Genomic DNA, 63,654 nt, shown 5'->3' with positions numbered 1-63,654 from the left:
CCACAAACAGCCGAGGGTCTGCCGGGAGTGTCCCCAGATGACCAGCAGGGGGCAGCAGGTGGTCAACCCCAGGAGCAAGACAGTGCAACTGAACTGTCGAGTCTGATGCGAAGCCTGATGGAACAGACAGAGCAGGAGCGCACTCGACAGGAGGACCGGTGGAGGCAAATTCAGCACCAGTTCGCCCAGCTCCAACACGAGGTGCACCAGGATCGCCAGGGTCGTCCGCAGCTGATGGACGGGGCTGCAGCCATGTCCGGCCCATCCACAGAGCTCACAGCTGAGCCACCTCACAACCCAGCAATCCAAGACAGGCCTGATGAGGCTGATTCATTGCAGTCGACTAATGGAAGACAGCATTCCAGTCTGGTGAGGTTTCCTGGCTGGAAAAGCCCCAAAATGCAGCCCTACAACAAAGGTGAGGACATTGAACATTATTTAATTACATTTGAAAGGATTGCTCATGCCTGTCAATGGCCTCAGGATGAGTGGGCTCTTCACCTAGCGCCACTGCTAACCGGTAAAGCCCGTTCAGCATACGTAGATATGGACTTTGATGACACAATGGACTATTCAAAAGTAAAGTGTTCTGTTTTGGAGAAGTTTGAAATCAGTGCAGAGACTTATCGGGTGAGGTTCCGTTCCAGTGTGCCGGGAGAAGACGAGAGACCTAAAGAGCTGCAGGTCCGCCTAAAGGACTTGTATGACAAGTGGATGGCTCCCAAAGCAAAGACAAAGGAGCAAATTGGAGACACCATCATCATGGAGCAGTTTCTTAGAGTCCTGAATCCTGAGCTTCGCACCTGGATTAAAGAGCGGAACCCACAGCTGAAGCTTTCTTGGCTGCCCGCCGTACATCACAAGATTACCTCCCAGCCAGTAAGTCCCGCCCACCCACACCATCGGGTAAGCCTGTTGGTGGGAATGAGTGGAGAGGTAGGAACACAAGTCATTTACCTGCTATTTCAGTAAGACGTGAGGCTAGACCATGTCATTTATGTGGTCAGACAGGTCATTGGAAGGCAGAGTGTCCTAAAGTACATGGTAGTAAAAGCTACAGGTGTTTGGCTTTCCAGTTATCTGTCAGTGGGCTAGAGAGGGATCACAGCTCAGAATGTCGACGTGAGGAGCTGACAATAGGAGTGTTAATTGAGGACAGACCCTGTGTAGCTCTTCTAGATTCAGGAAGTAATCGCACCCTAGTCAGACAGGACAGTCTCCCTAGGGATGTCATTTTTTGTGGAGGGACAGTGGAAGTGTTGTGCATTCATGGTGACAAGATTGGCTATCCCATAGCTAAGGTAGATATTCAGGTTGAGGGTCAACACTACTGGCTGTCCGTGGGAGTATTTGAACAACTGCCCTATCAGGTGGTGTTAGGCTGTGATCTCCCTATCCTTCCTGATTTGATAGCCAAGCAGTCCCGTGAGGCTAGGGGTAGCTGCATCAGTGGAAGTTTGTTGGCTGTCACAAGGTCCAAAAGTAAGCAGGAACAGGCTAGTTCAGCAGTGGAGTGGGAGGAGTTACCTTATGCAAATGTGGAAGTGCCTAGTGTTGATCATACCAGACAGCCTAAGGAAAGGAAAAGCAGGAGACAGAGAAGACAGGACAGAGTAAGGGGAACAAGAGTAGCTGAGCATGTGGCCGAGCCCTTAGAGCCTGACCTTTTTGCCATTTCTAGCGATGTTGCTAAGCTACAGAGAGAGGACCCCTCCCTTACAACTTTGTTTTCTAAATGTGTGCCTGAGTCAACCCAAGTGACAGGTAGAGGAAAGGAAGCATTTGTGGTCAAGGGAGATAGGCTGTATCGCCGTAGTCACATTGGTGACCAACTAGTCCTTCCTCAGAGTTTGAGGCCCACCATCCTTAATTTGAGCCATTCTATCCCTTGGGCAGGACACCTAGGACAGGCAAAAACATTTTATAGAATGGTTCCCCGGTTCTATTGGCCCCAGCAGTACGCTGACACAGTGAAACATTGTCAGTCCTGTCCGCAGTGTCAGTTAACAGCTCCAGGCAGGAGAGGTGATAGGGCTCCCCTCATTAACATGCCCATCATTGATACGCCCTTCTCCCGCATTGCCATGGACATTGTAGGCCCACTTGAAAGAAGTAGTGCAGGCCACAGGTACATATTGGTAGTCTGCGATTATGCTACAAGATATCCTGAGGCTTTTCCCTTAAAGAAGATCAAGGCCCGCCAGATTGTCAACTGCCTTGTACAGCTGTTCTCCAGAGTTGGAATCCCTAAGGAGATAATCACCGACCAAGGCACCAACTTTACATCAAGCCTGCTGAAAGGGGTATACAGCCTGTTGGGAATTCAAGGTGTGAGGACCAGTCCCTACCATCCACAAACAGATGGCCTGGTGGAGCGCTTTAACAAGACCCTCAAGTCCATGCTGAGGAAGTTTGTGAATGATTCGGGGTCAGACTGGGACCAATGGCTTCCATTCTTGTTGTTTGCCTACAGGGAAGTCCCACAATCATCCACCGGGTTTTCACCTTTTCAGTTGTTGTGTGGACATTCAGTGAGGGGCCCAATGGATGTCTTGAGGGAGGCCTGGGAGGGTCCCATGCCACAACAGCAGTGCAGTGTGCTCTCATATGTCCTGAAAATGAGAGACAAGCTAGACCAGTTTCAAGAGCTTGACAATGGTAACCTGACTCATGCACAGCAGCAACAGAAGCAGAGTTATGACAAGGCTTCTAGGCGGAGAGTTTTCCAGGAGGGCCAGAAAGTTCTCTAACTGCTGCCAACGTCGGACAGTGGTCTCCTTGCCAAGTGGCAGGGGCCATATAAGATCGAAAGAAAGGCAGGCCCAGTCACATATGAACTCCTTTTGCCAGACCGCCGGAAAAAGCTCCAGAGGAGCTTCAGGAGCAGTATTTTCCATCTTCAACTGAGACTCCAGTGTTCCCAGATCTTTGTCATCTCACAGCAGATAAACAGCAGGAGCTACAAGCCCACATGGCAGAGGATCTATTCAGTCTGAAGCCAGGTTGTACTCACCTCATTGAACATCAGATCTGTCTACGGTCTCCAGCTCAGCAGCCAATCAGGGACACCACCTATTGCATTCCAGCCAGACTTGTTCCTGTACTGAAGCAGGAAGTGGAGGAGATGCTGGCTACAGGGATCATAGAGCCTTCTCGCAGTGAGTGGTGTAGCCCTGTGGTATTGGTTCCAAAAAAGGATGACCCTAAACTGAGATTCTGTGTGAACTTTTCAAAGTTGAATGCTGTGTCTGCCTTTGATCCCTATCCTATGCCTAGGGTGGATGAACTGATTGAGCGCTTGGGAAATGCCAACTTCCTAACAACCCTTGACCTCTGCAAAGGGTACTGGCAGGTGCCCTTAACCGAATCATCAAAGGATTTAACCACATTCAGAGTTCCAAGCGGTCTGTTCAGGTTCAGAGTGATGCCCTTTGGTTTGCACGGGGCACCAGCAACGTTCCAGATGTTGGTGGATGAAGTGTTGAGAGGAGCGGAGGACTTTGCAGCAGCCTACATTGATGACATTGTTATCTATAGCCGGACCTGGGAGGAGCATGTGCAACATCTTGCGGATGTCTTTCAACGCATCCAGAGGGCTGGTCTGGTCATCAATGCCAAGAAGTGTCACATTGCCAAGCCTGAGGTCCAGTATCTTGGCTATGTGATTGGAGGTGGAGGCATCCGTCCTCAGGTAGGAAAGGTAGAGGCGATTGCAGCTTCACCACTACCTAACACCAAGAGGAGGCTACGGTCATTCTTGGGGGTGGTAGGCTGGTATCGCCGGCTAATCCCCAACTTTTCATTGAGATCTACTGTACTAACTGATATGACTCGCAAATCCAGTCCAGTAAAGGTGAAGTGGTCTCAAGAAAGTGAGAATGCTTTCATAGACTTGAAAGACTGTCTGTGTCGAGAGCCTGTTTTGCAATGTCCAGATTTTACTCTTCCCTTTACAGTGCAGACAGATGCTTCAGGAGTAGGTCTTGGAGCTGTGTTACTGCAGGGGGAGGAGGGGAACCAGTTGCCTGTGCAGTACATCAGCCGGAAACTCTTCCCAAGGGAAATGAGGTACTCAACAGTTGAGAAGGAAGCTCCAGCTATTAAATGGGCTTTAGACACCTTGAAGTATTACCTCATTGGCAAAGACTTTGTGCTTGAGACTGACCATCGGGCACTGAAGTGGATCCACAGAATGAAAGACACTAATGATAGAATTACTAGGTGGTATCTGTCTCTCCAGCCTTTCTGTTTTCAGGTCGAGTATAGACCAGGACACAAGAATGTCATCGCTGACTTCCTAAGGGGGGGGGGGGGTGCGTGACAAAGTAGGTGAGAACACACCATTTGTCCCCATTGCCATCATCATTGCCATATTGTTTATTCATTTGAATGGTTTGTTAGCCATAATTCCATCACTTATTTGCATTATGTTTCATTACAGTTCACATAACATCAGCATCTCTGGGTAAAGGAAAATACTGACAAGTATTATAAGTTTAGTTAATTGTTTATTGGGTTAGTTCTATGTTTCATAAGTTAATTACAGTCTTCTTTGTTTCCAATCCTAACATACTCACCATGTGGTCCAGAGGCAAAAGGAGGAAGCAGCCAAACACTTCCTGTATTTGTATCCTAGGTGACATCATGAATGATGTCACGGGACCAGACCAAGTAGGGGGGGGGGGGTAGGAAATGTTTAGTAAATTATGTATGTATATTGATTGTGATTTGTTTATGTGATTACAGATATATGTTATATAGTAAGCCATGTGAACGGTTTCGGTTGGGCTAAATGAGGACAAGGAATGGTTAATAATTGTATCACTTACCTGTGTTCAGGAGAGACACCTGCGGGATTGGTATAACCTAGATTGTCTGGGTTTGGGGTTGATTGAAGGCCTATTTAAAGAGTTGCTGTTTAGCTGCTGGGGAGTTGGGACGTCAGTATGTAGCTGGGTACACGTGACGTTGTTAAGTTCTGTTATTATGATTTGAAGTTTGTTCAGTTAAGCCAAGTTACTTGTTAATTTCTTTTTTTTGTTTTATATATATATTTTTGGTTGCACATGTAGCCGTGTCACTTGTTTTTGTAAATAAAACACCTCTTGTGATGCCGGGACAAGTCTCTGTCGTCTGCCTCCTACCAAACTTCTTGCCACTCTGGTCAGGCTTCCTAACACATAAACAGCGTAGCGCAAATTCTATATTTTTGTTGACATGCGATGCACAATATGTTTTTTAAATGTAGTGACATTGTGTCATATAGCTGCATTGTGTCACAATCATTCAGGTGTTACACAAACAGAACACACACACAATCAGTACAGCAGGGAGGGGAGACCATAAAACTTTATTCGAAGATTTTACAAAAATTAGGTGGTTTCTTCCAGATAACTGATTATAACTTCCACCATTATATATGTGAACATGACCTTTCCTTTCCAGGAAATTGCTCAAATTCCCTCACTTTTAGATTATTCCAGTCACTAAAAAGATATTGATATTGAGTCCATTACAAAAACTAGCACTGCAACTGCAAAGTGTGGATCCACTGGCAACTGACAAAAAATCACAGTGAATATCTTGTTTCTATAACATTACGATGTTGTGGAAGAAAAGTTTGTGGAAGGATTTTTCAGAGCCTCATTGCACACTGTATGATGATGTTGCATGAATAAATATTCTCCAAGTGAAATCCAGAGTGGTTCATTTCCACAACAATGTTCGCCATGATTCTTTTTTCATTTTAATAAAAAAAAATTTAAATTTGTTTCCGATTTTCTCCCATTTTTAATTTTTCTCCAAATTCTGCTAATGTTTATTTCAATCACCATGATTCTATTACAACAAAAAATCTTTTTGACACAGGAAAAAATATAGGTCCATTTCATGAAATTCCATTCCAACCAGAGCTCGAAGTAGTTTGAAAAACAAAATGCATGAACTCACATAAAAGGCAACGTTCCTGCCTGAATAAACTAGCATTGTACAACCACATAAACATCTGTCGCGTTTAGCCCCATTTAGAGCAAAATGCTTTCCTGTCCTATACACACGCCCCCGTTTCGTGCACCTGGCTTCACTCAGGGTGAAAAAACAAAAGAAGTGCAGCTGATGACTAACAGCTAGCTGACGATGAAGTATGATAAATCCCTGATGTTTCCTATTCAGAAACAGTAGGCTCTACCTTAATAAAAATAGAGAAAATAAAGCTAAGTGAAATTGGAAATAAATGTAGTTAATCCCAGTCTGAAGGAACTATACTCTGTCATTCCATCACTTCTCGTTTTACTGGAGTATAAAAATGAGGTAACAAGCATGCAACGAAGACAGCCCTCACTGAGCACAATAAACAAAACTAAGCATCTTGAGTTTGCATTGGTGTTATGACTGGAAGAGAGTGCTATGGTCAGGTGAGGCCAAACTTGAATGTTTGAAGCAGTTCATACCTACTTTCAAATATGGCAGTGAGTCATTGATGTTTTAGAGATGTTTTGCAGCCACTGGTCCATTTAAGACCAAAGGCTCAAGGAATTCAACAAAGTACCAAGAAAGCTTGGCAGAAAATCTGGTTCTTCTGCTAGGAAGCTGAGACATAGGTAGATTGTCCAACAGGACAATGACTCCAAACATACATCAAAATCCACACATACATGGTTAAGTAAAAACAACAGCCTTGTTCTGCAATGGTTATCTCAATCACCAGACTTAAATCCCATGAAACCTGTGGTCTGAACTGAAGAGGGGGGTATCCCAAAGATATCAATGAGGGTAGAAAACAGACAAGCAGGCAGAGAAACAAACGCTGGCAAGTATGGCTATAGCACATGACAATCTAGCATCGAGTAAGACAAACAGAGGGGTTTATATACACAGATAACAAAAAGAAAATACATTCTGGTGTGCAAAACAATCAGGAAGTGAAAAACAGGTGAAACATTACATTACATTACATTTTGGCTGACGCTCTTATCCAGAGTGACGTACAACAAAGTGCATACCCATAACCAGGGATAAGTGCGCTGAAAGACCCTAGAGGGAAGTACAATTTCAATTGCTACCCGTACAACAAAGATAAGGACCAGGGCCTAATTATTTTTTTTTTTTAACAAACAAATAAACAAACAACAAAGCAAAAGTGACCAAACCTAACTATCCAAATACTGCTTACCTAGCCAACTAAAAATACCGAAACACAAAGTAAATCACAAAGACAACAATTAAGGTTCCCAGGGAGGTGGGGAGGGATGGGGAGAGGTGCTGCTTGAAGAGGTGCGTCTTCAGTTTGTGCTTGAAGGTGGGGAGAGATTCTACAGTTCTGACCTCAACGGGGAGTTCGTTCCACCACCGTGGATCCAAAACAGACAGTAGTCGTGAGCGTGAGGTGGAGGTTTGGAGAGGGGAAGGTGCCAAGCGGCCTGTGGAGGCTGAACGAAGAGGTCTGGCAGGGGTGTAGGGTCTGATGATTTTTTGTAGGTAAGCTGGGGAAGACCCCTTAACTGCTTGCAAGGCTAGCACCAATGTTCTGAATTTGATGCAAGCCATGACAGGCAGCCAGTGGAGGGAAGTAAGCAGGGGGGTGACGTGTGAGTATTTGGGAAGGTTGAAGACCAGACGAGCTGCTGCATTCTGGATAAGTTGGAGGGGTCAGATGGTGGATGCTGGGAGGCCAGCCAAGAGGGAATTGCAGTAGTCCAGGCGGGACAGAACCATCACTTGGACCAGGAGCTGGGTCGAGTAGGGGGTGAGAAAGGGGCAGATTCTCCGTATCTTGTATAGGAAGAACCTGCATGACCGGGTCACCGTCGCAATGTTCTCGGAAAGGGACAGTCTGCTGTCCATCACCACGCCGAGGTTCCTTGCACTGGGTGATGGCATGAGTGTGGTATCCCCGAGGGAAATGGAGAGATCCAGATGGGCAGAGGTATTAGCAGGGATGAATATCATTTCAGTCTTACCTGGGTTGAGCTTTAGATGGTGGTTGTCCATCCAGCTCTGGATGTCACTCAGGCAAGCAGAGATACGGGCAGAAACCTGTGTATCAGATGGTGGGAATGAGATGAAGAGTTGGGTATCGTCCGGATAGCAGTGGTAGGATAGTCCATGTGCAGTGATCACAGGGCCAAGGGAACGAGTGTAAAGAGAAAAAAGAAGCGGGCCTAGGACTGAGCCCTGGGGAACTCCTGTGGCAAGGGGCCGAGGTGTCGATACCGTACCAGCCCAGCCAACCTGGAAGGAGTGACCAGAGAGGTAGGACTCAATCCAGTCCAGGGCTGTGCCACAGATGCCCGTTGCTGACAGGGCGGACAGGAGGATGGAGTGATCCACGGTGTCGAAGGCAGCAGAGAGATCTAGAAGAATGAGGACAGAGGAGAGGGAGGCTGCTCGTGCGGCATGGAGCGACTCACTGACAGAGAGGAGCGTGGTCTCTGTCGAGTGAAGCCAGACTGATGGGGGTCTAGCAGGTTGTTGTTAGAAAAGAAAGAAGAAAGTTGAGTAGAAGCACCTCGTTCTATGGTTTTAGAAAGAAAAGGAAGAAGAGATACCGGGCGGTAGTTCTGGATGATGGAGGGATCCAGGGTAGGCTTTTTTAGCAACGGAGTGATGTGGGCCCTCTTGGTGGATGCTGGAAAACAGCCGGAAGACGGAAGGAGTTGACAAGGGAGATGACAAATGGGAGAATGTCAGGTGTGGTAGTCTGGAGAAGAGAAGAGGGGATAGGGTCAAGGGTACAGGTTGCAGGGCGGTGGGAGAGCAGGAGTTGAGAAACATCAGAGTCTGTAAGGGGGGAGAAAGTGGAAAAGGAAGGGATGGGCCTAGAGGGGGGGAAGGGCACAGTAAGGGGGGCGGTGGTTGTAAAGGATCTGCGGATGACTGTGACCTTCTCATCAAAAAAATCAGCAAAGTCATCAGCATCGAAGGAGGACTGAGGTGGAGGAGGCGGTGCGTTGAGGAGAGAGGAGAAAATGGAGAACAGTTTCCGGGGGTTAGAAGTAGAGTTCTGAATTTGTGTCTGATTGTATTTTGCTTTGGTGGCAGTGACAGCGGAAGAGAATGCCGCCCGGAGAGACTGGTAAGTTGTGAGGTCTGAAGGGTCTTTGGATTTTCCCCACTTCCTCTCCGCTGCGCGGAGGCTGGCCCTGGAGGTACGGAGGGTGTCTGATATCCAAGGACTGGGAGGGGATGTGCAAGGCGGCTTTGAGACAGTCAGAGAGACAGAGAGAGAGACAGAGAGAGTTGAAGGCGGAGAGAGAGATGAAAGGAGGGTGGCAGATGCAGAGTCAGTGGGGAGTTTGGAGAAGGATTCGAGAGGGGGGAGTGAGGCGGTGACAGTGGTGGCAAAGGAAGAGGGTGAGAGGGAGTGGAGGTTACGGCAGGCTTAGGAAGTGTGGGTGGGAGGATGGGGAGGAAGAGGGAGGGAGAATGAGATGAAGTGGTGATCAGATGTATGCAGAGGGGTAACCGTGAAATCGGAGCATGAGCAGTTCCTCACAAAGCCAAGGTCTAGGACATTGCCTGCCTTGTGGGTTGGAGGAGAGTGTAGTAGGGAGAGGCCAAAGGAGTGGATTAGCGGTAGGAAGGCAGCAGCCTGGGAGGCTTCAAGGTGGATGTTGATGTCTCCAAGGAGAATCAATGGGGCGCCATCCTCAGAGAAGGAGCTGAGAAGGGTGTCTAGCTCATCAAGGAAGCTTCCCAGGGTCCCTGGAGGACGATAGATAACTGCAATGAAAAGGTTAGTAGGGTATGATACTGCAACAGAATGGAATTCAAAAGTGGATATGGACAGGTCAGAGAGGGGGAGAACAGAGAATTTCCATGAGGGGGAAATTAAAAGACCAGTACCACTGCCACGGTCGGAAGGCCGGGGAGTGTGAGAGAAGGAGAAGGAGGATGAGAGGGCAGCGGGAGTGGCGGTGTTGTCAGGTGTGATCCAGGTCTCAGTTAGGGGGGGAGGGAGGCATATGCGGGGATGAAGTCAGCCTTCCAAGTGGCAGACTGGCAGTTCCATAGTCCCCCTGTGACAGCAAAGTCCTCACAGGGGGTCAGCGGGGGGTAGCTGAGGTTCGAGGGGTTCCGACACCGTGGAGGCCCACGTCACAGGAGTGGAGGGAGGGAGAGAGCAGACTGGGATGGGGTGAAACATAACATAACAAACTAGCTAACGTCGCTCTGACACGCCTATTTAAATTGCCTACAATTGCTCACAAGCAATATCAAATCAAAGCTAATCTACTGACAAATTCCACAGCTATTTAAGACAACCGTTCAATCACTCTACAGGTATGCAACCAGTATAAGTGATCAACAGCAATAGAGACAAACAAGCTCAAGCCCGAACCTCGCTGTTCAAATTAGCAATTTAAAAATGAAACGTTACCACGTCTAGAGGAAGGTCCGCAGCGATGCCGGCACACCTGGTTAAAATTATGCACTTAATGTCTAAGGACAACTTTCGCAAGTCTAATATCCGCTAGAGTCACTCTGACACGCCTATTTAAATCGCCTACAATTGCTCACAAGCAATATCAACTGAACTGATAACAGAACCTGACACAGATAACAGAACAGAACCTGACACCCTCCAAATGTAACAGTTTCCCAAGTTATAGGAAAATGCTCATGGCTGTCATCTTTGCCAGGGCTGTTTGCACAAATTATGGTAAATGGTTGGCATTTACCCTCTTGGCTGGCCTCCCAGCGTCCGCCATCAGACCCCTCCAACTCATCCAGAATGCAGCAGCTCGTCTGGTCTTCAACCTTCCCAAATACTCACACGTCACCCCCCTGCTTACTTCCCTCCACTGGCTGCCTGTCATGGCTCGCATCAAATTCAAAACATTGGTGCTAGCCTTCCAAGCAGTTAAAGGGTCTTCCCCAGCTTATCTGCAAAAAATCATCAGACCCTACACCCCTGCCAGACCTCTTCGTTCAGCCTCCACAGGCCGCTTGGCACCTCCCCCTCTCAGAACCTCCACCTCACGCTCACGACTACTGTCTGTTCTGGCTCCACGGTGGTGGAACGAACTCCCCGTTGAGGTCAGAACTATAGAATCTCTCCCCACCTTCAAGCGCAAGCTGAAGACGCACCTCTTCAAGCAGCACCTCTCCCCATCCCTCCCTACCTCCCTGTGAACCTTAATTGTTGTCTCTGTGACTTGCTTTGTGTATCGGTATTTTTAGTTGGCTAGGTAAGCAGTGTTTGGATAGTTAACTTTGGTGACTTTTGCTCTGTTTGTTTTTTGGTTTGTTTGTTCAAAAAAAAAAAAAAAAAAAAAAAAAAAAAAAAATGGCCCTTGTCCTTACCTTTGTTGTACAGGTAGCAGTTGAAATTGTACTTACCTCTAGGGTCTTTCAGCGAACTTATCCCTGGTTATGGGTATGCACTTTGTTGTACGTCGCTCTGGATAAGAGCGTCTGCCAAATGCCAATAATGTAATGTAATGTAAATTTATATAGCGCCTTTATCCAAAGCGCTGTACAACTGATGCTTCTCATTCACCCATTCATACACACACTCACACACTGACGGCGATTGGCTGCCATGCAAGGCGCCGACCAGCTCTTCAGGAGCATTTGGGGGTTAGGTGTCTTGCTCAGGGACACTTCGACACAGCCCGGGCGGGGGATCGAACCAGCAACCCTCCGACTGCCAGACGACTGCTCTTATTGCCTGAGCCATGTCGCCCCAATTATTGAACCAGGGATGCCAATAACCTGTTTGTTTGGGGGTTTTTTGGGGGGTGGGGGTTATTTGAAAAATGTAAGACTTTGGTTGATACCATTGAGTCATTAGTAAAGCACATGTGTTGCTTTATACATGTTGGAAAATAAAGCTTACATATTACTTTTTAGTTTACTGCATTTTGTGTGTATATTTCTCAAGGTGCCAATAATTCTGGAGTCCAGTAGAAACTTATTTCCATATGCTAATAGAGATTTGATTGAGCAATTATATACAGTATATATCCACTATGTCTGAGGACAGCCAAAATAAGAAATGAAACATCATAGTTCCAAGACTCTCTGTGACGGCATGAAGAGGTGGTAAGAACTGGATGGGTAATTATCCTAATCTTGGAGACAGAGGAATTCCATGCATTGGGCAGTACATCGCCAGGTAAACCATTCATTTATTGCTTACACACACTGAAAGCCTAAGGTAGTATATGTTCTTGTTTGCTCCTGGGTGTATTTGTGCATGTACATACAAGCAAGTGCACATTGATTTTTTGAGCTTAGCCTTTAAACATACCCACAGGAACCGTATTGAGTATCTAATGTTCACAACACTCTCTATAATAATTCATTCATAACCCTATAAACCTAGAAAAGATATATTAAGTTTTCAGAGGTCCTGTCTATGTTGTGCTTTACTTAAGAAACTGATAAGGTCAGAAAGATGTATTCAATATCACCCATAATTCAGTGGGCTTTTACCCCAGCAGTATCTTGAGGGATATAGGTGTCTTTTAATCAGTTCAGTTTAATATTATGCTTCACATAAGTTTAACTTGGAGTTTGATGGCTTTGCAGTTTAATGGATATGATTGCAAATATTGCTGTTCCCAGAAGAAAGCTGATTTAAAAATATATGTTCCAGTAGTTGATCTCCATTAAACAGGGTAAGTGCAGCAAGGGTTTACAGTTTTGTCTGGAAAGCTTTGAGGGAAATTCTTCAGTTGCTCTGTGCTCTGTTGTCCAGTTTTACAGGCACTCTTAAAGCCTTAAAAGGCAGCATAAATCACTGGGATACTCTAGTACCCGAGAAAGGTCAGATTATTAACCAAATTTTTCGGACTTAATGCTGGTGATGGGAGAATGAAGCTTCACGGAGCTGTTATGGAGCGAAAAAAAGCTTTTCATGATTACATTTTAGCATGGCCCCTGTTAGTGTACTGCCCACCTTTCACCTCCTTAATGGGGGTGACGTTAGCTCAGGAGGTAGAGGGGTCGTGTGGCAGTTGAGGCTTTGCCGGTTAGATCCCTGGCTCAAAATATCCCTGAGCAAGACACTTAACCCCCAATCCTGAAGATCTGGTGGGAACATTTTCACTGTTGGTGTGTGTGTGTGAATGGGTGAGAGGCATTAATTATTGAGAACAGTTTGTTTAGCCTTAGTTGCATAACAAGCATTCTGCGGCTATGGGAAGTGCTGAAAATGCTGGCAGACCAACAGTCACGATGATGGTTGCCAGCCGCAGAATGTTTGTTCTGGCTATAGTGATATCTGAAATGGACTGAATTTATATACTACTTGTTTCCAGCAACTAAGGTTAAATATTATCCTGGGCTGGGGAATGATAAAATAATATCATTCTTATCTGGGCCCAGAAATGGCAGTTATGTAACTAGCTGTTACATAACTAGCAGCTTTCCATTAGCAAAGAGGAACATGGCTATCAGGATTACATATCAATAGTATGTAACAATATTTTTAGATTATAGAATTATTATATTATTAAAATCAATCTTAGAAATGTAACCTTCAGTATTAACTATTTAGCAATTCATGTACATGTACACATACAGTATATACATTGTGTGTTTGTGTGTGTGCGTGTGTGTGTGTGTGTGAGTGTACTGGATAGATTCAATGGAGATTGTACAATAAACTAGAGATAATAACATACATGCAAAACATATGCTTCAATATAAGATATTTTATTCATACTTTTTCAATACAGAGACAACACATTTTATTCTCTAAACCAATCAAAATCTCTTCCTGATTTTGATTCTCTGTGCAGGGGTGCTGGTCTTCTTATTTCGCTGCAAAGACAAAGTGCACACATTTAGGCCTTCCAATTAACTGCAACTCGTCAATCTACAACACTGATTACACTCTGATTCATTAATAAAATCAATTTGAATTGCACGGTTCAGTCTCCAAGTTGCATTGGTTTAAGATATGAAGCTTCAGAGTTCCATATTCTCAGCATTGTTTTGTATTACACAAATATAGATTTTTACGTGTTAATAAATAATTTCCGAGGAGAAACACTGTGTGATAATACAGCTGGCAGTGCAGGGTATAGTTCCTGTTCATCTGTCTGACAAAGGTGCTCTAGCCTGTGCGATTCCAGAAACAGCATAACCACCAGTCCCAGGTCAAATACTGTACATACTTTAACCAGATGGTAGTAAACCTTGAAAGCACTTGCTGATCCTTGAGAATGTTCAAGGAAAGATGTATCTAACCAGAAAGTACAATCACATGAAGGACAAATTTTGTCCTGTTTGAATGGCAATGGAAAAATGTGTTTCTTTTAAATGGTCAGTAATGGGGAGTACTGGTGTGTTTAGTTCTTTGAATGATTGATCCAGGTCTACTGCACAACACTGCAGCCCTGGTTACCGTGGAAGCAGCCCTGTAGCTCTGGTTACCATGCATGTAGCCCCAGTTACCGAGCATGCAGCTCTGTAGCCCTGGTTACTGTACAAGCAGCCCTGTAGCCCTGGTTACCATGCATGTAGCCCTGGTCACCAAGCACACAGCCTTGTAACCCTGGTTACTGAGCATGCAGCCCTGGTCACCGAGCATGTAGCCCTGTAGCCCTGACTACCATGCATGTAGCCCTGGTTACCGAGCATGCAGCCCTGTAGCCCTGGTTACCATGCATGTAGCCCTGTAGCCCTGGTTACTGTATAAGCAGCCTTGTAGCCCTGGTTACCATCCACGTAGCCCTGGTCACCAAGCATGCAGCCCTGTAATCCTGGTTTCTGAGCATGCAGCCCTGTAGCCCTGGTTACCATGCATGTAGCCCTGATTACCACGCAGCGATGTAACCCTGGTTACTGAGCATGCAGCCCTGTAGCCCGGTTACCGTGCAAGCAGCCCTGTAGCCCTGGCTATCATGCATGCAGCTGTTTACCTTTCTCAGTTTCTGTCAGCATCTCGTGAAGGATTTCTCCCAAAGCTGGGGCCATGCGCTCCAGCTGCTTGGCTGACAGCCGCACCCCAATTTCCACCGACTTCCCCTGAGCAGAGAAACAAACTCTCAAAATGGCTGTAGGCACTAGACCCAGCCTGTAAACTTGTAGCACCCACTAGTGGCCAACTAGCAGCCTGCTATCAGTGCATTGCTGTGGCATAGTGTGTGTCTGTTTTAGTTGTATCATACACTCATGCTTTGTTGAAAATATTCAGTTTTCTAGGAATATGGCATCAGTGTCATAAAACAATTTGTGGTCTGTGTATGTTCAAATGAAGATGTCCTCTCTGGCTTGAAACTATTTTGCGTGGCCTTTTTCATGTCAGTTTTGAATTATTTTGTTGATGTATTTGTTTTGTTGATGAGCGATTATAAGTCTAGGCCCAGACCCAGCTTCTGTGTCATCGATGAAAAAGGGAGGACAGCATGCAAGCACTGAGCTGATGCTTGCTCGCACACACATACACACAGACACATACGGACACATACAGACACAAACACAGATACACACACACACACATACATGGGCACACACAGACAAACACATACACAGATACACCCACACAGACACACATACAGACACATAAGCACTTGCATTCTTGAAATTGTACTCATCAAGTCAGCCTTACTTGTCAAACACAGTATAGTCTTCTATAACCTGAATTTCTATATTTGGAGGGTCAGTGCAGGTTTTTGCAGCCTAAATCTAAATCTGTCTAAATCAGTATTAACACAGATTCACTTGTAGATTAGACCACAATAAAATACTACAACATCCATCAGTTGCTGTTCATATCACATACTGTAGCTAATATGTCGAATCATGTAAATAATTGGCCAAATTAAATAATTAAGAGCAGAATTTGGTCTGAAATATATTAACAGATAGGGCCCTCCTGCTCTAGAACAGGGAGCTGCAGCAGGCTCTGCTGGTTTTCATTGTTACTCTGCTCTGTTACATTGATGCTCTTATCCAGAGCGATGTACAGTTGATTAGACTAAGCCGGAGACAATCCTTCCCTGGGGTTAAGGGCCTTGCTCAAGGGCCCAACGGCTGTGCGGTGTGGCTACACCGGGATTAGAACTACCGACCTAGCGTGTCCCAGTCATTTACCTTAACCACTACGCTACAGGCCGCCCCAATTTGAACAGTTGATTACATAGTTAATTAACTCCAGCACAGCAACTCAAAGCACAGGCCTTTATTTGGGGCAGGCTTGTATTTGAGGCAGGCCTTTATTTCTTATTAGGATTCTGTTGTAGAATTTTATTCTTAGAAATAAAGTAAAAGGCTACACTTAAAGTGGGCCAACACTGTTCAACACTTCCTGTAACCGTTCAGAAACGCTACTTGAGTAGCTAAACCATTAATGAAAGCCAAAACAGATGCGTCTTCATAAAATAACAACTTGCCAGAAACGCCTTAATGAACAATAACAAATTAGCATAGATAACAGCAAGTTAAGGATCTTTTTTTCCTAAAGTGCGTTTTATTATGAGACATGCGTTTCGTTTGGAGCAGCATACCGGTAGGCTATAAAAAGATTTTCGCTTTGGTTTGGGATTTAATTGACTTTTGGACTGTTCTATTGCTAAATGTTGGGACTGATGGGCACTGAAATCTGGGGGGTATTTGATGGTTCACTGTTAAGTTTTATGTAGTAGAAAGAGTGTCAGGATTTCCACCCGTCTGTTTATTACGAGCCAAGGCAGCTGCTTTCATTCATTGAACGTGCGCTGTGCTGTAAATACATGGAAACCTTATTGCGTAGCCAAGTAGCCTAAATTGAGTTAATTTAAAATTTTGCCTGATTAAATTCGTAGGCTGGAATGCCTCGCAGCAACAATTGTGTTTAAATGTATACTGCTTCAGCCTTTGGCAAGCTACACAGAAGGGGGCGGCTGGTAGCTTGAGAGCAACGTGTTGGAGACCCATGGTGTAGGACAACAACTTTTCATTGGCAACAGTATTAAACCAACCAACAATATAAAATATTAAGAAGAGCTCTTTTGTTTCATTGATCTAAATCGAAACAATGTCTTCTAGTGCTCATGGACTGATGGCCCTACTTGCAGGCAATATTACCCCGGCTTGTATTTGGGGGCCGGCCTTTATTTGTCCGAATCGACCACGCCCCCGACTATTATCCGAGGCCCGGCTTCAAATAGAATCCCGGACACAATTTGAGGATTTACTGTACTTGGGTCCGAAGTGGGTGCTCCAGGACCAGGGTTGCAGAATCACTGATTCATTTATGTTGCTGATTGGCTAAATAATTCACACACTGCAGGTACAGCGCCCCCTCTGGACTGGAGTTTGACATCCCTAATGTGGACCATTTGTAGTTCAGACTCTTTGTCAACGGCCACTGGCGTTTACAGATGGATATTTTTCGCATCATTTGGAAACCTGCCATTGGTCAGTTGTTATACAGTGTCCTGGCTTCTGCCCTCCCTGAGCTGTTGCCTAATTGTCACAAGGGCCCCGTCAGCAAATCAGCAACAGCCTTACCTGGGCTCCTCCCACCCCTTCGCTCCTCTCTGGGATGGCCTCTTCCTCAAACTGCCCCTCCTCTGACCTCGGCTCCAGGTCCACAGACTTCTTACCAGCCCTCCCTCTCTCCTGCACACAGACAGCGAGAGAGAGAGAGGGGGGGGGGAGAGAGAGAGAGGAAGAGAGAGAGTATGAGAGAGGGAGAGAGAGAGCATGAGAGAGAGAAAGAGAGAGCATGAGAGAGAGAGGGAGAGAGTATGAGAGAGAGGGAGATAGAGGGAGAGAGGGAGAGCATGAGGGAAAGAGAAAGAAAGGCAGTGAGTGAGAGGATGAAGATAAAAAAGTTAAAGCAAACTACACATGGACAATGCAGCAGACATAAGATGGCTCTGCAGTTCCCTGCTGTTTGTACAGGAGCTGAAATGAGTGGCCCACAGCCTGAAGGACTCACAGCAGTTCCCTTATAAAATGGTACAGCCCTGTTGACTGGACTACCCCATTCCATATTCCCCTTTAAGACTCCCCAGACCTACGCACACAGCACCACTCTTCCTCACCATCATCTCCCTCATCTCTTTGGGGCTGAAGAAGGTGAAGTGGCTCTCAGCCCGCTCCAGCAGTGCCACGACCAGGAAAGTCACGGCCAGAGCACCAATCACAGAGCAGCGTAACATTCTTCTTCTGTCCGCGCACAAGGCCTGAGGTCAAGGGTCAGCACAGTTAATGAACTCTCAGTGCTGATTACCTCACAGGGGGGAAAACAAACAGTCAGCGACCATGGCAACCATGGAGGTAAGGGAGTAGGGTTTGGATGGTGTGACAGGTGTGGTGTAGGGTTTCATTTGAGGTTAATGCAAAAGGCACTATTTAGGAAGCATGACCTTACTGACACTCCATTAAAATAGTCACATCTCTTATGTGAGACCAAAGCCTCACAAAATCTGTTTCCTCTCACAACAGTATTAACTCCCAAATGTATAAAGGACATATTTTATCATTATTATTATTATTATTATTATTATTATTATTATTATTATTATTAGTACTAGTACTAGTAGTAGTAGTAGTAGTAGTAGTAGTAGTAGTAGTATTGTTATTATTATTATTGAGGCTCACATACATTCCAAATACTGTTTAATAGTAATAATATCTCAAGGGCTGTATTTGCATGCTCCCTCAAGTTGCCTCAGTAATGACATTGCCTCAATTTTAAGGGATGGAAATGGTCCATCTTAAACATATTTGGTTAAATGAATCATTAATATGGTTGAATTGGACACAAATCCTTTCTCTACACTTAAAATCCTTGTGTGAGGTTTACGTCAAGCACACTCTCGGGCAACAGACCCAAACACCAAAAAACAAACAAAAAAAAGGTTAGAATCAAAACCTCAAACTAAAATATTCCCTAGAGGTGAGAAGCACACAACAGCTGGTCCAGTTGACCGACCTCTACTTTACCAGAGCTAAGACAATCAATTCTAATGCGACTCCCCAGCGGGCCCTGGCAAGAAACTGATGTGAGAAAATCATCACATCAGGTCATCTTTCTTTCCGCCTCTAAGGAAAGCTGTCATAGCAAACCCGTAACGGGAAAAAGAGAAAGGGTAGTACTCACTGTAGTTGAGAAAGTTCCAGAACAGCTTGCCGTCTCTCTCAGTGTACTGTCCCCAGGGTGCAGCTGTGTTCTCTGTCTCTGGACGGACGATCTGGAGCTTTATATTGATCACCCTTCGCATCACTTATTGTCATTTATTGTCTCCCGACGTCCGGTTTTCAACAACGTCCATTACCTGCTTTCTGCGGCCCCATGGAAACGAATGGGAATTCCTGGAATTTGTCTTTTATTGGAGCTGAAAAATGTTGATGGAAGCAGATTCACTTTTATTGGTTTCGGTTTTTTGTAAATTCATGAGAAGAAGAGCAAGGTGAGCTGTTGATTCATTTTTACTCACATTTCTCATGTTTTCAGCATGGTATGTCCGAGTAATATAATCAATGAAATCAGATGATAAATCAAAGATATATATTCAAACTTGGATTTTATACAACAGTGTGAAATATAAAATATATATCTAAAGAATTAAGCTTGCTATTGCTGCTGTTGTTGCTTTTTAAAAGGGGTGCAATTTATTTATTATTGTTCTGAGTAACTCAAATCAAAGAGAAAACTGTGAAACTCTGAGCTTGTCATGTTATCCATCAAAATAAGACCAAATTTTGCTGGTATTTGCAAATCCAGTGAAGAAGATCTTCTCTATTTTCTCTCATTTTATGTCTTTTTTCTGTTTTTTCTCTCTCTCTCTCTCTCTCTCTCTCTCTCTCTCTCTCTCTCTGTTTGCTGCCTGAGGATGTCTGTTTGTCCAGGTGTCACTGCTTTGAAACCTGGGACCTGTCCGTCAGTCTAGGATTGTCAGACCCCCCTGCAGGGCAAGCAAATGGGCATGTGACCGTGCTCCCTAATTCTGTTTTGGACCAAGACAATTTGGTGCTCAGCAAACACCCCCACCCCTGCCTCCCACCAAATACAATTTTATATTGTTTTTACAGAATACACTCACCAAGCACTTTATAATGAACATTTTTTCTTTATTGCACCTACTTATTCATACGATTATCTAATAAGCCAATTGTGTGGCAGCAGTGTAATGCATACAATCATGTGGATACGGGTCAGGAGCTTCAGTTAATGTTCACATTAACCATCAAAATGGGGAACAAATGTGATCTAAGTGACTTTGACCGTGGAATGATTGTTGGTGGCAGACAGGGTGGTTTGAGTATTTCAGAAACAGCTGATCTCCTGGGATTTTCACTCACACTAGTCCCTAGAGTTTGCAAAGAATGGTGCAAAAAACAAAGTAACATACAAATACATAGAGCAGCAGTTCTGCAGAGAGAAATGCCTTGTTAATGAGAGAGGTCAGAGGAGAATGGCCAGACTGGTCAAAGCTGACAGGAAGGTGACAGTAATGCAAATAACCACACATTACAACAGTGGTACGCAGTAGAGCATCTCTGAACACACAAGAAATCATAACTCTAAGTGGATAGGCTACAGCAGCACAAGTCTAAAAAATAAGTCTAATAAATGCCTAATAAAGTGCTCACTGAGTGTATATCCACCTAAGACCTGGCTATTGATTTGTGGCTCCGGTAAGGGACATGAGTCTCTGGTCTTAATGAAGAATGATATATTCTACTATGCTGAAATAGTAATACTACAAGTACAATAATAATAAAATGCAGCATGGTCTTTGTCACCAAGGCACATTGTAAATACTTTGCTTTCTCTCAGGTCTCAGGAGGTTTGTGTGGATTCGTGGTATTTGGTTTATTTATCTGTGAGAGGTAAAGGCGTTGAGCCCTGAGGTGCAATGTAAGAGCGTGTGTCTCTCGATGGCTTTGTCTACACTCAATGGGCCTGGTAGGTGAGATTCGGTTATAAATTCTCTCAACTCTGGGCATAGTCATGTCTACAGGGAGCTTTATGGCTCTAGGTGAGGACATCTGCCTTTGTGTTTGACGCAACATAGATTTATTTCTTGGCAACAGTTAAGTCCGGGATCTTTCAACGGATTGATTTCCTGTTATAGCACTTCAAATTGTTCCTGTGTCTGATAAACATATAAAGGTCAAGAGACAATGAAGTTATTCAGAAATTCGTCACTCAGTTCACTGTGGGCTGTAGGTCAATCACATTTAACCGAATTAAACATACTGACCTTTCATGGTGTCAGGATGAGGTCAAAAACAACACAGCCTCTTGGTGTGGCCTCACTCTGTGGTGTCTTTGAGGTGTTATAGAATGAAACATGTGAAAGTAGATATGTGCTTTCAGGTTTTGATCAGCCAGTTGGGCAGTCTTCCTCCTGTTTCCCACAAAATGGTGGTCTTCTCTGAGCTTTAGACAAGATGGTGAGCTTCCCTGATCTTTAGCCAATATTGGAGTCTTGTTATTTTACCAGTCAAATTAAATAAATTCTAATTTATTTATTTCAACCCATACTCTCTATACTCTATATATTAAAATTTGTTAAAACCCAATGTGACTAAACTATCATGTTGCTTTTTCAAAAAAGCCTTTTTTAAGACCCACTGCCATCACTATACTTCTTGCATTAAAAGTGTTCATAAACCACAAGATGAAGGTATATGCATTACTTTTCAAATGTATAAACCATTAAATAATATTATTTATTTGTGATATACAGTATGTCATTTGAAATACAACCACTAGAGGTCTAGTGTGGTGTCTCTATTCTGCATGCATAGTCACTTGAAGTTCACTTCCGATTGGATATATGCTACACTAAGCTCCATCCATTTTTGGAACAAAGACATATTTATTTTCTTGGTTTTGCTCTGTACTCCACATTTTTAGGTTTGGAATAAAATTACTTCCATGTTGTGCCCCATGCCAAATTATCAGCCAGAAAAGAAGATCAGTTGTCCTTTGGTCTGCTTGATGCTTTTTAACCTGGCTACAGGTGCACTGAAGGTCTGGTGTGATCTTTGGTGGCAATGGCGCCCCCTATCAGCTGCGAGGTGTCATTTCCCCCAAGGTGTCAGGGGCAGAACCTGAATTAGGTGTGGAATGGTATACACTTCCAACGGGATCCTTCAGAGGGCGCCATTGTCAAGAAAATGACAGGGATTCTGTATGGTGAATCTTGAGATTCGATATGGAGCATCAGAAACGACTCTACACAATATTGCGTTGTTCTGAATATTGAACACTGAAATTGGAAGTATTCTAATTCTAAAGTTCTGAATGCACACATTTCACTATGACACTTTGCAATGTACAATATATCTAATTTGCATAAACAATGTTGGTAACTCTTTGCAATAAGGTTACATGAATTGGCATTAACTAATGTAGTTTCAATTGAATTCATACTGGAGTGGACTTTGTTAACTATACATGCCTCCTATGGTTTGTTAATGTACAATATATATTCAGGTAACTAAGACTTTAGTTTGTAGTTACCAAATACATGAACGAATGAAAAGTTAATTTAATGCTTAATTAATGCATTTGTACATCAATTAATTAATGTGAACAACTACACTAGGTAATGCCAGTTCATGCACCTTTTTATAAAGTGACCTAGTTGTTGAGATCTCCAGTTAGTAACTATTTTTACAGCTTCAGTGCCAAAAAAGAAAATGCTTGCTTACATTCATTACTCATGGAGGTGTTGTCACGGTGACTAGACTTAAATAATCTCCTTAATCGCTGCAAGGTAAGCATGTTTTGGAGATTGGAGTTTGAAGGAAAAGTCATGAGAGCATTCGTTAACAAAGAAGTCTGTTACAAACTGAAAACTAAAATTCCCTTGAGGTACTCCTTCACTTTAACATTTGAGATAGTGTCGGCTCGAGGCATACAACAAGGATGTTTCCTAGGGTGCAGGGTTAAAAACGTTATTGTTTTGGCTTCAAATATTTGTTTATCTTTTACTGAGCTTTTCTGGTGCATTGGAACCTATGAAATACTCTCAAAAAGTGAAAACACTTTGTATTTGAAAGCCCCCCAACCCCTTCCCGTACCAGTGCACAGGACACCAAAAAGGCTATAGCCATGTGACTTTAAGAATACTCCACCGTGTGCAAAATGTTGTTGAAAACACACCTAAAAGACGACTTTTCCGTTTGTCTATTCGACGTTGGGTTTTGGATGAAAGTGAAAGGTGAAGATACGTAGTTTTCAGGTCGTTGAAAATACGTTTTTTCTGGCGGATGGCCCTATTTCTAAATACTTTTTTTGCTAAATGTGGACCTAAACAGACAGACTAAACATGACTCAATTTAGAATGACTATTTTTGGTGGAAATAATGGCCGTGACGTACTTTAGCCGAAGTCAACCCGATTTAGCCAAAAACATTAGCTTAGAAGCTCAAGGTTGTTGTGTAAAAACACACTTCAGAGCTTTGGTTGTCGATCACCTCTGACAATTTTTAACGGAATGATGTTAAAGAACAGGTGTCATTTGTGAAGACGATTGGAGGAAACGGCAACAGGAACAGAACTGAGGTGTGCAACACGGACTCTACTGTAGCCCTGGGTTTTTCCCTCCAATGTAAACAATTGTGCTGCATTTTTGCATGAGCCGTGCTGAATGGTGGAAGGAATTTGCGAAATACAGGCCTGAGGGGTGGGTGAGCCCGTGACCCCGGACAGAGTTTTTGTTGTCTGCAGTCACAGATTCAGAGCACTGGGCTCCTTGGTTCAGGTGTAGGTAAGGTCTTTTATGTAAGCTTGTAGGGGGGAGGAACTGGGATTTTCAATACAGTTCTTGGAGATTCTCCGTACAGCCTAAGCTTAATCTGGGTATGTGAAGCCAGCCCAAAGTCTTTGAAATAGGTGTATGAGCTAAGACTTTTGGTATGGGTGTACAAAACTGAGACATTTGGGATGGGCGTAGGAACTGGAATTTTGGATATAGGTGTTGGTCCTGTGGAGCTGGTTTGGGTGTACGAGCTGTGGTTTCTGGTATGGGTGTAGACACTCTGATGTTGTTATGATCAGACAAAACATAAGGCCAGACCAGTCCCTACTCTCAAGATGTCTGGAGATCACTGACCATGAGGGAATGACTCGCTCTCCTCCCACAGATGGTTACAGCCCCATAATGCCAAGGGGGATGGCGTCAGCTCCAAGCCTCATTGCAGACATGTTCTCATTGCCTCACCTGAAACCTTAGTCACCCAAAAGACTTAACAACCAAGAGGATCCCTTCTCAGTTCCCAAATGTCATGTGATCCCACACCTGAAGAGTCTACCTGCAGGTCCCTTCTCTTTGAAAACGAAGTGTTAATTACAACATAATAATGTCATTTTTTAACACATCACATATTTATGTTACTTTCAGCATAGTCGTTGCAGTTTCATTGGAGTTAAACCTACAGACACTGCAGCCCTCCAGGACTGGAGTTAAACCAGCAGACACCTCCAGGACTGGAGTTAAACCTGCAGACACTGTGGCCCTCCAGGACTGGAGTTAAACCTACAGACACTGTGGCCCTCCAGGACTGGAGTTAAACCAGCAGACACTGAGGCCCTCCAGGACAGGAGTTAAACCAGCAGACACTGTGGCCCTCCAGGACTGGAGTTAAACCTGCAGACACTGTGGCCCCTCCAGGACTGGAGTTAAACCTGGAGACACTGTGGCCCTCCAGGACTGGAGTTAAACCTGCAGACACTGCGGCCCTCCAGGACTGGAGCTAAACCTGCAGACACTGAGGCCCACTAGGTTTTCTCTCTTCCTCTCCCATCTGCCAGAGAACTCTGTTTGTGTTTATTGCATTTGTTCAGTTACACACCTTACAACCCTAACCCCCCCCACACAATATACATTTCACTGCACCCACTCATCTACACCAATGACCTGCTGATGTACACACCTAATAAGTTGCTTCATGTATCTTTCCGCTGATCATTCTTTTCATAAAATTGTCTTGAGATTTGAAACTCAAGAGTTTCCGTTGTCTCCCTTCTTCTTCCAACCACTGAGCCAGGTTGTAATACATCCCAAACTTACTCTTAGTAACGCTTTTTTAATTTATTTTTGTCCCATAGACCCTGAGGTCTTGCCTTCATAGCTTCAATTAGCCTTTTTGCGTTACCATTGGCAGGTCCTTTGGAAAGATTTGCTGGTTCCTGTGTTTTTTTCTCCTTGTTTTGCTGTTGCACTGTCAGTGCTCTGGAATCTCCATGGATACAGGGTGTCAGCCAGTTGAGTTGACGCGGAAACAGAGAGGAGGCTGTCTGTGGCTCAGTGCTGGTGAGGTGTGAGGCACTTAAGTGGATTTGGGGGGAATATAAAATTCTGTGTTTTTTTCTGTTCATGCATTCATTTCATTCAGACATTTTGGAGAAACTTATACAGATCACATGTAGTGTATATACATATCACCACTGTTTGAGGGTTTCACATTATGTTCTTGCTACTTCAGGCCTGGTGTTTGCCCTTACTTTGCCCTTCCGATTACTCTGTCATGCGTCTTTGTGACACATTACTGTAAAAAGCCCTATACAACTCAAAGTGAATTGAATTGAATTGAATGCATATTTATTTGGACAAAACTATCCAGCTGGGCATTCACTAAAGCAATTCAGGTAAAGTGCCTCGCTCACAAACACAAAGCAGTGACGCACATGGGAGCCCAGCCAGTTCCCTACCCATCATGCTCTGCTGTAGCTCCATTATTATGCTGTTCGCAGGCTGGTAATTGATAGCATTAGGCAGTGAAAACAATCTGCACCTCCCTTCGCGGCTTGCTTGTCTGGATCTGCAGATTGCTCCGGGAGCCTGATGAAACCTTTGTTGTCTTTCGCGTTGCGTCGTTTGGGTGGAGAGGTAGGGCAGAGCAGCACCTGCGTTCAGGTACGGTATGATCCTGCCGCCATGAGAAGCAGAACAACAGGAACCTGCAGGGAATGTGTCGGGTGCCAAGGAAGGTGAATGGCATACCTGACAAAAGGCAAGAGTTCAGGTTCCAGTCGTCATGACAAAAATAATTAGGCCAATGGAAATGTGCTTGAAACTTCACAAGGCAAAGATAAAGCAAATAGGCTATAACTTTAGTTATAACTGTCTATAATACCTGGCTAATTAATGTGATCCAATGTGAATCCAAATTTAGTTGGTGATCGCAGTCTGCTAGTTAAACCTGCAATAATGCAAGTTATTTCAGTTGTTTTCCTACTTTTCATGTTAATTCTAATCTATGATCTACCAAGTTGTTGCAAATCATCCTACTCAAACTCGTCACATTTGTGAATCCTACTGAATTGGTTGAAATTAGTTGCAAACATAATGGCAATAGCTTTAAAACTAGCAGGAAAAAATTGGTTGATAAAAACGAGATAAAATTCAGTGATTATATGCTAGAGCTAGGGTATGTACTTCATATATATTGGATTCATGCGATTTCTAATATATTTAATGAAACCTCACTTTTAGTTAGAGTTAGCAATATAAATTGGATGGAACTTGGTCATGCAATTAACCCAGCTTCAAGAATGGCAACTCCACTGAGACCGCCCTGCTCGCGGTCACCGAGGCACTCCACTCTGCTAGAGCCAAATCCCTCTCCTCTGTCCTCATCTTCCTCGATCTGCTGGCGGCCTTCCATACAGTCAACCATGAGATTCTGCTCTCATCGCTGACTGGGATGGGTGTCACAGGATCTGCACTGGCATGGTTAACGTACCTCTCTGGTTGTTCCTACCAGGTGACTTGGAGGGGCTCAGTCCCTCACCCACAGCCCCTGGAGACTGGCGTCCCGCAGGGCTCAGTTCTTGGTTCTCATGGTTCTGTTATCTCTTCCCATGGCTTTTCTTACCACTGGTAAGAAACGTAAATCACTTTGGATTAAAAGCGTCTGCTAAATTACTAAAATGTGAACTTAACCCATTTACCATGCAAGATCCCAATTATGTGTGAAGAACATTCTAATGCTGATACAAAAATCTATGCTGGTAATTGAAGTTATAGGATATTTCGAATTTTGAAAAAATATTTTTAAAAACCTACTCTACAAAGGACTAAATTACATATTGTGTATTTTTAGTAAATTATATTATTATTATTATTATTATTTAGAGTACATTGTAGCCCTTGTCAGCTGCAGGAAAATCACTCTCATCCAGCGAAAGACAGCACAGCTCAAGTAGTGCCTTGTGTGTGTGTGTGTGTGTGTGTGTGTGTGTGTTCACCTTCTCCATAATCCTAGCAACAATGAGAATTTTTATGAGTGGTTTTCCGTTAAGAACCACAACCGCAAAAAGCTTTGATGTACTGCGGCTAGCTTGTCTGGATCTGTCAATCTGTTGTTTACTTCCGTTTTAACAAAAATACAATTACTACCACATCTATTAATATGGGAACCAGCAAGGTAGGTATTCCACTTTGAATTAATCGGAAGGCAAATGTTACCCTTGGTTACAAGAATGTCTCCAAACAAACACCGCCAAGCACCAAGCAGCTCACTGTAAGCAGTGCATTCATAACAAGCATTTCTGACATGTAGGCATGACAAAACCGCAAGAATGTGAACACGCATGCCACTGCACACACACCTAAACACACGTTTGAGAAACTCACTGCTTTCTACCAGGGGAGACTTCTTAACAATGGACAGGGCAGAGTAAGACGTCACCTCTTGGATCGCAATCATTCCTAACGAGTCTTCTCGTGTTTTCTCACACATCCCTGCCCCTTTGTAATAAAGAGCCTTTTCTGTGCGCATTGTTAAAACACAATGATGTGAAAACACCTTTAAATATCTACACTTTGTGTACAGCGCATGATGTACATAGACAATAATGAGTGAACATAGACTCATATTAAAAACTTTATTGACAAAAATGAACCAGTAACCAAAAGCCACAGCAGGTTTTCCCATGGTATGCCCATGTTATTCCAACAAGGTGGTCTGCATAGCAACAGTACATGCATCTGCCTGCAGTTCTGAAAAGCAGCCCAGAACAACACTGGAAGCTTGTTCACTTCCAAACTGAAAAGCAAGATGCATTGACCAGGCTCAAGAGGAATGTACAATAAACATTTAACATTCAAGTTCATGCACACATTGTGTGTTTTCTATGTGTTCTCTTCCTTTTAACTCAGTGAAGTACTTTATGTAAGAAAGGTGCTGTACAAATAAAGTTATTATTATTAATTATTTTTTGTTTTAGGCTCACTTTGAGCTGTTAAAGACATTTACACAGATAGCTCTCTGGCGGGTTTGTGTGAGACTCCCAAAACCTCTCGAAGCCTTCGCTCCGAGCAAGAACCGAGCAAGAACCCAAACCCAAAGTTCTAGGCAAGAGATCAATTCCCTTCAAGCAGCAAGTCCACATCTGCCCGGGAGTCAGAGTCAGTCCGTGCCCTTTGACCCCGGACCCCCACAGGCCCAAGGTGAGTTCCGATTCCTGGACTACCAGGAGGGGTGATCGGCCTCCAGTCGGTTCCTGTTTTGCGTCCGTGGGGAGAGTGGGGGCCGGCCAGGGTGTCCGATCTGCCCTGCGGCAAGCTGTCCCACAATCCCTTGCGCTTGGCGTGGATGATGAGCGAGGAGCGGTGGGAGGCGAGCAGGCTGGCGGCGGGGGTCTCGGACTCGGCCGAGGCGTGCACGCGGTAGTTCTGGCCTTTGTTCTTGTCCCACAGGAGGGCGCCCTTCCCGTGACGGCAGGAGACGCAGAACTCCAGCCGCTCCCGGGGGTCCAGGTTTTCGGGGAGGGGGATGTCGAAGGTGAAGAGGTTGGTGTCGCCCGCCGCGGGCATGTGTTTGTGGGGGGCGCAGGGCACGTCGCGGTGGCTGCGCCAGGAGTCGAAGGTGACGCGCACGTGCACGGCCGTCTCGAAGCCCAGCTTCCTGGCACACACCGCGCCGCTCAGTGAGTCCGTCGTCACCCGGCAGCTCTCCAGCAGCACCAGCTCCTCCTGCAGGCGCAAGCGGAATGCCCCCGGGTCCGCCGCCGGCTGAGGGAAGCCCAGCCACAGCCGCAGGGGGCGCCCCCGCCTGACCGGAGGCCGGAACTGCAGCGTCTTCTTCTCCGCCGCCTGGATCGCGCCCCCCGGCCCCGGCATCCGGGCCACCCCCGGGGGGGTCTCGGCAGGGGCCGGGGACCGGGGCTTCTCCTCTTCCTCCTCCTCTTCCCCCTCGGAGAAGTAGCGCACCGTGGTGAGTGCCAGGCCCTTGGCGTCGGCGAACACCACGCGCTTCTTCCTGCTGAAGACGGGGCTCCTGGACATGGGCGAGTCCGGGGAGCTGGGCGGCGACAGCAGGTGGCTGAAGCAGCGGGGGGAGAGCTTCGGAGAGCTCAGGCTCGGCCACAGCCGCAGGAGAGGAGGACTCTGGGACATGCACAGGGGCGGAGACAGGTCCAGTGGCGATACCGGAGGACGCAGGGAGTGCCCGCCCATCGCGTGCAGGACCCTAGAGAAGCACACAGAGCTTAGTGCACACGGATATAACACTGGAATAATCACATATTACTGTACACTCACTACAGTAGGTAGACTTGTACGCCAGCTTTTTCGTGCAAATATTTAATCTGCCAATCACGTGGCAGCAACTAAACGCATAAAAGTATGCAGACGTGATCAAGGGGTTCAGCTGTTTTTCAGGCCAAATCTCAGAATGAGGAAGAAAAGTGACTTTGACCGTGGAATGATTGTTGGTGCCAGACAGGGTGGTTTGATTATCTCAGAAACTGCAGATCTCCTGCGATTTTCATGCACAACAGTCTCTAGAGTTTACAGAGAATGGTGTGAAAAGGTCAGAGGAGAAGGGCCAGACTGGTAAAAGCTGACATGAAGGTGACAGTAACGCAAATAACCACACATTACGACAGTGGCATGCAGAAGACCATATCTGAACACACAAGAAGTCAAACCTATAAGTGGATAGGCTACAGCAGCAGAAAAATGCATACGTGTAAAAAATAATTTGAATGAATACCGAATAAAGTGGTCAGTGAGTGTATATAATCTTCATATATAATAATAACAACAACAGCACAACTGGGTCAAATACATATCTGGTAAAAATCTATTAAAATTCAAATGCCCATACAATTTGAAATGAACCCTGCAGACATATGAGAATTCAGAATAAACCATGCATATGAAAGAATAATTTTGTTTGGAGTATTGTGAATGCAGGGGTTTATTCTTACAAATGTAATGTAATGTAATGTAATGTAATGTAATGTAATAGAATTTTTTTCTTTTAAGTTTCCTGTCTTTTCATTGTAAAGCATTTATTTGGAAAGAAAAACCTTCTTTTTTTTGTTTTGCTTCTTCTGCTGGTGTGCGAAATCAGAATGTGTATGCATCGCTTATTAATTTTTATTTTTTACTTATTATTTATTTATGTATATGTATTTAGGTCGTGCTTACTTTGTTCCGTCCATTTCGCGCGTTTAACTGTGTCTTTAATCAGAACGAAAGCTCCCCGTCTCTGACTTCAACTTGAGGTGTCCACCTAGAAAGAAAAAGGTACATATGATTTTAGGACGGTTTATAATCGATATCCAAAAATAGGTCTAGTAGGCATTTTACATTATTGAAAATAATTGATCACATGCAAACGTCAAATAGTCAAGCAGTCCGATTAAATGAAAAGTTGCGTTTCTCTGACTCGACAGGTATTTTTCTAGTAAGTGGTTTTCTTGCAGTCCTCCAACAAGAAGAGATGTTACAATGAGAGTCAAAACGTTTCAACATTACAAGCAATGGTACTGATAACGTTAAATACAGGATATATCAAAAATCAATAAATTATAGATAAATAACCTAACTACGTCAGATTTCAATAAACATTCCACATGGATATAAATGATTAGTTGTTCGGTACTTACAAATATTGTTCCAGTTCTGTTGGTCTCGTCTGTCTGCGAAACCATTCCTTAAGCAGTTGAAAGGAAAAATAGAAGATATATAATAAAAGGGTATTCCGATTAGAAGCAACTGTTTCCTCAGTTTCAATGCAATAATTAAAATGTCCAAATACTAGCCCTTTTCTTTCTCGAAGTAGCTAAGTGTACAGTCAGCTGAATGCTGAGGAGCGCTGAGCTCCCGACTTTTATGATCGGGCGTGCCTGGCTGCAAATTCACGTGACCTCTTCGCCAATCAGCTACCTCCTTTAACTTTCTCGCGGAAGACGTGAGATACTGAAAATCATTGATATGTTTATTATTATTATTATTATTATTATTATTATTATTAAACACTTGTTATGTACAAACAATCAAGGCACATATCACCTCAATATTGCTATATATCATGTAATCAATATTATAAATATACATACAGAAACATTCATTCAAGTTGAACGAAATAGCAGGTATGCAAACACTGTTTAGTAGATTAGGTTACCTCGGGTTTAATTTACGAGTTTAATTTGTAATACATTTTTTATTCGTTTATTTGTGTTTATTTATTTTGCAGTTGGGATCTGAGTATCTTGGACCTCGGCACCAAAACATTTAGTTCAAATAATATATTTTACAAGGAATTAGCTAGAGAATGTAGCATGACATGCAAAACTCAAAATTGGGTCACAATTTGGTTAAAAGGAGTCGGCAATTACATCACGGCAATGGGTCATTTCATCAAGTTAAACGTCTTACTTTTGAATGCACAGTATTACATCTTATATTACATATTATCTTGTGCATCAACATAATATAATGCATTTGACACAAATGATTAATTTGAGTGTATCAGTTCCTATTTATAAGGTGAATCATTATTTCTACATTTCTCAAACAACCTCCGTCCTGTTTAACAACAGGTCTTAATAATTCCAAAGTTAAATGAATCATATATAACAGTAGCCTACTCTGTCTCTGTCTCATCAATCATTCTGTGAGTTCCATTTGCTATGTACATTATTGTTGTCCAAGCACTCACTCAAGAATTTTATTCTAAGCAGTAGGCTTTTGTGAACAAAAGGCCTGGCGTCTGCCGATCATTCCTGAAATGTTGACGTGACCATAACCAGTATGCAGCGTACAGATTCCCACGCTACATAAAACGACACACATTAGCCTACACATCGCACTTCTGATCTTAAAACTTGTTTTCAGAACATTAAATGAACCGTTGAAGGAACGCCTTGATATAACCATTTGCTCTCATTTTATATCCAGACTGAAAAACTGCATTTATATTCCTCTCCCAATTGAGTATTTGTTTTGTAAAATGCCTACTTGCATCTGCGCAGCGGCTGCTCTGTACCGCTACAGATAGCTGCACTGCATCACGACAGAATATTCAGTTTTTTAATCTACCTCTTATATAGCTTTATCTTTGTAAAAATTATTTTGCTTCATAAATGGCTGTTTTGTAGTATAATTACACGCAGTGTTTCTCAACTCCAGTCCTCGGGTCCCACTTGCCAAAATGTTTTTGTTGTAACCAGGAATTCACGCATCTGATTTAATGACTGAACCAATCAAACCAATCAAAAATGCCCTTGGTTAGTTAAATGAGGTGTGAGTTCCTGGTTACAACGAAAACCTTCTGACAAGTGGGACCCGAGGACTGGAGTTGAGAAACGCTGAGTTACAGCACGGTCGTATTTTAACACAAAAGCCTAACACAGGGAATGGAAATTGGCTATGCACCTGAGTTGCAGTACATCTACATCTTGTTTTTATTTTCTCCAGCAAATAAATCAATTAGTCAATAAAATGAATCTGTCAACACAGTTCATACAAAGCCATAAGAGAATTAATATGTCAGCTTGTTGAAATCTGAGATATGAAAATAGGTGGAAATAATATGGCTAGTATGTGAGAAATGTAGGTTAATGAGCAATGTAATGTATTCAAAAAAACAAATTATGCCTTTGAAACCACAAAGAAAGTCTGGGAAAGGGATCAATGGACTGGGTTGACGTCAAGCAAAAGAATCTGGAATGTGCAGATAAGTGTTTTCTGATATGACTTGCTCAAGGCGATCATCCTTGGCAGGGCTGTTCCTAAGAGTCAAACATGGAAAGTTGTTTCACACAGTTGTATTCATCAGCAGACATACTGCACATAAAACATTTTTCAACAAATTGATTCTGAGTGGGACGGTGGTGCAACATTTACATTACATTACATTAAAGGCATTTAGCAGACACTCTTATCCAGAGCAACATATAATGAAGTGAACATCTAACCCAGGAACAAGTACGTTCAGGACCCTAGAGGAAAGTACAGTTCCAAGTCCTAGCACGATCACATAGATACAAATTGAACCCTTAAAAAGTCAACTAGCAAAGCACGGTTGACCTGACTGCACGACCATTAAAACTCCTTATGAAGTCTTCCTTTTAAGTCATACATTAATACACCAACTACATCAGCTACTTCCATAAGCAATATAAGACAATCTGAAATGCACAACACAAACTGTATTGTAATTTACCTTACCCTACTGAACTGACTCTGTCATTGCGTGATCACACGTTCTTTCCAAATACATACTGAAACATACATTCAAAAAACGTTCTCCCAGTCATCCACCTCTCTCAATGCTGCTTGCCAAACCATCAAGGAAGTGGGCCAGTTAGTTCCTTCTGTTATTAAAGAGTAAGGCAGAATTTCCATATAATTAGGGGTTATGTTTCCATGCCTGTTAATACTTCATCGTCAGAGTGTAGCTATAAATCAATGTCATAACTGCTGGTGTACAGTATAGTGAATGTTTCGCTTTCTTTAACACCTCTGGTGTAACCCAAACACCCAATCTATGGTCAGGACAGATACTCAAAGCATTGGGATGCTTGTGAACTACCCACAATGCACTTGTAAATCCCAAGCATAGAGCCAGTGTGTCACAAATGGGCCATGGTATACAAAGGGAAAGTTTAGCAAAGGCACGGACATCCAAGCTGATGCTCCTCTTCATTAAATACGTTACACCTTGGGGAGAAAGTGTCCATAATAACACATGAATGTAATTTCGGTCAGCGTGCTTCGGTCATCGTCCCCACTGAACTGAATTAAAGTAGACTAACTGGTGCCTTGACCACTCAGGCGCCAGTAATAATTTTCAAAGGTTTGTGCAAAGTATATTGTTTGCAAGAAAAGTGTTTCAAAAAATATCATGTCTGCCTTTGGGGACCCAACCTATGCACAACTTCGACAGAGGCACATTTGAGTCGCCTTTGCATGTTGCACTTTGTGTCAGGAATGAAACAGCCTACGGGGAAAGAGCATGCTTTGTTTTCCAGGAAGGCCAACAGTACGCTGTTCCAACTGTTCCGACTCTGAGCTCAGAGAAGGAGTGTCTGTTTCTCATCGAACAGCATCCCTTGCTTCCCAAATCGCTTGCCGGTGCGGCAGTCCACCGGTTTCAGCCATTTTGGTGCCGTAAGACGCTTCAAACTTTTTCCGCACCCTTCTTTACGTTTGTATTTTTTTCCTCTCCAAATCTGGAATAGCAAATCCTATTCATTAGCCCCTTTGGTCAATTCTGTGTTCCCCTGTCAACTCGGGAACGTGCAGTTTGGTTCCTTCTGCTCTCCCCTAGCTGAGCTGGCCAGTCCTTGCACGGGAGATGGACATGTCATCGCATGTGCATATGGTGCAGGTACATTGAGACCACCAGGTTGATCAGACAGGGACGGCCCAGCAGACCCAAGCCTTCTGTAACCAAAAGACTCCACGGCCAGGCCTGCAGCATTCCTGAAGGCTGTTCTCCCATATCATAACAAGCCATCTGACAGTTGGGTATGCCACTGTGCTGACACCCAATCTAAGAGTGGAAGGCCCCACCCCATTGTTTTCTGGGTCATCGGCTGCCCGTGGTGTTCGATGCTGCGCCTTATCTGATTTCAGAACAAGCTAAGAATCAAAATTGTTTACAGTATTGTTTTTAGCTTTCCACCAACACATGACTAAAGTTACATTTTGAGACGAGCACAGAGAATGTGTTTATGAAAGAGTCTGGGTGAAGACACAGAGATGCATGGTTAGCTGCATTAGAGTTATTTTTACGGAATTTGAACTGAGTTGATTGCATTGCAAGAGCATATGGTCACCATGGGCGTATTGAGCTCTTTACATTGCAATGTGAATGCATGTTTACAATGCAGACACGTGACAGCGAGTGAGCCATTATGCTCTCTTCCCCAGTGTCTGAAGCATGGATTTGCATTGTATTAAGAAGAGTGAAGTGCAATGCATCATGGGATATTATAGTTTCAGTAACTCACATTTGAAGAGAAAATGACTGCTCATTCCAGCTTAAGTAATTTTTACATCTGTAAAGAAAACACATATATTACAGTTTTACAATAATAAGAATACAGAGCAACATATTTCATAATTTAATATGGGTATAGTTCTCCTCAAGGCCTGTGAATGTAATTTCCTGACAGGTGAGTTTGCATTAATCATACTTAGCCCTTATCGCCACCAGCGTTAATAAGTTCTGCATTTGACCTGCAGCCAAACCGTTTGAAAATTAGGCGGAGAGATAGAAAAAAAGAGGCGCATTTCTAAAGCACGTCTTAAATCTCCGTGCAGACCGCCACACCCCTCGTCAGTTCACCAAACCTACATTCGGCACACTCAACAGAGTTAATGAGAGAAACATATCCCACTTCAGACTTAAACCCACAGTCCCCTGGCTGTCTGCTCCTTGACCTCTGCTGGACACATGGAGGGGCAGGCTTTGTCCCTGAATCCGGCTGTTCCTCTTTCTGCAGAAAGCGGATGAACCTCCGAAAAGCCCAGCCTGATTTTGCTCGGGGGCATTATGCGGTTACACCCAAGGTTCAGAATGTCACGGTGTTCTCTTTAGATGCCCGTGGCTTACGTGCAATTACAGTGATTTTCTCGTCTCTGTAAATCCGCAATGAAGGTGGTCCTTTGCACTGTACAGTATCTTCAAGGTTAGAAAAAATCAATTTCCTAGCAATGGTTACATAATGCTCACGTGTTTCTGTTCTTCCCTTTGATCAGAAGGATCTGAATCTGGAAGCCCAAAGGACATCAAGCATTGGTCAATAGGACTTCTGAGCTGTGATTACGTTTCAAAAGCAGAGATGTTCAAACCTGCCTACACTACAGAAGGAACCCTGTGATTCCATAGAAGAATCCTATCTAGTTACATGGTTCCTTGCTGAAAAAAGGATCTTAGTCTGGGATGATTCATACTTCACACCTAGGAGAGAGGGCTTCATAATGAACTAAAAAGCTTCTCTGCAGACAAGCCAAAGAGCCCTGTTTTCTGAGGGGGTACAGTGTGTCTCCTGCACGGATACTCCCTCTCCAGGTTTGCAGCCAGACTCAGCTGACAAAGCTTACTGGTAACTAATCTCTTATAAAACACATCCGTTGGTTGGCGGCACATATAATCCCTTAATTCTTCTCATGTAATGTTCATTGCAGACACAAAACGTGTATGTCAACCAGGCATTTCTTCTGTTAGCATACACCTTGTTCCCATCCGTGTCACAACATATAAAGGATTAGAGGTGGACTGGCATAGAAAAAAGCCGCACTATGTTTTGAGTCGATTACAGTTCCCTTTCTTTAACCCTTGTGTAGTCTTAACATTCTGCATACTAAGCGCCTTCACTAAACCCCTAAAATAAAGCAGCTTCATTGAACTTCTATTTTGCGTGAAGAAACAGCCTGACACTCATCATCAAACTTTGTCATCAAATTTCAAGTTGAAAAAAGATCATTTAGGGGGTTTTCTCTGCTGTTAAACATAGTGGCGGGTCACCCTGGAGACAACACAAGGTTTAAAGAAACAGCATATGAGTGCCAATTGTATCATTGGGAGGATCTACCATCATTACATGAGAAATCATGACCTACAGCACTTACCCCGCCCTGCAAGGATGAGCTCACGCATTTCATACTGCCTCGACTCGCATGCAGGCATAGATAGGATGAGATAAGTCATTACCCCCAAAGGCAGTTCTTCTAGGACATTGAGTGTCATAGTGTTGCATAAGAAGAGTATGAATATGTGCCCTGCCTACTGTGAAGGTGACAAGCAAAATAACTGGTGTTGCCCAGACACCACTTAGTAATATCTTTGGGTGGTAGTGTACTATAACAGGTGAGGAACTGGGCTGGTAAACTAAGGGTTGCATGTTCGATTAGGACAGCTAGGACACTACCGTAATACCCTTGAGCATGGTACTAAACCTGCATTTGGTATATATCCAGCTGTATAAATGGATACTATGTAAACAGCAGGGAACAGTGTTCCCTTTTTTTTTTTTTTTTTTTACTTTGACAGTGGATGCTGTTCTTTGGTTATTACACTACTGTATAAGCATTAAGTACAGTGCATCCGGAAAGTATTCACAGCGCTTCACTTTGCCCACATTTTGTTATGTTACAGCCTTATTCCAAAATGGAATATATTCATTTTTTTCCTCAAAATTCTACACACAACACCCCATAATGACAACATGAAAGAAGTTTTTGAAATTTTTGCAAATTTATTAAAAATAAAAAACTAAGAAATCACATGTACATAAGTATTCACAGCCTTTGCTCAATATTCAATTACAGCCTCAAGTCTTTTTGAATATGATGCCCATTCCGCTTGGCACACCTATCTTTGGGCAGTTTCGCCCATTCCGCTTGGCAGCACCTCTCAAGCTCCATCAGGTTGGATGGGGAGCGTCGGTGCACAGCCATTTTCAGATCTCTCCAGAGATGTTCAATCGGATTCAAGTCTGGGCTGTGGCGGGCCACTCAAGGACATTCACAGAGTTGTCCTGAAGCCACTCCTTTGATATCTTGGCTGTGTGCTTAGGGTCGTTGTCCTGAACCGTCGCCCCAGTCTGAGGTCAAGAGCGCTCTGGAGCAGGTTTTAATCCAGGATGCCTCTGTACATTGCTGCATTCATCTTCCCCTCAATCCTGACTAGTCTCCCAGTTCCTGCCGCTGAAAAACATCCCCACAGCATGATGCTGCCACCACCATGCTTCACTGTAGGTATGGTATTGGCCAGGATTCCTCCAAACATGACGCCTGGCATTCACGCCAAAGAGTTCAATCTTTGTCTCATCAGACCAGAGAATTTTGTTTCTCATGGTCTGAGAGTCCTTCAGGTGCCTTTTGACAAACTCCAGGCGGGCTGCCATGTGCCTTTTACTAAGGAGTGGCTTCCGTCTGGCCACTCTACCATACAGGCCTGATTGGTGGATTGCTGCAGAGATGGTTGTCCTTCTGGAAGGTTCTCCTCTCTCCACAGAGGAACGCTGGAATTCTGGCAGAGTGACCATCGGGTACTTGGTCACCTCCCTGACTCCCCCGATTGCTCAGTTTAGACGGGCGGCCAGCTCTAGGAAGAGTCTGGTGGTTCCGAACTACTTCCATTTACAGATGATGGAGGCCCCTGTGCTCATTGGGACCTTCAAAGCAGCAGAATTTTTTCTGTACCCTTCCCCAGATTTGTGCCTCGAGCCAATCCTGTCTCAGCAGTCTACAGACAATTCCTTTGATTTCATGCTTGGTTTGTGCTCCAACATGCACGGTCAACTGTGGGACCTTATATAGAGAAGGTGTGTGCCTTTCCAAATCATGTCCAATCAACTGAATTTACCACAGGTGGACTCCAATTAAGCTGTAGAAACATCTCAAGGTTGATCAGTGGAAACAGGATGCACCTGAGCTCAATTTTGAGCTTCATGGCAAAGACTGTGAATACTTATGTACATATGATTTCTTAGTTTTAGTTTCTTAGTTATTTTTAATAAATGTGCAAAAAAAAAAAAAAAAACTTCTTTCATGTTGCCATTATGGGGTGTTGTGTGTAGAATTTTGAGGAAAAAAGTGAATTTATTCCATTTTGGAATAAGGCTGTAATATAACAAAATGTGGGAAAAGTGAAGCGCTGTGAATACTTTCCGGATGCACTGTATGCTTGTGAGACTTGATATTTGTTCATGAGAGACTAGGTGGTATAGCAATGTGTCCTCCCCCCACAGTTGAAATGAAACATACACACTAATGACACAGGTATGACTCAAGCCCTTTAGCAGGGCCCAGACTATGTCCATGGAAAGACTTATGGGCCTCTCTCCAGCCACTCATAAGAATTCTTCATTCAATAGCTTACGGACAAAATGCCTAATTTAGGCGTTTTATTGGAGTGGAAATATATTCATCATTCATTCATTCATTACCCTAACCTGCTTATCCTGAACATGGTCGCAGGGGGGCTGGAGCCTATCCCAGCATACATTGGGCAAAAGGCAGGAATACACCCTGGACACACACCATTCACTCACACACTCATACCTATGGGCAATTTAGACTCTCCGATCAGCCTAACCTGCATGTCTTTGGACTGTGGGAGGAAACAGGAGTACCCGGAGGAAACCCACGCAAACACGGGGAGAACATGCAAACTCCACACAGAAAAGCCCCGGCCGACCGGGATTCAAACCGAGGACCTCCTTGCTATGAGGCAGCACCATCCGTGCTGCCCCAGTGGCACTTTAACAGTGTGTGTTCACAGTTGGATAAGGGTGACTTAATCACGCTATGGATCGTAGATATGGTGACCTTTATGCTTGATAAACTTTCTGACTTGTGATCAATGAGGAAAGTAAAGAAAAACTTCCCTCCTCAGTCCGTGTTTAAAGATCAGTTTCCACAAACTGCCTGAGTAATATTGCCATCTGCTGGCCAGTGAACAAACAGCACTTACGAAGCAGTCCACCTATGACGAAAAGTAGGTTTAAATCAGGGATGCTCAACAAGGGCATCGTCTCCTCCAGGCTCGACTACTGCAACGCACTTCTCATCGGGATTCCAAGCAAGAGCCTTCAAAAGCTTCAATACATCCAGAACAGTGCTGCTAGGATCCTGATGAGAGTGCGCAAACATGATCACATCACTCCCATCCTCCACTCACTACACTGGCTCCCCATCTCCTCCCGTACAGAATTTAAAATCTCCCTGCTGACCTACCAATGCGTCCATGGCAACGCACCCCCCTACCTCAAGGAGCTGGTCAAGAATCAGCCCCCCACCCGCAGTCTCCGCTCATCAAACACTTACCTCCTCAAACCCACCAGGACTAAGCTGGTCACTATGGGAGGCCCGGCCTTCTGTTCTGTCGCCCCTGAACTGTGGAATGCTCTCCCTGCCCACCTAAGAGCACCACAGTCAGTCGACTCTTTCAAGAGCGGTCTTAAGACCCACCTATTTGGAAGAGCCTACCCACATTTTTAGTTTTAGTGATGATGATGTCTGGATACTGCTGTTTTATTTTGCTGTTTTTAGTTATTTTTATTTTTTATTTGTATTCTCTGATGTTTTTGACTCCTGTAGCACTTTGAGATTCTCGAATGGAAAGTGCATTATAAATTAAATCCATTATTATTATTATTATTATTATTAAGGGCCGATCCGTTTCAGGATTTTGGGCCAACTTCTGGTCTTAATTAATGAATTCACTCAATCATATGTGATCTTACATGTGTATGAATACCGGCTACAGCTGCAGACTGCACATGTATCCAAATGATTTTACTGTGCTCAAGTACAGGCTTGAACCGGGGTAATTTACAGAGCTGTCAGCGAATTAAAAACAAGGCAATTGGTTGGAACAGAAACCAGTACGGAGATCAGCCCTCGAGGACCGGAGTTGTGCACCCCTGGTTTAAATCCTTACTTGTGGGTCTGAAACCCTGATCCTTTGATCCCAGTAAGCAGAAGGCTCATTAATCAGTTCTCTGTAGAAAGGGAGATAAGCAAATAAAATTGACTTGACTTGATTAACTGTCTGCCAAAAGCATACTGATTCTATGACATTCCATATTCTACCTGCATTTCCTTTTTCTCAGGTGACTCTGAAACACGATGCGCCCAATTAAGACACATTCAGATTACACTGATCGCATTTACAGTGAATCACTTGTTCTTTTTGCCTGCTGGTATTCGTTCATACAATACTCAGCTATTGCTTCATAATCAATAAAACGAAATGATATACCGTATACTGTTACTACAACAATAACATACATAAGGCGAATCATTGGGAATTACAGCACGAGTAGTTTTCTGTCTTGCCTTAAGTTATCGGATAGATGGCGCTCGCACGCAAAAAATCTCGCTTTATCTCGCGATATTAGAAGCTGTACTGTAGGCATATGTGAAGACGTATGTAGCAGCTAAGTTAGTTCAGTTGCGCGTTTTCACTGAGTGGAGGACAACGTGGGCTTGCATCCAGACTGTAGAAGCCATGGTGAGATTTAAAAATAATAATAAATATACATTCAAGCAAGATATTGTTCAAAAGTTAATAATCAGTATCCTGTCTGTGTAAATATGTTAGCTGACACGCTTCGGGTTTTTTTATGTCCAAATTAGCGATTTACGCGCTGCAGGACAGCGAGGTTTTGCTAGCGTTGCTTAACAGAGGCCTTTTCACCTATGTTGGCTAACATTTTTGAGATAAACAAATAATGTATATTTGTAATTTCTGATTATTTTGTAACCGTAAATCGATCATACAGCGGTCATTTACCTGGTAGGTTGACTACCTTTATGGGCGTTCGATTGCAGACAAGGCCTCACTTTAGGTAAAAAAAATTTTTAAAAAATAGTTGCATGCTGGATGATTTAAAAAACGTTACCTCCGTCCTGATTAATTTTATGTGAACCATTGTTTCAACAAATGTACAGTTTCTGTTGTGTTATTTTAACGTAGCCTATTATCTATGACCGATGGCTGAACATTGAGCCGGTGACACGTGTTTGTTAGCCAAGTCGCCAGGGTGTAATTGCAGGGAGTAACGCTAACTAACGTTAGCTAGTATAATAATGCAGCATATGTAAAGGGCAATTTGTTCTAATCGTCTAGCATTTAACTGGGTTAGTTGGATAATCGTAATCATAGAAATGGTGCAAATGGTTGGTTATCTAGAAATGACCGGTTCTTTTAATTTCCCCGACTCAGGACGCCACGTGGTTGCATTTAGCACCACCAACGTTAGCTTAGTGGCTAACGTGTTCCGCCAGGTTTTGCGTATGCTAGCTTAGTTCAAACTTCAGTCAAACGTCTGATTTGAGCCTTTATGGAAATGTGTCCGGGTAAATAATGTGGATTCTTGGTAGGCGAATAAGTCCCTATTCACCTATGCAGGATCCATGCAGCGAGCTTGTACGTGGTCTCACGTGTTTCTTCCCTAGGTGCTGCTACACGTGCTGTTTGAGCATGCCGCTGGCTACGCGCTATTCGCCGTCAAGGAAGTGGAGGAGATTGGCATGCTACTGCCGCAGGTTAGTATAACCGTTTTTATTCTGTGTGGTTTATATTGTTGTATGGAAATCGGAACATTTTATTATAAAAAAAAAAAATAAAAAAAAACGTGCGTACGTTTGTTTATATGCGTAACTTAATTGATCGTACTTGGATTTATGGTGTGTGCATGCCTGACTGATTTATGTATTTTTTGCTCAAGGTGGAGGAAAGTGTTCTCAACATCGGGAAGTTCAACAATATTGTGAAGCTGGCAGCTTTTTTCCCGTTCAGGTCTGCTCAGACTGCTCTGGAGAACATTAATGCTATCTCAGAAGGTGAGAGTACTGGGTTAGGAGTGGGACTGGTGTTTTGTCTGGATCTGCGCGTTGTGTACATTTGAGTATACAAGCTGCGTTCAAGTTTTGTTGGACTTTACTCAATCGTAGGCATGTGCTGGCATTTCTCAAGAGACTGATGCACTTGTGGTGCTTGTGCTCGGATGTAATGATGTTTCAATAATCTGTCAATCCACTGAACTAAAGTGATGTCAGCTAAATTCCTTACTGAACATCTGAGCCTAGTCTGCATATGCTCTGGTAATCAGGTTTTGGTCACAGACTGCAGAAGCCTGTAGATTAACAGTCCAGCCTGGATATAGCTGCACCCCCAGACCACCTCTGTTAGGGACTTCTGTATAGTGTTTCCGGGGTGTTCCACAATGGAAATTAGCAGTTTTCATCCTTGGTCATTTTAAAAGATTGTATTGTGTGCGTGTTGAAATGGACAAATATTCAACTGATCGATTACAATCTCTGTAGGAGTTGTGCATGCTGACCTCAAGCTGTTCCTGGAGACGAACCTGCCCCCTGGTGGTAAGAAGAAGCAGATGCTGGGTGTGTCCGATGCCAAGATTGGCGCCGCCCTGCAGGAGGAACTGGGGCTCTCCATCCAGACCACCGGGGTTGTGGCTGAAGTGCTTAGAGGTAAGCTAAGTGGCAGTCTTCATTCTGCACATGGGGGACTTTTATATTGGTGTGGAAATCTTAAAGGGGAGCTTGGCCTGGATTCAGTACATTACATTTGGTAACTCATTGGGCAGGTTGATTCACAATCGCATGTTTATCCATTTTTACATGGTAAATTTGGGCCATGGGAATATCCATTTTTGCCGAAATAAAATTTGTTCATTGTCCTGTCCTGCTTAAAAGGGTCAGGTGAAAGCCTGAGCTGTGGTGATGTCACAATCTAGCCTGATTTCCTGATGCTTCATACTGAAAAGCTGAACAGCCAGGCAGGAGTGTGAATGGTGCATTGTTGGGTTTGTAGTTTCTTTTGGGGGGGGGGGGGGGGAAGGAGCAGGCCCTGATCTTTCCTCTGGGACTTCCTCCAGGGGTGCGCCTCCACTTCCATGGCCTGGTGAAAGGGCTCACTGCCCTGGCTGCCTCCAAGGCTCAGCTGGGCCTGGGGCACAGCTACTCCCGCGCCAAAGTCAAGTTCAACGTCAACCGGGCCGACAACATGATCATCCAGGCCATCGCCCTGCTGGACCAGCTGGACAAGGACATCAACACCTTCTCCATGAGAGTGCGGTATGCCCCCCCATCTTTCTCTGCACGTGTGTGCCGTTTGAATTTAGGAAACCACCTGGAAGTCATCAATTGGCCAGTGTGGTCTAGGGATTACTTTTAATATTTCTTGAAATGAAATTCATCCCAGGAATTTGGTGACTACATTGCTCTGAACGGTTATCGGTGCCAGTTCTGGTACGTACGTGTGTTATTGCGGTACTGCACGTTCTTGGGAACGACTAACTTTATTTTAAAGCGGCCATTTTGGCTCTGTTCTTTGGTGCTTGTGGGCCCAAGTAAATTGGAGTGTGGTTTGGTGAATGCCAGCTTGCTTGCATGCTGTGTGTTCAGAGACCCTCTCAATGCTTACCGCAGACAGCGCCCCCATGTGCACTGGCTGTATAGAAGGAGGAGGGATATTAACCCCTTCCTCCCCGACCCAGCCCCCCACCCTCTGGACCGCATCTCTGGTCCTGTCCAATGGGGGGCGGCACTGTGGGAGTCAATCTGGGGTCAATTTCAGTTTAGGAAATTAACATCCTCACAGTAATGTACAATTTAAAAAATTAATATCGAATTGAAAAGGAATTGTATTTCGACCCAGGTTGGCAATTCTCTTCTGTATTTGCTTGGAATTTCTGCCTGTTTTTTGCCTTTTCTGGCATGCTGTTAAATTTGGTAGCCTTTCACTTTGTCCACGTGGCGTTCCATAAGGATTTTCATTGCAATACTGGAATGAATCCTTTCCTCCTTTCCTCCACTTGTCTCCTCCCGTACTTCCAGGTAAGGGAAGGACCTGAGTTGGAGAGGATATATGTCTTGGGCTGTATTGTAATTCTATTCAGTGATGGTCTCCCTTCCCAAACCTGGCTGACCGTAGTATCGAATGCTGCGATTGGCTGAAATGTCCCATGTGATGGGTCCTGATTCCCCCCCCCCCCCCCCCCCCCTCTGGTGTGTGCAGAGAGTGGTACGGGTACCACTTCCCCGAGCTGGTGAAGCTTGTGAGCGATAACTCCACGTACTGCCGGCTGGCACGCCTCATCGGGAACAGGAAGGAGCTGAGTGAGGAGAGCCTGCCAGGGCTGGAGGAGGTGGTGATGGACAGCGCCAAGGCCCAGGCCATCCTGGACGCCTCCCGCAGCTCCATGGGTACGGCCACGCCCGCTTTTCCTCCTTTCAACTGTTTCAGTTAAAAACAGCACTCCTGCTGCTGCTTCCATATCCATTTTTGATTAAAAAAAAAAACAGTAACTGTTTGGTTTTTTTAATCGAAAAATGGATATGGAAGCAGCAGCAGCAGGAGTGCTTTTTTAAAATTTATTTTATTTCTTTTTTTCCTCCTATGGTATTTACAAGTAACGGGAGCCGTATGATTGGTGGGATCAGGAGGGGACTGGATTGGGGGGGAGGTGTCCGATTCTGAAGTGTTATTTTGTAATGGGCTATTTTTATTCCCTTGCAAATTTTTGATCAAACATTTGCTGAGGGAAGATGCTGTTCACTCGGACAGGCTAACGGGGCTGCTGCTGTTCGCCTCCATGTTGCTAATGTTTGCGTGTTCTCCCTGTGCTGGCTTCCTCCCACGTTCTATAGACACGCTGGCTGGCCAATAGCAGCTGTGAATGAGCTGTGCTCAGCCGGCCTGCCCTGTATAAATGACGAACTCTAACGTGGGCCTGGTACCCCTGCAGGTATGGACATCTCCCCCATCGACCTGATCAACATCGAGAGCTTCTCCGTGCGGGTCATCTCGCTGGCTGAGTACCGGCTGGAGCTGCAGGAGTACCTGCGGTCCAAGATGGGCCAGGTGGCCCCCAACCTGGCCTCCCTCATCGGTGAAGTGGTGCGTGCTCCCTGCCTCTCTCACACACACACACACACACACACACACACACACACACACACACACACACACACACACACACGGGACATGTGATGTTATACCAAATCTGTCAATCCACTGATCTCTGTGATGACAACCTCGAGGTGCTGATCTGTCCCTCACACTATTCCAATAACTTGAGTTCTGTAACCATTTAGACGCTTCAACGCCAAACGGCAGAGCAGAGGCAGGTCTCGTGTCTCTAGCAGCCGGGGCAGCCCTTCCTAGCTCACGTATTTCTGTGTAATTTAGCTTTCATAAATATAACTCTGCGTGTTGAAGTGGTCCCTCTGAGTGTTGCTGTCTTCTCCCCCAGGTCGGGGCGCGGCTCATCTCCCACGCCGGCAGCCTGACCAACCTGGCCAAGTACCCCGCCTCCACCGTGCAGATCCTGGGAGCGGAGAAGGCCCTGTTCAGGTACTGGTCCAGAGGCGGCTGCAGTGATGGCAGGGCCGGGGCCAGCAGGGTGAGGGGTGGGCCTCCCGCCCGCCCCGCATGATCCCCCAACTCCCCCAAGCTCCCCCACAGTCTGAGTAGCTGCCCAGGGCGACACAGAGGTAGTTAGACATGCAGAGGAAGACGGGGCAAGTTCACTAGTACTAGCTGCTTTTAAGGGCATGTTTGGAAACCTGTAAATGCTTCCCAAACGAAATAACTGGGTTGTATCCTGGATTACATTCAAGGGATGATGTTGATTATTCCAAATGACATTGAGAGTCCAGTGCTTGAAATAGGGGCTGATGGGAAGTAGAGTCTGTCTGAGCTTTGCCTTTTATAACCAAATTTGACATCCAGACAGTTAAAATAGTGGTCTATATGGCACATGTTGAGGCCGCACGGTTGGGTGACCCTGATTGGCTGGCAGCTTTAACCCTTTTGATTGGGTCCTTCTGAAACAGAGCGCTGAAGACCAGGGGAAACACACCCAAATATGGCCTGATCTTCCACTCCACTTTCATCGGTCGTGCGGCTGCTAAGAACAAGGGCCGGATCTCCCGTTACCTGGCCAACAAGTGCACCATCGCCTCACGCATCGACTGCTTCTCCGGTGAGACCGGGCGCCCGTTATTCCCTCCCCCGCCCCTCCGAGGCCCATGGAACCTTCCACCGGCTCTTTGCAATGATGCTCATATTTTTCGTCAACAGTATCCCCGCCCCTTCAGGGGGGTGGGATGTTGAGAGTTTAAAGACTGAGCAAAAGCCCCTGGCACCCCCAAGGGGGGGGGGGGGGGGGCGAGCGCCTCGTCGCCGTGCCGATACTGACCACTCCCCCTCCCGTGTCACAGAGGTGCCCACCTGCGTGTTCGGGGACAAGCTGCGGGACCAGGTGGAGGAGCGTCTGTCCTTCTACGAGACCGGAGATGCCCCGCGCAAGAACCTGGACGTCATGAAGGAGGCGGTGAAAGAGGTGAGGGGGGGCTCCAGCCTGCCGTGCTTAACACCCACCTAATTAAAACCACATTATATGCCGGTAAAGTTCATGTGGCTTTGCCAAAATCTTGATCTTTTGGCTTGTGATGTGAAAGTTCTTGGGGATCACTAGAAATGGTCAGTCTGCTTGTAAGAGCATCCATTATTGTCCCATTGCAAAATAAAACCTGCTCAACTAGAAATGGGCCTTTGAGGGGAAACTCTCTTACAGAAAGCCCTGTCCTTCTAGGTTACATTTTGGGGAGCTGTTGCTCAGATGATTGATACTTGAGGTTATCAAGAAATTAGATGCTATGTTTTTTTGGCGCGTGAGGTGAAATGGGGACCCGGGTCAGCTGGCTGTGAGTGATGAGCCCTTCTTCCCCGACCTTCCCCTGGGGGCACAAACTGATTTAATGAGCCTGACACAGCCACGCGCTGAACCTGGGTATCGTGCACGACTCACAGTAACCTTCTGACTGGACAAGCAAACATGCCACTGTCTCTCTGAGTCCCTTAAAACACCCAATGGCAGTTGATCATTGTTTTATTTTCTCTGTAAAATTTAGTTCTCTAAATTCTCTGAATAATCCCCCCTTTCAGAACCAAGCTTGGTGTTTAAGTTATTGAAATAAATGGGGTAGGCTGAGTGAGCACACATGCTCATTTATAGCAACGCCCTGTTAACACCCCTTAGCATAAGCAGCATGTCTGTAGACTGCTCATGTTCCTAAACTCCCACCCCGGCCCCCCCCAGGCTGGAGAAGTGGCCTCTGAGATGAAGAGGAAACTGGAGAAGAAAGAGAAGAAACGAAAGAAGAGGGAAAAGCGGAAGCTGGAGGCGCTGTCTACCGGCGAAGGCGAGGAAGAGGAGGAGGACGAGAAGATGAAGAGCAGCGGGAAGGTAAGCCACGGCCCCGGGAAGCACAACACTCCCTCCCGCATGTTTAGATTTGTGACCGGACCTCACCACATGGTCCCCTCACAGTGTACGACATGCTAAATCATACCCCTCTCCGAACCATTGACCGGGCTCTCTCCGTAGCCCTGATCACTGAAGTGAGTGGGACATCACACTTTTACCCTGGGGATGGGGGGGGTTAAGGGGTTTAAGGTCCTCTTCACAGGTCGAAAGTTTTATTTATTTATTTTATTTTTTAGGCACACCCCTGAATGTAGTGTTGGTGTAGGCCGAATTGCAATGTGTCCAGAGCCTGTAACGATAGTGAATTTGAGGAATGTCAGCATGTGAATTTCCTAGTTTAATTCCATGTAATTGTAAATTGCAATATGAAAACGTGCATTCATGTTTCACTCCTAGAACGAAGTGAACGGAGACTCCGCAAAGAAAAAGAAACTGAAGCAGCAGGAGGAGGAGGCGGCCCCTACCAATGGCACAGAGGACACGCCCACCACCACAAAGAAAAAGAAAAAGAAGCGCGCGGAGGAGGAAGAGGAGGCGCAGCCTGTAGAGGAGGCGCACTCGAACGGTGTGGAGGACACGCCCGTCACCAAGAAGAAGAAGAAACGGAAGAGCGAGGCCATGGAGGCAGAGCCTGCTGAGGAGGCGGAGCCGGAGGTCTCACCAGAGACTCCACAGACAGAGAAGAAGAAGAAGAAGAAGAAAGTGAAGACTGGGGACGACTAGTGAACTAGTGGACTTCACACCTGTACAGTTTTGTTTGTGTTTTTCCTTATTTTTGACCAATGCATTTGAGTGGGCTCAGAAGCCTTGGGCTTGCTTAAACATTTTTTCTTTTGGAGGGGGTTGAATTGGCTGACCGCTGTGCAGTACAGACATGACAATCTAAGACAAAAGTACACTAGATTGGTAGTTTGCTCTGCCTGCCCCCCCCCCCCCCCCTTTTTTTTTTTTTTGTTTCGTTTTGTTTTGTTTAAACTGTAAAATCATATCTGTTGCTCAGTTTACGTTCCATTAAGCAATCTCAAAGGACTTTGAAATTTCCCTGAATGTATTGTATATAAAGATTTGATATGTGCTACATGTGCCTTGAAGTTTGTTTAATGCCGATGAATTGTTCACGTCACTTGGGAGAAAGCGGAACGATTTGCACTGCTTAGTCAGATTTTACCCAGAGCCCTTAACTTGTTTGGCTCCCGAAACGGTTGCACATTGGCCACTGGCATTTATGAACACTTGACTCGAAACAAGTTTCAACATGTCTGTCTGCTGCTCCTGTTTGTCTTTTTATAATTAAAACTACAATATCCAGCTGGGACTACATTTCCCAGGCTACACCACTGTTCCTGCGTCCTTAGATTTGTAGCGCATTCTTATTTGACTGTCCGTCATTCGCATTCTGTAATCTGGTCTTGAATGCAAAACCCCCTGTATTTATAGTAATGGATGCCAAAGGTTGTTACGGGCTCTCTGGAGCATTGCTCGAATGTTGGACAGCATGCCATGCTGCCATTTTGAACATGCTTAAACATACTGATCCTGTAATTATTAAAATGCTTTTGAACAAAATCTATATTGTCAGTTTTAAAAACTAGATCCTGTGTGTAGTTGCCTCAAAATGAGCAGTTGCACAAATCTCTATGCTTATACATGTGTATAAATCCGTAGGCTTGCTGTAAAACCAATGCAACTACGCTTTTAAACTCTTATAACCTACAACCTGGCCGGCCTGTAGCGGTTAAGGTACATGACTGGGACTTCGATTCCCGGTGTAGCCACCATAACCTCTGCACAGCCGTTGGGCCCTTGAGCAAGGCCCTTAACCCTGCATTGCTCCAGGGGAGGATTGTCTCCTGCTTAGTCTAATCAACTGTACGTCACTCTGGATAAGAGCGTCTGCCAAATGCCAATAATGTAATACATCTAGCCAAGGTAATGAGTGGGGAAATGTGCAATACATAACTTGGATCCCTTTTCACACGTTTGGTTTCCTATTGAGGAAATGTAAGCTTAACCGCTCTCCGTTAATGCCAAAGAACGAATGTAAGTGGGTGCGTAAAAGAGCCATGGAGAGTTGGATCGAACCCAGATCGTGCCAGAGCAGACTGGGCAGTTGGAAGCTAGGTTACTTGAGAATAAAAAAAAACATCTGTTGTATAGGACAAAGCGGAAACGAGCGTTGCAGTGGACCCTGGGAATGTGAGTCCATAGTAATCTTGCACAGATGTGGGGGAGATTGGGATGGAAGCCGCACAGGGTCAGCCTCCCAGCAGATATGCTAAATGTACTAGGTGTGTCAGTTTGTGATGCGACACTGGATGTGTATTATTAGGTATCACTAGATTGGATGTGTATCTGAACATAGTCATCCATCTCAGAGCATGCCACTGATACATTCATTTATGAAGTAAAGTTTTTAACTGAACAGCTGCACAATTTCCGTTAAATCGCATTTCAAGCTACCTATTTTTTCAATCTAATCTCAACATTCTACAGTGAACATTGCACACCAGAGAAAAGCAAAGCTTCAGCCAGTGTTATTCAAACCTCTAGAAAACAGTAAGGAAAGTGTAAATGTAGCCTAGAAATGCATTACAGAATTCTTCAGGTTGTGAAAATAAAAGCTTATATGAACGAATTAGATTTTTACATTCAATTTAGTTCATGAATTTGAATTCTATCCTTAGATTTCAGTTATATAATTTATTTGTTACTGGTAGAAATGTCCTGATTTGATTACTGCCGATTACTACTCTCCCTCCTCCAGATCACACAGTTTTACAGAGGATCCAGGATTAGGCCCAAACGCAGGATAGAGGGGTTGTCTGTAGTGTAGTGGTTAAGGTGAATGATTGGGACACTCAAGGTCGATGGTTCTAATCCTGGTGTAGCCACAATAAGATCCACACAGCCATTGGCCCCTTGAACAAGGCCCTTAACCCTGCATTACTCCAGGGGAGGATTGTCTCCTGCTTAGTCTAATCAATTGTACGTCGCTCTGGATAAGCGTGTCTGCTAAATGCCAATAATGTAATGTAATGTAATACTATTGAATGTGGTCTGGACACTGCAGGAGGGTCATTGTGTCAGACACGCTGTAGGACAGAGTTCCTGCCCTGTGATCCAGGTACACTCCTATTCTGGAGGAGGAAGGAACAGGGATTTTAATTAACTCATCTTTGTGGCTGAAAGAATAACTGGAGGGAGAACAGTACAATCTCCAATGTTTTATTATATCCTAGATGACTCATCACCAGTTCCTTTTCTCTTGACGTCTCTATACGCCACTCCTGTAGAAACCTCTTTATCCGTGAACCACTCGGCAGAGTGTCCGGGCAGACCCTCTCTGCAGAACACTTGGGGACGGTGCTGAAATCTTTTTGCATGACTAGGATATGGCCGGTCCTTTCCCATATTGGTTGCCGTTCCATTCCCCCCAGACAGACGGAGGTATTTATTCACTGTGTTGGGGTCCAGTGTGAGCTGACGGGAAACTGATAGAGGAGAAGGAGATTAAATATGATAACAGATCCCTCTAAGGTCTGTCTATAATTCAGTTTTCTTCAAGACTACACAGCGTGATTTCAGTTTTTGTTCCATCTCCATATGTTTGTTTGCATGTGAGTTCTTTCTGATTGTTTCAGAATCATTTTAAAATGCAATATATTTATAGAGAGAGATGTGTGTTTTGTGTGTTTGTTTGTGTGTGTGTGTGCCTGCATGTGTGTGAGTGAATGAGTGAGAGAGGTGTGTGTGTGTGTGTGTCTCAGACAAGAGTTTCAGAGCAAGCACTCACACTGTAAGAAAAGCTCTCGGGTCCTGGGCTCTACGGCATGGGCCTCTTTCACTGCAGGGAGTGAGGGAAAAGGAGAGAAATAAAGATGAGGTTGAGGATGGAGGATAATGTGTACTGAGATGGATTTCAAAGTGCTTCAATTTAACTGACAATTACTGTATATTCACTGTGCTTTATCAGCCCATTGGTTTTGGAAAGAATAAAAAAACAGGATTTTGTCCTGTAAAATCTCTGTAGAAAAACAACCTGATTCAGGAATTTTGATCAGTTCTACCTTGCAGACATCTTCGAATTGCTTGGTCAGTTCAGAGACAGATTTCTTCAGAGTCTCAAAAGAGACGTGTGGAGTGACAGTGATGCTGCGTACGTCTCTAGGTCCAGGAGCACAGAGAGGCTGACGGAACAGTTTCAATACAGATTCCTGTGAAAATGCCATGAGCGGATTTTTGTAAATGAGGAACACCTCACCATGTATGTACAATATATTGGAACAGCAACCTTTGTTTTTGCAATATACTGAATACATTTGGGGTTGAGATAAAAAGATGAGACAAGAGTTCAGAATTTCAGCTTTTATTTTCTGGTGTAAACTAGTTTTTAAGTGAGCAGAAGTACTGGAACAGAGAGTATTTTAGTAAATTAAAGTAACTAACAAATAATATTTGGTAGCATATCCCTTGCTGGCAAAAACTGCATCAAGCCTGCGACCCATTGACATCACCAAACTGTTGCATTCTTCTTTTGTGATGCTTTTCCAGGCTTTTACTGCAGCCTCTTTCAGTTGTTTGTTTCGGGGGGTTTTCCCTTCAATCTCCTCTTCAGGAGGTGAAATGCAGGCTCAATTGGGTTAAGGTCTGGTGATTGACTTGGGCAGTCTGAAACCTTCCACCTTTTCTCCCTAATGAAGTCCTTTGTTGTGTTGGCAGTGTGTTTTGGGTCATTCTCTTGCTGCATGATGTTCCAGGAAATAAAAGCTGAAATTGTTACCTGGAGGAATTGGATGTGGTCCTCTGTGTCTGAAAGTTGCTTTAGCTCAGCGTCTCTCCTCCTCAGCTCAGCAATCTCCTGCTCCAGTCACTCCAGGAGTCCTTCAACCCGACTCACTTCAGCCTTCTCCTGGTCTCTGATCAGCTCTTTCACCTCAGAACACCTTCTCTCAATGGAGCGGATCATCTCAGTAAAGAGCCTTTTGCTTCCCTCCACTGCTGCCTGTGCAGAGCGCTGTTAGGAGACATGGAGAGAGGCGGGCTGTACATTTTAACCAGATTTTTCACTTAGCTCTCGAGATTGAACATCATGGGGCTGGAAAGTGGACTCCACTTGACTCCCCTCTGGAGGAGCGCTATGACTGAGATCTTCTCCTCTGGGCAGTACCCACCATGAGTGACTGCAGTCTGTCTCAGATCACAGAGCTCCTTCTCTCTCTCCAGGATGCTCAGGTGGAATTCACTCTCTATCACCCTCAGCTGCTCCTATGCATAAAGTTACATTGGAGTAGACGGTGTTCACATTTGTTACAAAATTGCTAACACATAAGAAATCTTGCAGGTTATTGCATAAAGTGTAGCTAGTGGTCTCATAGGTGAAGCCAGAAAATCACTTTACTTTAGGTTTGTAAAAGAAATCTTCTTAAACAAACCTTGCAAGTAATATGATATTTTAACCCTCAGAGACCTAAGCATATTTTGGCCAATTTCCTCCTTTTATTTTAACTGTAGTCCGCCTTCACCATCAGGCCATGGCTCATTTTTGCAGGCCGGCCAAGTATTGACTATGTCTCTTACCGACTGACTGACCGACTACCATTGCTGAAACATGTGTGAAAAACAGAAATATGATATCATATTCTTTAAATGTTTTCCCCTCTCCAATGAGCTTTTTAATCAAATTACATTGTTCCTCCAAACAATGTTTGGAACGGCCCATTTTACTTAGCAATTCAGAAGGAAATGCATTTTATAACAATGTGTGAAACATTTGCTTCCCTTCTTCCTTAATAAAGAAAAAAAAAATTAATGACACCCAGTTTTTCACAGAATGAATTAATTCTCTAATTAAACTCCACACTGCTATTACAGTTGGGTCTGCTGTTTTTCTATTACACTACTACATCTACAAGTAAAGTATTTGCCATGCAGAAATATCACTACTACTAATAACAGCGGTTCATCAGATTTGATTTTTTTAACACACCTGTAGGTACAGGATGACTGGCGGAACAGTCATATCAGTAAGACCAGTCAATTAATTTGTGAAAATAAATCATAATTATAATAATATGGCAACATGGCTCAGGCAGTAAAAGCAGTCGTCTGGCAGTTGCCGGTTCGATCCCCTGCCCAGGCTGTGTCCAAGTGTCCCTGAGCAAGACACCTAACCCCCAAATGCTCCTGACGAGCTGGACGGCGCCTTGCATGGCAGCCAATCGCCGTTGGTGTGTGAGTGTGTGTATGAATGGGCGAATGAGAAGCATCAATTGTACAGCGCTTTGGATAAAGGCGCTATATAAATGCCAACCATTTTTATTACCATTTAAAATCCTAGAAAGACAAAGGATCACCACTTACAGAAAGCCTGAAATATCTTATAATGCATGTTTTAATGCATATGCTGTACCTTTGTTTTTAACACTGAAGAGTATGTTTTCTGTTCCAAAATTCTAAGTCAAATGTTCTAGATCTCCCATTGCTAAGTGTTCAGTTAAGAATATCACATATTTGTCATCCTACAACTGAAATGGTTGAGAAAGGCTTGATACACATTCTCGAATGTAAAAACTGTCCATTCCAGATTACTCCTAATTACTGTATGCGACTGGTTTCCGTGTGCAAACAGAGACCAACATTGACAAAATTTTCAAGTAGGATTTAATTCAGACCTACCAGCTGTTAAAAATGTACTGTGAGCCTCCTCTAGTGCCAATACTGAGAACTGCTTCTTTTGTATGGGTAAAAGATGAATGTGTTCCATTTCATCTGTATAAGAACACCTAAAAATGATTCGCTTATCTGATTCGCTTCAACTGTCATATAGTTTCTATTAATATTCATGCCAGTAAAATTAAACACTTCACCAGTTAAAAGCATAGTACATGCAGTTCGAAGTATGTTGAAAAACATTTTATTTCACGAAGAAATATTTGAATCAACATGTTGAAAGAGGCAGGCCACAGGGAATGAAAGCTCGAAACAGAAAAGAATTATCAATACGCTTTTATTACTTCCAGATATTGTGGGGCAGGACTTTGTCGTTGTTGATGTCGTACAATATTGTCACACTCAATAAATCGTAAAAACATTCATGATGTGTATATAAAAGAGGGCACCACCAAAATAAAAGACAGGTTAGTTCACACATTTTCCCAAACATATATATATAAGCGTATGCATATGCCTAGATTTCACATACGTATACATAGACATTTATATATAAAATACATCTTTAAAAGTGATGGTTATTTTGCGGAGTATATGGTTGTTATTGGGGTTTGTTGTTTGTTTATGTTCTTACACTATGCAGACAACCTCATGAACAATGCAATAAACAGAAAGAATGTCGCCAGCAACAGCCTTTCACAGAAAGACCAGGAGGGGGCGACAATGTAATTCACCGTAGCCCAGATTCTGACCTATAAGAACAGAAGGAATAGATGCCCCTGATTCTGACCAATAACAATAGAGAATGGGTCGATGCCCTTCTCTTGACAGAAGGGATGGGGGGGGGGGGACAACAATAGTGACAAAGAACAAAACAACATACTCCTCATACAGATCATAAGCTCAAAGTGAATGTGTGCATGTGTGCGTGTGCGTGTGCGTGTGTGTGTGTGCACGCGCATGTGTGTCTGTGTGTGTGTGTGTGTGCGCATGTGAGCGCGTGTGTGCATGTGTGGGGGTATAAATAAATAAGGCTTTCTTTAATATCAAATCACACGCAGGGTAGAATCAAATCCGGGCTGAAATAGTTCTTTGCCATTCCCAGAACTGGGCACGCCGACACCAGCATCCTCACGGCATTCCCGCTCATCGCGCTCCCTTTGACTCTCTTCGTTTGCCCTTTTCCAGACTCGGCAGGGCTCCTGACCTGCTTCCGGACCCAGCGCCCCGCTGCGTCGGTCACCCGCGTCTCTGAGCCACTGCACAAAACCCAACTCCGTTTTCCTTCCCTCCCGCGCAATAACACATCCCTCTCTTTCTCTTCCTCCTTTTAATACAGTCTGTCCCCGGAGAGAGGGGAGGAGCCAAAACAGTCAGCTGTCAATCATCTGGACAAACGATGGACAGGTCCTAAATCGGAGCCCCACCTCCACAAAAGTAAAGAAATTGCAATGGGAGAGTGGAGGATGGTTTAACTGTCTGTTTGTTTTATCCTCCTGATGCAGGTTTAGACAGACCAGACAGACCTCCACACAGACAAGGGGAGCCCCCCAAAAGCAGCATAACGCTCCCGGAACAGTTAGTCAAACACCAAAGTAGTAGTAATCTATTAAAAGAGAGAGAGAAAGAGAGAGAGAGAGACAGTGAAGCTAGTGGCTGAAAGGTGAAAACAAAGATGGCGGACAGGGGGAGTGAGGGGAAGAAAGACCTCAGACTACCAGATTCCAAGGAAACGAGGGAAATGAAGGAGAGAAAAGGTAAAGGAGGATGACAGGAATATGGGAGAACCTACAGCCTGCGTACGCCGATGGACAGAGCTGGAGAAAAGCAAACGGAGGGCAAGGCATGGGTGGGACAGGGAGGATAGGGGAAGGAGGGATAGGTGGAGGGGGAGGAGTCCCGCCACGCTAGCTCCACAGGCCCGCGTAGTTGCCGTGGAGACCGGAGCACAGGGGCCCTCCCGCCACGAAAAGCTTGGTGCCGGAGGAGTCGTAGCAGTGCGTGTACACCGCGTTGGGGAAGGAGCTGATGTCTGAGAAGTAGCTCCTCCAGGTTTCATCATGGTTCTGAGAGAGGAGGAGAGAGGGAGAGAGAAGGGGAGAGAGGGAGGGAAAGAAGAGGAGAAAGAGGGAGGGAGAGGGGGGGGAGAGGAAGAGGGAGAGAGGAGTAACAGGGAAAGAAAATGTGAAACAAATTAGTAAATTATTAGTAATTCACACGTGCCCTCACAAACACATGCGGACTCTCACACTCACACTCACACTCACACTCACACTCACACTCACACTCACACTCACACTCACACTCACACTCACACTCACACTCACACTCACACTCACACTCACACACACACACACACACACTCACACACACTCACACACACACACACACACACACACACACACTCACACTCACACTCACACTCACACTCACACTCACACTCACACTCTCACACTCTCACACTCTCACACTCTCACACTCTCACACTCTCACACTCTCACACTCTCACACTCTCACACTCTCACACTCTCACACACACACACACACACACACACACACACACACTCACACACACACACACACTCACACTCACACTCACACACTCACACACTCACACACTCACACACTCACACACTCACACACTCACACACTCACACACTCACACACACACTCACCAGCCAGCCGGCTCCAGTGCTGAGTTTGAGGATGGCCTCTCCAGGCCGTTGGCGGTAGCCGCAGGCAGGGCTGGACGGGTCCTCCAGGAAGCGCTGGGCTCTGATGTCATAGAAGAGCAGGGAGCCCTGGCCCGTCCCCACGGTAACCATGTGCTCGTAGAAGCTCACAGACCGTATACCTGCACACATACAGCACCAGGTCCTCAAATCAGCTGTGTGTGTGTGTGTGTGTGTGTGTGTGTGCGAGAGAGAGAGAGAGAGAGAGTGGGTGTGTGTGTGAGAAAGTGAGTGAGTGTGTGTGTGCGAGAGAGAGATAGTGTGTGTGTGTGTGTGTGTGTGTGTGCGAGAGAGTGGGTGTGTGTGTATGAGTGGGTGTGTGTGTATGTGTGCGTGTGTGTGAGAGTGAGTGTGTGTGTGTGTGTGCGAGAGAGTGGGTGTGTGTGTGTGTGTGCGTGCGTGCTTGCTTGTGTGAGAGAGAGTGTGAGTGTATGCCTGAGTGAGTGTTTGCCGTCTCCTCACCGCTCCCTCTCTCCCGCGAGCTGACGGATTTGATGGTGTGGGGGGGCTCCCGTGGGTCCAGGAAGGAGACGTGGGCCTGGGACCCCACGGCGTAGACGGACCACTCCCGGCCGTACGCCAGGCACACGTTCTCTTTGCAGTGCTGTAGCTTCGTGGACAGCAGCTGGGGGAGAGGCGGGCTTAGTGCAACAAGCTCAACCAATCACCACTGACCTACGAAGCCACACCTAGAAGAGCACAGCAAGGCCTCCTTCCCTGCCTGAGACACTTGCTCCCTGTCGTCTTTTCTCCATAGTGATGCATTTTCTTAAAGTTCATTACATTTCTTGAAATATTATCTTTTTCTGTTCAACTGAATACATTTTACAGCCAGGAACGAAATGCAGTTTATTACTAAATCTGACCATGGTTCACTTTGGTTGTTCTGCGGTTGACCACAACTCAGAACTTGGCAATCTCACCTTGCACAGGTTGTGCTCAGCTTTCCACAGGTGAAAATAGCCATCAAGGGACACCGCACCCAGTTCCTGGAAAAGAGAGAGGGGGGAAAAAAGAGAAATGGAAAGTGGGCTTGGTGAAAATCAGAACTTGGCTCTTCACCAATGTTCATAATTACTCAATCCTTAGGTCACATCACCTCAGACCACATCAATGACAGTCATTTCACTTTAGACATCAAACTTTCCATTCAGATCCTTTGCTACCCTCAAAACAAACTTTCTAGAAGGTTTGTAGACATAGATAGTAGATATGGTTTTAGCCAGAGGTTTGAGTGGCCCCAATAAGGTCCATGGTGCACACCCAATCAGGAAGACGGTGTCGCTACCTTGTGCCCATCGTTGAAGGCCAGGGCCCGGACCTTACAGTTGTAGGGGTTGGTGTACTCTTTGGGAATGTCCTTCAGGGCACGGTGGGAGATGTGGGAATAACTCGGGACACCTTCGGCATCCTGCCTCCTCTCCGTCATGTTCAGCACCTCCTCAGACACCTCCCACAGCCCCATGGAGCCGTCCCGGGACCCTGAAGGGGGCAGCCAAACTTTTTATTAATCTGCCGGATTTCATGATATGAGGTGGTCTTAACTGTCACCTGTCATTAGATAATACCTTCTGTTTTCAGGCGATTCTCCCGTTTTTAAATTACCAGTGTAGTTCAAATAGACCCAAGAATGGCCAACACTAGCACTGAAAACAGACTTTATCCCAGGGGATTGGACTAACCCTCACCCTCTGCTAAAATAACAGAACCCAACAGAACTTATGAGGGTGAGGCCCTAACAGTGCGGCAGGCACCAGCTCACCGGATACAGCCATGGTGTCACTGATCCAGGCGATGGAGAAGATCCAGTCATTGTGTCCATCCTGAGGTAGGGAGAGAGGGAGCAGGGTTATCATGAAAGCTCAATGACGCATATCAGATTATTACGTGTTCAGGTGAATCCTCAATCCTCCATCAGGCTATGACTCCCATCAGTGCTATGACTGTATCATTCCTCTCTTCCCATCTTTAGTCTTTCCCCAGAACCCCTGCCGATCCCCAGAAGCAGAGAAGACAAAGAGAGCAAAAGATAATGTGAGAGACATAGGGTGAGAGAGGAGAGAGAGGGAGGGGGAGAGAGAGGGAGAGGGGGGGAGTGAGTGAGAGTGAGAGAGAGTGTGAGCGAGTGCGAGAGTGTGAGAGTGTGAGACGAAGAGTGAGGGAGAAAGAGGGAGGGAGAGAGAGAGAGAGAGAGAGAGAGGGGGAGAGGGAGGGGGGAGAGAGAGGGAGAGGGGGGAGTGAGTGAGAGTGAGAGAGAGTGTGAGCGAGTGCGAGAGTGTGAGGGAGAGAGAGGGAGGGAGAGAGAGAGAGGGAGGGGGAGTGAGAGTGAGTGTGAGAGGGAGAGTGAGGGAGGGAGAGAGAGAGGGAGAGAGAGAGGGAGAGGGAGAGGGAGGAGAGAGGGAGAGGGGGAGTGAGTGAGTGAGAGTGAGAGAGTGAGTGAGAGTGAGTGTGAGAGGAAGAGAGAGAGAGAGAGAGAGAGAGAGAGAGAGGGGGGGGGAGAGAGAGGGAGAGAGAGAGAGAGAGAGAGAGAGAGAGAGAGAGAGACTCACATCCCCCAGGCAGACGGGGTCCAGTGTGGGTAGGCGATACACGGCCAGGCTGTTGGGGTTGTCCCCCCCGGTGGCCAATAGGGAGCTGGAGGGGTTGAGCTCGATGGCGTGGATTCCACAGCTCTGCTGGTCCAGCACCGTCCCGAGCACCGTCCCTGGCCCTGCCCCTGGTGCCACCCCCGGGACGGCCCCCATGGAGCCCGTTGGCCCATTCACCAGGCCTGCCACGCCTCCTCCTGCATCTCCTGCACCTCCCACCCCGCACTGCACCTCCCTGTCCTTCAGCATGGGGATGCGCGTGACCTGCCCAGTCAGAACATCCAAAACAAACAGCTGGGAGGAGAGAGGGGGAGAGGGGGAGAGGGGGAGAGAGAGAGAGAGAGAGAGACAGTCAAACACCCACATACATACGCACATACGCACACACGCTTACACGAAAACACACAAACACACAAACGCACACCAGACCTTTGTTACATCCCAGTGTATTATAAGGTTAGATCTAGGGATGTAATTTTAAGGGTACTGTTTGGAGTTTTTGGCTGGGTATTGCCGCGTGCTGGTTTTTCCCTATACAGGTAGGAGTGCATCCTGTTTCCGGGTGACCTGCCTTGGTGGATGCCCATGACGACCGTCGCGGAGGAACCACCTGGCCATGCAGATGCTGCGGAGACCAGGATGCCTTTACGCCGCCCGGAGACGAGGGATCGCGGCGCGACGTGGGATTAAAAAGATGCACGACTATATAACGGCTGGACGTCGTCATCTCATCGGAATCGCCATTTGAATAATCTTCTTGAGACTCATCTACTTTGAGCCATATTCTCTTCTCGCTCTCCCTTTTGGTTATTTAGGTTTACCACTTTTAGCTATTAATTATCAAGACTATAGGATACTTTATTTAGTCTCACAAGCCCAGCGTTTTCGGTTCTTCTTTTGGACTTACAAGAACCGACCATCGGACGACCTTGGACCGCTGTATGGACTGCCTGGTGAGGCTCTGTAAATAGTTTATAGTTTAGAGTTATAGGTTTAAGCTTAGGATTAAGACGATCATTAACTTGTAAATATTAAATGATTATCTAACCGATAAATCCCGTGTTGCGTTTCAGTCACGCCTTTACATATTACTGTGGTTGTGTGTTAAATGTTACGAACTTTTACACCCATTTGTCTTTGTTACATTGTTGGGTTTCGTTTCGTAACAGATGGGGGCTCGTCAAACTTTGAACCCGACACTCCAATGAGCTATATTGGGTTTTGAATTGTTTAGGATTTTACCACGGAGTACAGACTTTGTTCTGTTCTCTTTCGCGCTGTTAGGCTACTCTGGGAATTAACGGTGTTACTTTACTTGGTAGCTACGTTTTTCGGTCCCGTGGGGATTTTCGGTAGTACCAGCTTTGGGTTTTGCAACACTGTTATTTTGCTGAGGCAACATTACGTCCCGTCGGTAGTAAACAGTTTTGGTATATCCTTTTGAAATTCGCTACTTCTCTCTGTAGCGATAGTTGCCACAACCACGATAGTAATTGTTAAAGACGTAATTGTTTTGGATTCAAATACTTTTCTGTGCTCGACTGATCTTGCCTGGTGCAACTGACTCAACCAGAAGGAGCAGAAGGCAGGGTTTGTACGTTTTGAGAGGATTTCATAGGTTCAAATACCAGACAACCTCAGTAAAGGGCAGAAAAAGTATTTTAATTCAAAACAATTCCATATTTACACGCAGCCAGACACAGCCAGACACAGACAGACACAGACAGACACAGACAGACAGACACAGCCACACACAGCCACACACAGCCACACACAGCCACACACAGCCACACACAGCCACACACAGCCACACACACTCTCTCTCTCTCACCGTGTTGCACTTGGTCCCACACACCACCTGTCGGTGGTTGAGCCACTGCGAGGCGAACACCTTGTTGAGGCAGCCCAGGGAGAACTGGCGCTCCCGCAGGATGCCGGGCAGCCGGCCGGCGGCGAAGCCCCTCAGGCTGCGCTGGAGCCGCCACTCCTGCTGCTGCTGCGGACGGAACTCCCGCCCCCGCAGCGCACACACCAGCGAGCGCCGCCAGCGCCATGAACACCACCAGGAGGAGGACGAGGAGGACACACGCGCACGCTTACAGGGAGACTGGCACCAGCCCACCTGGGAGAGGGAGAGAGAGAGAGAGAGAGAGAGAGAGAGAGAGAGAGAGAGAGAGAGAGAGAGAGAGAGAGAGAGAGAGAGAGAGAGAGAGAGAGAGAGAGAGAGAGAGAGAGAGAGAGAGAGAGAGAGAGAGAGGAGGGGGGGAGGGGGAGAGAGAGAGAGGAGGGGGAGAGAGAAAGAGAGAGAGGAGGGGGGAGAGAGAGAGAGAAAGAGAGAGAGAGGAGGGGGAGAGAGAGAGAGGGGGAGAGGGGCGGGGGAGAGGGAGAAATGAGGGAGAGGAAGGAGGAGAGCGAGAGGAAGGGAATTCATTTCTTGTTCAAATACAGCTCAACCACTACATTTTATTCGTACAAACAACTATGACATATGAAGCTCAGGATAGTGTCCCCTCAGTCAACTGAAGCTCTGAACTATCATTAACCCCTGTAAATACCTAGCGGCATCAGGTCAGTGCTGCCAATTAGAGGCAACCAAATGACTAAAATATCACCAAAATGTCACCTAATGCGACAGATTAGCGGATATGGGCTATGCTCATGATAGAAAACTATCAGCTATGAACACATCCAATCTCAACACACAAACTACTGTACAGCGATGAGGTCAGTTCAAACAACAATAGACACCACATGGAGATTGTTGTGATACAGTTCATATTCCAGACAGTGGAGTTCTACTGTAGTCTATAACATTACCATAGGAACACTGACCATATGGTTACAGTGGGCTGAAGGAATATGCCGACTCAGCAGTTGCTTTTATTAAGCCTGTTGTGTGAATGTTAATGAGGGATAACATTACACAATCCCCAGGCCAGCTACAGGGGGGAGGGGAGCATCTAGAGCTGCAGTCTGCGCAGTCTCTCCGTGTCTAGAGCTGCAGTCTGCGCAGTCTCTCTGTGTCTAGAGGGGCAGTCTGCGCAGTCTCTCCGTGTCGAGAGCTGCAGTCTGCACAGTCTCTCTGTGTCTAGAGGGGCAGTCTGCGCAGTCGCTCCGTGTCTAGAGCTGCAGTCTGCGCAGTCTCTCCGTGTCTAGAGGGGCAGTCTGCGCAGTCTCTCCGTGTCTAGAGCTGCAGTCTCCGCAGTCTCTCCGTGTCTAGAGCTGCAGTCTGCGCAGTCTCTCCGTGTCTAGAGCTGCAGTCTGCGCAGTCTCTCCGTGTCTAGAGCTGCAGTCTGCGCAGTCTCTCCGTGTCTAGAGGGGCAGCCTGCGCAGTCTCTCCGTGTCTAGAGGGGCAGCCTGCGCAGTCTCTCCGTGTCTAGAGGGGCAGTCTGCGCAGTCTCTCCGTGTCTAGAGGGGCAGCCTGCGCAGTCTCTCTGTGTCTAGAGGGGCAGTCTGCGCAGTCTCTGTGTCAGTCTGCACAGTTGCCATGGTCACACCATAACCCATCAGGAAGCGGCTCTGGAACAAACCGAAGCGCTGCACCCTGGCCATTATATCCCCTGCTGCTGTTGGGCCCTGGAGCCAGCACCGCTCAGTCTAACCACCTGTAAGTTGCCTGGGATAACAGATGATCATTATTAGAGGCGAGCGTGTAGAGGCGCTCCCCTGAGACCGCACACGCCGTCACAGCCTCATGGAGACAGGA

At 45.3% G+C, this 63,654-nt stretch overlaps 4 protein-coding genes, 1 non-coding gene and 1 pseudogene across 5 annotated transcripts in view; 2 read left to right on the top strand and 4 right to left on the bottom strand.

The window, feature by feature from the left end:
- Window positions 1-13,742: 13,742 nt before the first annotated feature.
- mlnl (motilin-like) lies at window positions 13,743-18,101 on the bottom strand. Its single transcript, XM_061262093.1, has 4 exons — window positions 17,985-18,101; window positions 17,446-17,556; window positions 14,874-14,979; window positions 13,743-13,770 (listed from the first exon to the last, which is right to left on the bottom strand). The coding sequence occupies exons 1-4, from the start codon at window positions 18,099-18,101 to the stop codon at window positions 13,763-13,765; spliced, it is 342 nt and encodes a 113-aa protein (XP_061118077.1). The 3' UTR covers window positions 13,743-13,762.
- Window positions 18,102-27,779: 9,678 nt separating this feature from the next.
- LOC133142553 (protein phosphatase 1 regulatory subunit 3C-B-like) lies at window positions 27,780-30,987 on the bottom strand. The gene is made up of 3 exons (XM_061263828.1): window positions 30,806-30,987; window positions 30,345-30,429; window positions 27,780-29,379 (listed from the first exon to the last, which is right to left on the bottom strand). Exons 2-3 carry the CDS (start codon window positions 30,356-30,358, stop codon window positions 28,272-28,274), a joined length of 1,122 nt encoding a protein of 373 aa, XP_061119812.1. The 5' UTR covers window positions 30,359-30,429; window positions 30,806-30,987; the 3' UTR covers window positions 27,780-28,271.
- A 10,098-nt stretch (window positions 30,988-41,085) lies between these two features.
- Window positions 41,086-49,525, top strand: nop56 (NOP56 ribonucleoprotein homolog). Its single transcript, XM_061263382.1, has 12 exons — window positions 41,086-41,172; window positions 42,120-42,209; window positions 42,392-42,506; window positions 42,990-43,154; window positions 43,562-43,760; window positions 44,704-44,891; window positions 45,434-45,585; window positions 45,941-46,041; window positions 46,524-46,672; window positions 46,911-47,032; window positions 47,792-47,938; window positions 48,356-49,525. Exons 1-12 carry the CDS (start codon window positions 41,170-41,172, stop codon window positions 48,680-48,682), a joined length of 1,758 nt encoding a protein of 585 aa, XP_061119366.1. The 5' UTR covers window positions 41,086-41,169; the 3' UTR covers window positions 48,683-49,525.
- On the top strand, window positions 47,396-47,463 carry LOC133106139 (small nucleolar RNA SNORD57). Its single transcript, XR_009704310.1, has one exon. It is a non-coding gene; the product is annotated as a small nucleolar RNA SNORD57 (small nucleolar RNA).
- Window positions 49,526-51,091: 1,566 nt separating the features above from the next.
- On the bottom strand, window positions 51,092-55,778 carry LOC133141523 (tripartite motif-containing protein 16-like; annotated as a pseudogene).
- The window catches only part of dcaf12 (DDB1 and CUL4 associated factor 12), a 16,371-nt gene continuing 7,666 nt past the window's right edge, over window positions 54,950-63,654 (bottom strand). Inside the window, exons 2-9 of the mRNA XM_061262895.1 lie at window positions 61,780-62,070; window positions 59,910-60,242; window positions 59,123-59,183; window positions 58,649-58,842; window positions 58,284-58,349; window positions 57,823-57,985; window positions 57,304-57,482; window positions 54,950-56,694 (exon numbers count right to left, since the gene is read on the bottom strand). Of these exons, the coding sequence (XP_061118879.1) occupies window positions 56,536-56,694; window positions 57,304-57,482; window positions 57,823-57,985; window positions 58,284-58,349; window positions 58,649-58,842; window positions 59,123-59,183; window positions 59,910-60,242; window positions 61,780-62,070 (1,446 nt within the window). The 3' untranslated portion in view covers window positions 54,950-56,535. The remainder of the gene's footprint in view (window positions 56,695-57,303; window positions 57,483-57,822; window positions 57,986-58,283; window positions 58,350-58,648; window positions 58,843-59,122; window positions 59,184-59,909; window positions 60,243-61,779; window positions 62,071-63,654) is intronic.

The sequence above is a fragment of the Conger conger genome, chromosome 12 (assembly GCF_963514075.1).
Source record: "Conger conger chromosome 12, fConCon1.1, whole genome shotgun sequence".
Lineage (NCBI taxonomy): Eukaryota > Metazoa > Chordata > Actinopteri > Anguilliformes > Congridae > Conger > Conger conger.
This window is presented reverse-complemented; position numbering and strand designations above follow the sequence as displayed.

Coding starts and splice junctions, on each gene's coding strand:
- mlnl (XM_061262093.1), bottom strand. CDS start 18,101: ATGTTACGCTGCTCTGTGATTGGTGCTCTGGCCGTGACTTTCCTGGTC. Junction 17,557..17,984: donor AAGAGATGAGGGAGATGATG/GTGAGGAAGAGT, acceptor GTCTGTGTGCAG/GAGAGAGGGAGGGCTGGTAA. Junction 14,980..17,445: donor AAGGGGTGGGAGGAGCCCAG/GTAAGGCTGTTG, acceptor TTCTCTGCTCAG/GGGAAGTCGGTGGAAATTGG.
- nop56 (XM_061263382.1), top strand. Junction 42,507..42,989: donor CATTAATGCTATCTCAGAAG/GTGAGAGTACTG, acceptor CAATCTCTGTAG/GAGTTGTGCATGCTGACCTC. Junction 46,673..46,910: donor ACGCATCGACTGCTTCTCCG/GTGAGACCGGGC, acceptor CCCGTGTCACAG/AGGTGCCCACCTGCGTGTTC.